This window comes from Delphinus delphis, chromosome 2 (assembly GCF_949987515.2).
Source record: "Delphinus delphis chromosome 2, mDelDel1.2, whole genome shotgun sequence".
Lineage (NCBI taxonomy): Eukaryota > Metazoa > Chordata > Mammalia > Artiodactyla > Delphinidae > Delphinus > Delphinus delphis.
The window spans coordinates 76,404,663-76,473,032 of record NC_082684.1 but is presented as its reverse complement, the minus strand read 5'-3'; the positions used below and the strand labels follow the sequence as shown (position 1 = coordinate 76,473,032).

At 48.2% G+C, this 68,370-nt stretch overlaps 6 protein-coding genes across 15 annotated transcripts; 4 read left to right on the top strand and 2 right to left on the bottom strand.

The window, feature by feature from the left end:
• Positions 1-23,276: 23,276 nt before the first annotated feature.
• METTL17 (methyltransferase like 17) lies at positions 23,277-28,887 on the top strand. 2 transcript variants are annotated; one of them, XM_060004922.1, is made up of 14 exons: positions 23,277-23,370; positions 23,523-23,676; positions 23,765-23,899; positions 24,783-24,861; positions 25,096-25,177; positions 25,471-25,544; positions 26,007-26,101; positions 26,465-26,535; positions 26,726-26,833; positions 27,104-27,172; positions 27,868-27,918; positions 28,175-28,267; positions 28,492-28,676; positions 28,752-28,887. In XM_060004922.1, the coding sequence occupies exons 1-14, from the start codon at positions 23,290-23,292 to the stop codon at positions 28,855-28,857; spliced, it is 1,383 nt and encodes a 460-aa protein (XP_059860905.1). In that variant the 5' UTR covers positions 23,277-23,289; the 3' UTR covers positions 28,858-28,887. The 2 variants fall into 2 exon arrangements, with proteins under 2 accessions (XP_059860905.1, XP_059860906.1); XM_060004923.1 differs by lacking the exons at positions 24,783-24,861; positions 25,096-25,177 and having other exon boundaries at positions 25,471-25,525.
• Positions 28,888-30,767: 1,880 nt separating this feature from the next.
• SLC39A2 (solute carrier family 39 member 2) lies at positions 30,768-33,066 on the top strand. Its single transcript, XM_060004924.2, has 4 exons — positions 30,768-30,891; positions 31,066-31,196; positions 31,451-31,498; positions 31,947-33,066. The coding sequence occupies exons 1-4, from the start codon at positions 30,768-30,770 to the stop codon at positions 32,577-32,579; spliced, it is 936 nt and encodes a 311-aa protein (XP_059860907.1). The 3' UTR covers positions 32,580-33,066.
• Positions 33,067-39,251: 6,185 nt separating this feature from the next.
• On the bottom strand, positions 39,252-48,066 carry NDRG2 (NDRG family member 2). Of its 5 annotated transcripts, none has more exons than XM_060004911.1 (17): positions 47,981-48,066; positions 46,258-46,324; positions 45,450-45,530; positions 45,067-45,108; positions 44,570-44,675; positions 44,219-44,339; positions 43,974-44,036; positions 42,952-43,012; positions 42,664-42,750; positions 42,414-42,470; positions 42,135-42,238; positions 41,627-41,671; positions 41,277-41,328; positions 40,989-41,036; positions 40,701-40,736; positions 40,496-40,547; positions 39,252-40,253 (listed from the first exon to the last, which is right to left on the bottom strand). In XM_060004911.1, exons 3-17 carry the CDS (start codon positions 45,522-45,524, stop codon positions 40,087-40,089), a joined length of 1,116 nt encoding a protein of 371 aa, XP_059860894.1. In that variant the 5' UTR covers positions 45,525-45,530; positions 46,258-46,324; positions 47,981-48,066; the 3' UTR covers positions 39,252-40,086. The 5 variants fall into 5 exon arrangements, with proteins under 5 accessions (XP_059860894.1, XP_059860893.1, XP_059860896.1 ...); XM_060004910.1 differs by lacking the exon at positions 47,981-48,066 and adding an exon at positions 47,340-47,418; XM_060004913.1 differs by lacking the exons at positions 45,067-45,108; positions 47,981-48,066 and adding an exon at positions 47,340-47,418.
• TPPP2 (tubulin polymerization promoting protein family member 2) lies at positions 46,343-54,744 on the top strand. 5 transcript variants are annotated; one of them, XM_060004916.1, is made up of 5 exons: positions 48,753-49,233; positions 51,339-52,007; positions 52,806-52,984; positions 53,187-53,340; positions 54,145-54,744. In XM_060004916.1, the coding sequence occupies exons 2-5, from the start codon at positions 51,987-51,989 to the stop codon at positions 54,331-54,333; spliced, it is 543 nt and encodes a 180-aa protein (XP_059860899.1). In that variant the 5' UTR covers positions 48,753-49,233; positions 51,339-51,986; the 3' UTR covers positions 54,334-54,744. The 5 variants fall into 5 exon arrangements, with proteins under 5 accessions (XP_059860901.1, XP_059860903.1, XP_059860904.1 ...); XM_060004918.1 differs by lacking the exons at positions 48,753-49,233; positions 51,339-52,007 and adding an exon at positions 46,343-46,546 and having other exon boundaries at positions 54,145-54,743; XM_060004920.1 differs by lacking the exons at positions 48,753-49,233; positions 51,339-52,007 and adding an exon at positions 47,557-47,888.
• Positions 54,745-54,974: 230 nt separating this feature from the next.
• Positions 54,975-57,092, bottom strand: RNASE13 (ribonuclease A family member 13 (inactive)). Its single transcript, XM_060003516.1, has one exon. The coding sequence runs from the start codon at positions 56,559-56,561 to the stop codon at positions 56,100-56,102; it is 462 nt and encodes a 153-aa protein (XP_059859499.1). The 5' UTR covers positions 56,562-57,092; the 3' UTR covers positions 54,975-56,099.
• A 10,372-nt stretch (positions 57,093-67,464) lies between these two features.
• On the top strand, positions 67,465-67,944 carry LOC132419621 (ribonuclease 7). Its single transcript, XM_060003515.1, has one exon. It carries the CDS (start codon positions 67,471-67,473, stop codon positions 67,942-67,944), a length of 474 nt encoding a protein of 157 aa, XP_059859498.1. The 5' UTR covers positions 67,465-67,470.
• The last annotated feature ends 426 nt before the right edge of the window (positions 67,945-68,370 follow it).

Sequence of the window (68,370 nt, the reverse complement as noted above, 5' to 3'; positions counted from 1 at the left end):
CCTTTCTCTTGTGTATCGAGTTCCAGCTCCTCCCTCCTTCCTTCCCTCTGTCCCACTACCTTGACTCTGCACGTTCTCCTGGAGATCTCTACAGGTTGTACATAGACCCACCTTGTTTTTTAAATAGCCGCGTAGTACTTATGGAATCCTTGTTTCAAGGAGCCATGTGTTTCCTTCCCAGTTCTATCTCTACTTTTCTGTGTCAGCTAGATAAATCACTCTACCATTCTGGTCCTCAGATGTTAAATGAAGGACTTGGAACAAATGTCCAAGTTCCTTCCAACTGAGACTCTTGTAATTCTCTGAATTCCTGATAAAGGAGTAGAGTGTGTGTGTGTGTGTGTGTGTGTGAGAGTGTGTGTGTGTGTGTGTGTGTGTGATGGAATGTCTACAGAAAATGCAATCCTCGTTTCCAAAATTTTCTACTATGTAAATCTTATTTTTTTTAAGATTATACCTAAATCCAGAAGGAATAGCTTGATTACCTGAAATAAAATATATGTATGTATATGTGATGGTTAACTTTGTGTCATCTTGACTGGGCCATGGGGTGCCCAGATGTTCAATCAAATACTATCTTGGGTATTTCTGTGAGGGTGGTTTTAGATGACATTCATATTTAAATTGGTAGACTGAGTAAAACAGATTGTCTCCCTAATGTGGGTGGGCCTCATGCAGTCAGTTGAAGGCCTGAATAGAACAAAAAGGCTGACCCTTCCCCCAAATAAGACAGAATTCTCCTGCCTGACGGCCTTCAAACTGGGACATCGGCTTTTTCCTGCCTTTTGACTCAAACTGAAACATCAACTCTTCATGGGTCTACAGCCTGCCTGCCTGCCTTTGCGTTAGAACTACACCCACAGCTCTCCTGGGTCTCTAGCTTGCTGACTCACCCTGGAGGTCTTAGAACTTGCCAGCCTCCATAATTGTATGAATCAATTCTTTACTACAAATCTCTTTATATATATTTAATAACATTGGTTCTGTTTCTCTGGAGAAACCTGACTAATGGAGCATGTATATTTATTACTGTTACTGTTGCTTTACTATTATCGAGAAAATCATTTAACTATTATATTGCAGGCAGCATGCAAATCCCTACCCCTCAGAACTGTTGTTTAATTGAGCGAGATAAAAGATCATCACAGAAGACTACAGGCTGATCTTAGGCCTCTGAAGCTGTCTAGATGTGAAGACTGGCTAATGCACTTGGGGATACCTGTCAGTCAGCAAACATTAATGGAGTGGTTCCGCTCTTGGCACTCTCCAGTGAGGTTCACCATCCTCTGGTCTAATAGGAAAACAGAAGGCCTAAAACTTATTAAACCTAAGAGAAAGCTTTGATGGGTGCTATACAGCCTAAAATATCTCAGCATCATTCATGATATTTATACCTTATGGAGTGTTGAAAATAAATGCAAAAAGGGTTGAAAATAACAAGAAAGCCACCACCTCTTTGATGCACCTATTTCATACCAGGCAATTGGGATTAAGCCTCACAATAATGCTGTCCAGCTGGTAACACTCCCTACACTTTCTAGTGTTTTCACCTGTGCTCAACATCCAGCATGACCCACCATCAGACTTAGCATGTCTGTGTATCCAGAAAGAATTTTACTGTTTCCCTGGTAGAAAAGGGAAGGCAAACTCCTTGAGTGAGGTCACATGGTTGGTGAAGAGCAGAGCTGTGAGTCAAACTCTGATGTGTCTTTTTTTTTAAAGCCCGTGCGCTTTAACAGACAAACAAGCTTGTTCCTCTCACGTGAGACTGAGGTGAAGTAGGAGCTAACATTCCACACAGGAAAATATTCTGGCTTTGGAGAAACAACATACCTTAACAGTTAAGAGGCCCAAAATTAGCCTGAATGGCATCAAAAGGAAAGCCTTAACTACTAAAAATTATCAGCAGTAATGACTATTGTTGAGAAACAAGTGGAATAGCTCAAACTGAGAAACAAGACAATTAGGGCATAGACCCAGGCAAGCCTGACTGTTTATCTCAGGGTTTCCGAGACATCAGATATCCTGCACCATAGCTCCATTCCATCTGTATTATTAATATTTCCTTTTTATCAACTCAGTTTTTGACACAGTTTTGTTCTAAGCGGTAATACATATGAAACCACAGAGTTGACACACTGATTATTCATCACATTGAAATAAACCCATAACAATTAACACCTTAAATATTTCTCTGTGTACTCTGTAACATCAGTCAGCTCACTTCTCAGCAGTTGTACACTTTTCATACTTTATACTTCTATAAACCGCTTTCATATCTCGAGGTTTAAGATACTTTTATAAACAGCTGTATACTTTTCATACTTTTATAAACAGCTGTATCTCGAGGTTTAAGTTGAAAAATTCTACCTGGAAAAATGCTTTCACAGAAGAATAAAAAACCCAAGGACAGTAGAAAAAATGAAGCCCCAAATCAAAGATTTGGTCATATTTAATCAACTCTGTTCAAAAGAGAGGCTAAACCAAGCAGTGTTTATAATTATAAAATGTTATTACCACTGCATTCGGAAAGCCGTGTGCAGAAAGGTATTGTCAGTTGGCATCTCCCTTTCATCAGGTTAAGGGCACACATCGCAAGAGTACCCTGGGGGTGAAGAAATTGCAAGTGCTAGACATCAGATGACTCTGTGAAACCCTGTGGCCGATATCCTCAACAGTTGCTTTTACCACAGTGCAGAAGACTGTTTCCCAAGACTATATCTTACAACGTCCCTGGATTACAAATAATGGCATAATGACATTGGCTGATAATTCAGTGGCTGTTGATGTGGTGATTAAACTAATGAAATAACAGAACAAGCTCACATTTAGCAGTGTTTTGATACTAAAGACAAAATCATGCTGAGAATCCAGTACACTTTCAATATGGGTTTGTATTAATTTCTTTTCAAATAAACAGATCCTCGGCCCAAGATCTTTCCTGTCAACTAGGTCATTTGGATTTAATTTGAAGGCAATGGAGGGCAATTAAAAATGTGCAGAGGGAATCTATAGAAAAAACTATCAGAAAATGTGTTTGGGGATGTTCTCTGAATACAATCTAAAGGAGAATGGTCAAGGATAGGGTAGAGTATCATCTAGACTTCTCTCAGGACACTTAACAAATCTGATGGCTCATAAACACAAATGTCTACAGGAGCCAGATAGGTATCATCACTGAGTGAACAGAGAGGATGGGAGTCAGGAGGGAGGAGTGGAATCAGGGAAGAGTTCTTGAGCTTTTTAGTTGGCAGTTGCTACTCTGCTCTAGCTGATGGTTACATGGCCACATTTTGGCGGGCTATTTTAAGGCAACCCAGGGATGCACATTTTCTGTGTGAAAATCCCTGTTTGGAAAGGTTATCATCAACTCCAAAAATTATTTTTAAAATTGTTAATAACAACAACGAAACCCACTGACTAGGCCAATCAGATCAGCTGTTGAGCCAGGTAGACTGCTATGACTGGAGTATATGGGTTTTGCCTCGTATTAGAAACACTTGAGTACAGCCTTGCTGCCCACCCAGACACTAAAGCATCACAGAAGGGGTACAATATACCTAATTCACTTTTATACCCTCATCACCTATAAAAAGGCTTAACACACAATATATATGAAAAACGTGCTTAATAGTCAAAGGAATTAAGGAATTCCACAAAACAAGATGACAAAACAGAGTTCTCCTAGCTTTGCCTTCAGTCCTGTCTAGGTCAACATTTGTGTCCATATTTATAGAAGGACAACAATGGTAACAGGATCACATTTTCAGAAGAGAATATAGAAAGGTAGTAAAAATTATGTGGATTAATTTTGTTGAAAGATTATAGTATGCCAGTTCAAGAGTCTAATTCCAATTTTTCTCACCTAGAAGCTGGGCCAGTGATTTAACCTCTGTCTCTTAGCACTCAGTCCTTCTCCACCTTTGTGCATTGTTCCACACCGATTCCTTCACCTAGAATGCCCAGCGTTTCCCTAATGCCGAGCAAACCCCTGCTTATTCTCATGGCCCTGCTCTGATGGAGTCTCCTCCTGGAAGCCTTCCTGGACCTATCAGGGAAAGTAACTTCCTCCACCCCTTGACTCTCCCTAAGTCATGTTTATACAAGTGATATTACTTCTATCACAAAATCGGTTTCTCTACTTTCCACAGGCCACTTGGGGATCTAGACTACCATTTCACGGATCGTGGTATACCTTGTCGGTAACACAGTTTCGGGAATAGAGTACACTGTCCATAAATGGGTGGTTTACAAAAAAAGATAAAATTCCCCATTTACATAGTGAAATACAAGCACTAAGAATGTACATGACAATTGTGTAGAAAACAGCACATATGTGAATACATGCAAGATTCTAGAAACCTAGATTTATACAACACCAGATATTCATTCTTTTACAGATTTTACAGAAAGACTTTTGTGTATTTTCAGGTTGTTAGTTGACATAGAGTAGAAGCAATGATCAGGTCCAGACTGAAAATTAGAGAAAGTAAATCCAATGCAAGTGAAACAGAGGAAGAAAACTCAAGAAGTACTTAACAAACTGTTCTAACACTTTGCAAAACCGAACAGCAAAAAAATCAAAGACTCAAGTTTCCGGCATCAGGAGGTGATGAGATACAGAATGTTTATGTGAAGAGAAAACAAGGGGCATTACCAAAAACAAAAAGGAACCTGGGTTTCTCCTTTGCCAACAGCCCCCCCTGGCTCTATTTGTTCCATCAGGACTCTTTTTTTGTTGGCTGCACCGTGGGGCTTGCAGGATCTTAGTTCCCCAACCAGGGATTGAATCCGGGGCCTCGGCTGTGAAAATGCGTAGTCCTAACCACTGGACCAACAGGGAATTCTGGGCCTCTTTTTACATAACATGGCTCTTTAGTGGGCTGGAGTAGGATTAAAGAGCTGAAGGGGGTTGGGGGAAGACTGAACTGGCCTGTAGAATCTTAGGAGGTTTTATTGATATCTGATGCCATAGTACTTTCAGAGCTTGAATAAAGGCACCTTACTGAGTTCAAAATGGACATTTGGGGGCTTCCCTGGTGGAGCAATGGTTAAGAATCCACCTGCCAATGCAGGGCACAGGGGTTCGAGCCCTGGTCTAGGCAGATCCCACATGCCGCGGAGCAACTAACTACTGAACCTGCACTCTAGAGCCCGTGAGCCACAACTACTGAGCCCGTGAGCCACAACTACTGAAGCCTGCGTGCCTAGAGCCCGTGCTCCACAACAAGAGAAGCCACCGCAATGAGAAGCCCGCGCACCACAACGAAGAGTAGCCCCCGCTCACTGCAGCTAGAGACAGCCTGCACACAGCAACGAAGACCCAATGCGGCCAATAAGTAAATAAATAAATGTCCCTTTTTAAAAAAATAAAAATGTAAATTTGGAACAAGGTTTGTACAAGAAAAAGAAGATAGCACCTCCCATAACACATTCCACTCCTCTCCTGGTTTTAGCCCTTAACACAAGACTTGGCACATCTAATGCAGTCAGTAAAGGATTCCATTAATTCAGAAATGAAAAATAATTTCCATATCACAAATAAATATATTTTCTCATTATGTACCTTTCTCTCCTCTCTCTTTTCTCTCTCTTTTTCCATCCCTTTCTTCTCACATTTCTTCTTCATTTTCTAGACAACCTCCTGGGCTGAGTAGCTAGGTTGCCCATGTTGGTTCCTAGTGATTCTCAAAAACACTGACAGATCCTTCCAGAATTCTCTCTTGAATTAGTTCCTGTTGCAGGGCAGTATATTAGAAATGGTATTTCTAGAAGGCATGGAGAAGTTAATGATGAACCCAAGTTTCCTGGGGATTCCTCTCTGGAGGCTGGACTAGAAACTGCTAAATAAGTAAGTTGTTGAACAATGGAGGCCCCTGGCCCAGATGACTACGTGTGGAATCATTTTAAGATTTCCTTCAGAGAGTCATGAACCGAGAGCAGGAAGACTTCTACAGCCTCTCACTGCCATGGCCACTCTGGGGCCCATGTCGAAGTCCCAGGTCCTTAGGAGAGATATGGGAGATTCCCAGTGGGTGTCCAATCCTTTGTACCTCTAGAGAAGCTCCTATATGAGCAAGAGTCATGTTCTGAGGATGTCAGGGATCCATTCATGCCATCCCATGCAGAGATGAGCACTGCTGTGACACTATGTGGACTGGAGTTCTCCTTCTCCCTTGTCCTCTATCTGTAGGGAGCCCTGGCAGGGTCTACCCAACCAGGTTTTTAAAAATGTATGAGCCCTCTGGAACCAGCTTGCTCTCTTCAACATAGGTTTTTGCCAAAGGAGATAACCCCAGCTGCCTGGGGTTACGGTGCACCCCAGCTGCCTCTTCAGAGGCAGCCCAGAATAAATGGGAACACTTGGCTTTTGAGGGAGACACTCCTGGTTCTGCCGCTATTGTCTGTTAACTGTGTGTGCCTCTGTTTGATCACCTTTAAAATGAGACTGATGGGGACTTCCCTGGTGGCGCAGTGGTTAAGAATCCGCCTGCCAGTGCAGGGGACACGGGTTCGAGCCCTGGTCCGGGAAGATCCCACATGCCGCGGAGCAACTAAGCCCGTGCGCCACGACTACTGATCCTGCGCTCTAGAGCCTGCGAGCCACAACTACTAAGCCCAAGTGCCACAACTACTGAAGCCCGTGAGCCGAGAGCCTGTGCTCTGCAGCAAGAGAAGCCACCCAATGAGAAGCCTGCGAACCGAAATGAAGAGTAGCCTCCGCTCGCCACAACTAGAGAAAGCCCGCACACAGCAACAAAGACCCAAGGCAGCCAGAAATAAAAATAAATTAATTAAAAGAAAATGAGACTAATGGTAGCTACCTCATGGGTCGTCATGAGGGTTAAATGAGTCAATTTATGTAAAGTGCTTACCCCATAGAAGTTGCTTGAAAATGAGAGCTTGCAATTTGCTCTCAAATTCTCTCTATATGAAACTAAATTAGCGGTTCTTACTTGTATGTAATTTATCTAACACATATAAATAGGTATTTGCTTTCTCTAGTATTAAAAGACCAGAACTTTGAAACTCTAATGCTGACTTCCATGTGCAGATATGTCACTGGGCTCTCATAACAAGGAAACATCCCCTGGTCATGTTGTTATGTTCCGAAAAATAATGGTCTCCCAGGCTTCCTTGGGGTCAACGATACTGGGTGCATCTGGAAGACTTGGTGCTGACAACTCACAACTCCCCCCCACCCCACAGCTTGCAGGAGCTGCAGTGCTGGGGTCTTGGGAACGTTAATCATGTATGGGAGTGAGCTTGTCAACAGCTGAATACAAAGGGTTTGATGTTGCTATTTTGTTCCAGGATACACATTCTATCTTGTTTCTAGCAGTAAAAGACTGGAACAAACTGTATGATTGTATCCATGGTTAAATAGCCATAGACGAGAATACCATGCAGCCATTAACTAGAGTGAGGTACATCCTTCGCCAAAACATAGTAGTTAAAAAATAAGGTGTGGAACACTGTATATGATCCTACTATGTGTGGGGTAAATGGAAGAGATACAAACACACACAAACCTCTATACATACCAATAAAGGTATATCGGTGTATAGGCATATATATTATGTATAGACTGTGAAAAGATACAAAGAAACTAAATATTTGTTGCTTTTAGAAAAGAAACTGGGGCCTAAAAGACAAATATTAAAGGAAGATATTCTTTTCACTGGATACACTCGCTAATGTTTTTGAGGTTATATTTTTACCATATGCCCGTACTATCAGAGATAGAGATACAAATGATAGTAGTGAGAGAGAGAGGCAGAGAGACAGAGAGAGGGAGAGAGAGAGAGACACGCTCACAGAGAACGCTTGCTCTTGGAGCAGACAAGAGAAGCGCTCTGCTGATACTCTCTCCCTCCTCCCCTGGTCCTCCTCCATCTTCACTCTACTGTTGGCGGCTCATGGTACACAAGGGATGCTCAGTAGACATGTCTGCTTCTGCTCTTCTCTCTTTGAAAAAGTGTGACTATCCCATGGCAGCAGGTAGAATAAGGCAGGGGGCCAGTTCGCCGTGGAAAGGTAAAAATCTTGTACTTTGGAAGCTGATCTGTTTTCAGATATTTAAATCCTATGTGTCTATTTCTCTGTTGTTCCTCTCAAGACCTAGAGTCTTTCATACAGAGTGAAGTAAGTCAGAAAGGGAGAGACAAATACCGTGTGCTAACACATATATATGGAATATAAGGAAAAAATGTCATAAGAACCTAGGGGTAAGACAGGAATAAAGACACGGACCTACTAGAGAACGGACTTGAGGAGATGGGGAGGGGGAAGGATGAGCTGTGACAAAGCGAGAGAGTGGCATGGACACATATACACTACCAAACGTAAGGTAGATAGCTAGTGGGAAGCAGCCGCACAGCACAGGGAGATCAGCTCGGTGCTTTGTGACCGCCTGGAGGGGTGGGATAGGGAGGGTGGGAGGGAGGGAGACGCAAGAGATATGGGATCACATGTATATGTATAGCTGATTCACTTTGTTATAAAGCAGAAACTAACACACCATTGTAAAGCAATTATACCCCAATAAAGATGTTTTTTAAAAAAAGGCTTTTAAAATATAAAGCCGGTCTCAGCCTTGCTAAGCAGAGCCAAGAGGGAAATTTCGACCTGTTGCTCTCGGCTCGTGGGGAGCAAGCAGCATAGCGCCTCCTGCCCGCCGGTGCGGTGCGCGGCGCCTCCGCCAGAGAAGAGGGTAGAGCCGCCAGAGAAAACGCTGCCAGCCAGGATCAGTTTTATGAGAACAGCTCGTGAACAAATTGCCTCCATGACTCAGAGAGCGCAACCCTAGAGCGGGATCAAGGCTTCCCGAAGTAGATGCTGCCCCGCTCCCACCCCACGCACTGCGAACCCTGCCAAGATTCCCCAGGCGAAAGGGGGACCAGGGAAAAGCCGAACAAGTGGCAAGTCTCAGCCTAGGATGTCACGGGGGCCCTGCACTCATCTGGCAGGAAGGGCAATCACGCGCGGAGGAGACGGCATAGCCATTCTCCCGTCGTACACCCATGTCTCCTCACCCCACTCCCTGTCACTTGAGGCGCCCTGAGAGAGATGGTGGGCTGGGGTCAGTGAGCTGTGCAGATTCGGGGAAGAAGTCTAACGAGGGGGAGCACGACAAAAGGCGGTCCAATTAAGGCGCTGGGGCGCTGAGATCCTCAGAGGGCCCACGGAGGACCCGGGGACCCGGGAGTCCAGCCCTCCAGATGAACCTGCTGGTTCGGCACACAGGCCACTCGGATGTGCCAGGACCAGATCCTAAGACCTGTAAGGACAGTCAGAGCGCTAGGACCCCAGAGATACCACTTGGTGGTGAGTTTTCAGAGGCGGAAAACTCATTCATTCCGGCACCTGGTAGGTATGGCGCTGCACATCATTTATCCTTTGCAAGCTCTGGTGAAGGAAGGTGTTGAGGGACTTGCAGACCCTAGAGACCACTTCCCTGTGCTGCACCATCACGTGGCAGTACTGACTGGACCCACGCAGGGTCCTGGACCTGGGGTGGTCATGATGACGCTGTGGGAGTCCTGGGCCTGGGAGAAAAACAGTCTGATCTAGCAGCAGAAACTGGAGGAGGGTCCACGTCATAACTGTGTTTTCTGTGAAAGGCACGCAGTGAGAATGTCTCTTCCCCGAGACACAGTATCTTCCATCCTCCTATTCAGGAAATGTGGTACTGCAAGTTCTCGCCACTCTCTGCTGGAATTTTCTGACACTCCCTCTTCTGTACCAGTTCAGACACTCACTTGGCCACACCCTCTTCTACTTGGCCCATCTCCTTCTTTTTCTTCTCTAGGGCTTCCCCTTCCTTTATTCCCGTCCCTCTGCACTGGCCCAGCACATTCCTAATCACACTGTTGGGGTCTAGATTTCTTCAAGGAACTGAGGTAGAGGGAGCTGTCACACAAGAAGAGAGCCACATCCCACCTCCTTCTAAACGTGGCGCAGAGATCCCATCGTATCCCAAAGCATCTATGATCCTCACCTAATCGCTCCTCAGTAATTGCCATAACTTACATTTGTGAAGTGGTTTAGCGATTACAGAGCTTTTTTTTTTTTTTCTTTTTTTTCCCATCTGATCCTCACCACAACCTTATGAGTTAAGGCAAGCATTTTTACAATCCCATTTTATTTTTATTATTATTGTTATTTTTGCTGTACGCTTGCCTCTCACTGTTGTGGCCTCTTCCGTTGCGGAGCACAGGCTCCGGACGCGCAGGCTCAGCGGCCATGGCTCACGGGCCCAGCCGCTCCGCGGCATGTGGGATCTTCCCGGACCGGGGCACGAACTCGCGCCCCCTGCATCGGCAGGCGGACTCTCAACCACTGCGCCACCAGGGAAGCCCTGCAATTTTATAAAGGGATAACTGACTCTCAGAAAGTTTCAGCGACCTGCCCGAAGTCAGACAGCTAAAAAGTGAGAGGCAGGCTAGAATAATGGAGAGCCCTTCAAAGTAAATAAAAATAAAGTTCTCCACCATTAGAAACCTGCCTCATGCTGCAAACTAAGAAAGTCTCCCCAGCCTCCTCTTCCTCTCATGCTCACTTTGCCTTATTTATAACTACCTCACTCAGCCCCTTACCCACTCTTCTCCCCAGGACCACAGAAGGGTCACCACAGCTATTGCTACCCCTCCAGTGAGAAGCCTCACTTCCACAATCTTGATCTCATGTGTGCAGCCCCCTTTACTAGGCCCTGGGGCTGAGGATCTCGCAGAGTTAGAGTTGAGGATTCTGTGGCTGGAGAAGTGTTGAGGGTCTTTCCTCCCAAGGTGTATTGTTATATCGCCCAGGGAGGGAGGGACTGGACGTGGTGGGGCTGAGTAAGGAGTACTGTCCCATTATCTTCCAGGGATGAAAGTTGAGACTTTTCAGTCCTGACACTCAAATAGGACCTCAAGCAATACGTGACAGAGACTGCATAGCAGGATCCCAGTTGTCCTTGGGGGAAATCAGACCCAGGCATGGCCTGGAGGGTGAAAAGAAGCAAAGAGAAGGCAGCCCCGACTCCCGGACTCCCCAGATAATTGTCTCCTCTCCTTGAGCCTCTTTTTTGCCACAGGTTATAAGGGGAAGGCATCCAATTGTTCCATTTCATCTGGAAGAGCAGTGGTAAGGAAGAAGAGTCTAACTAGAAAGCATAAATCCTTTCAGCAAATGCAACCCAGTCTGAGCAACACGCCAGCCTCCACCCTGACTGTCCTCTCCCCTAAGTAGCCCTGGGGCTCTGTCATTTGAAGCCAGGAAATCCAAGGGCCTGGGGAAAAGAATATTCATAGATTCCCAGTGAAGAAGAGTCCCTCAGAGTCAGTTGGAAGGAAGGCAAGAGGGCCTGAGGATGGAAGGCAGCAAGAGCAGGAACTGAGATCCGAGGAGAAGAATTGGTGCTGACTGCATAAGTGACGCTGCTCCCTCCAATGCCCTCCCAGCTTCCATGAAGAAAACTCCTAACCCCCTAGTCCTCTGCTCCTTCCATCACGAGAGCCAGAACTTCGGTCTCAAGACGTTTTTGGTCACAGTCCGCACTTGGGGACAGCTCTCTAAATGCCTCATCAACCTCGTGCACTGCAGGCTGGGTCACCCTCGTGCTCAGCCAAGTCTTTGCTTTTCCATTAGTTGGTTCTTTCAGCCTGACCACTCAGCCCTGATGGGCCTTCTTCCTCCCGGATTCAGGGCTCCCCCTGTGACTCAGACCCTGTTCTGATCTGCCACAGGCCCTTAGACAAGAATCATTATCCCTCATCTGGAAAATTGAAGTAAAAGATAGATACACTTTCACTTATGATGCATGGTGCATAGCACTTGCTAAGCAGATCTTTACCGAATGAAAGGCGAAAGGAGAGTGCCTGAGTCCCTAAGCCCGGGCACCTCAGCCATCTAGCCATTCACAGCACGGTGGGGTGATAACAGGGCTTCTCCTATTCATAGAGCTCTCCAGGGTCTCCCAGATTCCCTATGCTGGCATCTACATGACCACTGCTAGAGAGTGCTTTCTCATATGTCTAAATGCCTTTGGGACCAATGTACTGCAGTTGTGACCCCATTCAGCTTGTTCTTGTTTTGGAGGAGATGGAATATAAAAACAAACTACATGTTGACTCTTCTTAGTGTTGCAAAACTTTTTCTTCCCCAGGCACTCTCCTTTAACTTTTCCTTTAGGTTATAATTCTCAGGCTTTCAATCTTCCCATCTCACTCTTGGCAACGCTGGTGAGCAGGATTAAGTCCATTCTTCTCTGGAGACAGTTAGTGTGTATTCCCATCACTTTCTCCTATACTGTGGCCTGACTCTCTGCTCTGCCAAGGCACCAGGGGCCCCATGCCAGATGGAGCTGCCATGGGAAAGGGGAAGGATCAGTAGGTCTGGCCTGTCTTGTGCCCTGTGGCTCCAGCTGCCAGTCTCTCCTACCCAAGAAGTCATCTCTGCTTCTTATTAGGGGCTCAGGGAACACTGAAGTCCTGCATTGTGTTAAAGAGACCCAGGGAATGCAGCTCATGCTTGCCAGCTGCTACTACAGGGGAGTTTGTAGCCAAGGTGGCATGATTTGCCTATGTCTATCCCAGGGAAGTGAAGGGATGAATATGTACCTCTAGGCAGAAAATAAAAACCAGAGTCAAGGGAAAGACACTAAACGTGTAAAAAGTTTTTCTAATGTCAGCCTTGAGAATGGTTGAATAACTTTCTGAAATCACTTCCAGGCCTATCCTCTAGCCAAGCTGAACCATGGACAGCCACCTCCAGGTCTTATTCTGGCTCTGCCTGGAACATCCTTCCCCACGTGGTTTTCTAGGGTAATTATTTATCCTCCCAGATCCAGTGTGGTGTCATCTGCTGCAGGAAACCTTCCCTGTCCCCTGTCACACACTCACCAGACCTGCAGTTAGGCCCCCATCTTCCCCGTTCATCTTTGTATTATTATTATCTGATTATTGGTATGTTTTCCCCCAGCCGACCGTCAGTTCCTGAAGGGCACAGTATGCAACACCAATCTCTGATGTCTCTGCCTAGAATGTTGTCATTTGGAAGGGACTCTATAAATGTTTACAGAATAACAAAATTGGGATCAATGGATCAAAGAACACAAACAATTCTTTTGGCTCTTGATATATTGCAAACTGCCCTCCAAAACGTTAACACCTATTTATAATGCCATCTGCTGTGGAATATAAGTTCCACTGCAACCTTGCTTTTTTAATAGGAGAAACTGTGCCCTAATGCTTTCTTTGGGGGCGGGGGTATTTTGGGCCGTGCCATGCGGCATGCGGGGATCTTAGTTCCCTGACCAGGGATCAGACCCGTGCCCTCTGCAGTGGAAGTGCGGAGTCTTAACCACTGGCCCATCAGGGAAGTCCCCATCCTAATGTTTTAACATGCATTTCTTTACTAGTGAGATTAAATAGTTTCCCCAATGTTTATTTCACTACTCATAATCCTCTATTGTGAACTGTCTCTTTATATCTTAGCAATCATTTTCTGACAGCTTGCCAAGGCTACAGCCAAATTTCTTTCTCCCCTTAAGCAAGGAGCCACAGGCCCAACCTTGCAGTTGAATGAAGGACTTGTTTCCTAAGCTCTGAGGATCCATATCAACATGGCCCAGAAGGGCAGCTTACAACCTAAGTTTGCTACAAGGCCCGAGACAGGTAAGATTCTCCACGTTACAGATTTTATTTTCTTGGTAGGAGCTACAGATAAGAATTACAGTCTGACAGTTTTCAGCAGATGCCTAAAATTTATGGAAATGCGCAAGTCTGTAAAAAAAAGATCCATCCCATCTATCCCTTGAAATTTGCCGAGTCTGTTCTCTAGAACTTCTTCCCTTAAACCTCTAGATAGAGAGGGAAAGCAGGAGTAGGCAGCAGGTGGTTTTGCCAGAGCACGGGTCAAGGACATGCCCACGCTGAAAACTTCTTAGCCAGCTTTGCAGTCAGCGGGTTAAGTTGTTGCGATATAAATTTGAAAGGCAAAGTCTTTTTCTCCAAAAAATGTGGCCTGACATCCTATTCTATCCCTATACCTCTCTGGCATGAGGGAGGCCTCTCCCATTTCCTCTGAAACATAGTTATGTAAAGCACGTTGTCACCATGGTGACAATGACTTTTCATGGTACATGCTAACTAGAGAGCATTAGGGCAAATTTCTGGGGACTGTCTCAAGCCACACGATGTGCTTCGCACACTCTCAGCCACCATTCAGGCTGTGAAGCCTGCTGCAGTTCATTTCAAGGTTCACATGTACGGCTAGTCCCCATTTTAGGCCAGAGCTCTTTATCCCTTGATCTCTGAAGAAACAGGGTTCTTTCAATCAGAACTCTGGGTCCAGCCTTCATGGCTCAAGTAGAAACTACCCTCCTTAGGTGCATACAAAGTCAACTTGAGAGCTCATCTGTATTCTGTTTAGAAAACATTTCTAAACTAGTCTCTTCCTGGCTGACAATTCTAACCTTTTCCTGCCCTGAAAACATTCTCTTCTTTTTTAAAAGTTCACCAACCATAGAGCATCCAGAGAGCCAGCAACACATCTCTTTCAGGAACTCATCCAATTCACTCAAAAAATTTTTTGATCAGACGCTTATTAGGAATCTGCTATGACTATATGCCTGGCTTTGCCTAAGTGCTGAAGATATAGCCAGAACTACCCTTAGGCCCAAGACAGGAGAGCCCCTTCCCTGGGCCTCACATTTGAGGAAGCCCCACAAGTAACTAATGTAGACATATAAATAATGAATTTACTAAACAACAGATGTGCCTCTGTTACTTGGGATCCAGTGCAACTTATCATCCTAAACTTCTGCTTTCGGGACTGACATGGCTCTAATCCAGGCGAAACACTTTTCCACATCTCTTACCCAGATCCTTAAAGGTGACTATGTCGAGTGACAAGACTCCTTAGAGATTGTGCCTCTTCCAGGATAGGAGACAGGCACTGCTTCCAAATACAGGAAGGACTAGGCAGCAGAAGCATATAGGAAAAAAAAAAAAAAAGACAAATTTGTCAAATTCTTCCTCTCAGAGAGCATGACTGCAGTGCATTTTTATACTATGATGTAACATGGTACAAAGCACCTATTTCTTTTTTCCCTTCATGTTCCAATGCACAGTTCTGAAGGGACTCAAAAATTAGCACGATATCCCCAATAGTTGTACACGGCAGCTGAGGCACAGTTTGCAATAGCCAACAATGTCTTTACTCTTAAATTTGTATATGTAGGTTTGGACAATATGTGTGAACTTGATATGAATTCTTTATCTATGTATCTAGATAATGCTTTAAGAAATGGTAAAAATCACAATGTAAGTTATAGTACTTTATATAATAAAATAGTCCTTAATATTTAATGTGATCATGTTAATTTAACATATGCAAGCCCATTACAGTGTGAGAACACGGTATATAAAACTACCAATTCATTTCCAAATCTAAGTATTGCTTTAAGGACGGTATTAACAATACCAGTTGCTACGGACTTAACAGAGCAAAATATTTTCAAATTACATTAATTTTTAAAAACTAATAACTACAATGATTCAGGAACGACTGGCTCATTTGACATCAATTGCTGTCCAAAGAACATAAATTATGTAGAAATCTGGACTGTAACAACACAGTGATTTTGCTGAAATGAGGGCAAAAAAAATTTTTCAGCTGTGCCTTTAGAAGGTCGATCTGTCTGCCCTGCTTCCTTTAAACAGAAGACGTCCCACACACCATCGATTCTCTGCTGCTTTCAACTCCAGTGATCTTGCCCAGACTTTGGAAGGAGAAATTGGAAGGGACATGATTATATGGAAGTTAGAGAGCTATTTCTGGTACAGAGGGTTTGTATGACTATAGAGAGGAGGCTTGAGGAGAAGCACATTAGATTCCGAGGCTCTTCACATGTTTCTGGGTCACTGATGCTATCAGCATTTGAGGTCAGTGCGCAGAGGCTGGAGATTTCAAGCACGGGTGGGTCATGCATTTTTTGCCCCCTCCCATCCCAGGGGCCTGTAGATTCCCCTATAGCCTCCTCTGCTTTCAGCCATACTTTCAATGACCATTTCCTTTTCTTTTCCCAAGATCCTTACCAAACAGGACTGGAACCATCTTTAGCTTGAACCATATTGTATCGAGAGCTAGAACAGAGCTAGAGAATGCTTCATAGACAGAACATCAGGATCAGAAAAAGGAAAAATCTTGATCATTTTCGAAAGCTCTGAATCCCCAGCAAGGAGCCAGAGAGGGCTCTAAGGAAAGAGAAGATGAACAGAAGTGATTTCTGAATGAGCTGGAAATGAGGAAGAATGGAATAAGAACCATAGGACAGGAGGGAGAGCTGAGTTAGTTGGGGCGTGGTAACTAGAAACCAATTCAGGATTGACTCAGGAAGGGACCTGGGAGCTGGGGAAAGTTAGGAAGAACCATGCCAACCACAGGGGGGCACTGAATCCCCATGGGCTAACCTGGAGTGTGCAGGACCAGCAAAGTAGAGAGGTCAGTCAAGGACAGCAAAGCCCTTCTCCCTTGCGCCCAGCAGACAGCATCTCTCCCTCTACCTAACTCTTGGGTTTCTTATAGATGCAGAGGCATCTGTAGGAGAGAGACACACACAGTCACCACCCATTTCACACACATCCTCCATGACAGACACACACACACACACACACACGCTCTCTCCTATGTACACACAACTGTAATTTACTCCCTCTTCCGAAGATTACCCTGCTAACAGTGTTATCTTTCTAGGCAAATGTACCGAGAGGACCTGCCTTCCCTTCCATAACGAGCAACAGCAGCTATTGCCGGTCAAGGCTGTGAGTTCTTTGCCTTTTCCTCATGTTTATCTAGGAGCTGTTTGGTCCACTGAGTCCAATGATGCTGTTTCTTTTCTTTAGTGTGGCATTTAAGCACTGCTTGCTGCCTGCCCTGTGTGTGGTTAGCCTCCCCGTTCCTGGCCATCATAGAGCCACCTGCTGTTGATCAAAGAAGTTTGATGATTTCTGGAAATTACTGGTAATCATGAGACAAACTCTCCTTTTTGTTATAAAAGCAACTTGCCCCTTCTACTCAGGGAGCTAGCACTTTTTTTCCCCATCTTCTCCCTTGTGCACAAGCTAGCTCTTTTTTTTAATATAAATTTATTTATTTATTTAATTTGTTTTAGGCTGTGTGGGGTCTTTGTTGCTGCACTCGGGCTTTCTCTAGTTGTGGTGAGCGGAGGCTACTGCCGTGGCTTCTCTTGTTGCAGAGCACGGGCTCTAGGCACGCTGGCTTTGGTAGTTGCGGCACGTGGGCTCAGTAGTTGTGGCTCACCAGCTCTGAAGCGCAGGCTCACTAGTTGTGGTGCACGGGCTTAGCTGTTCTGCGGCATGTGGGATCTTCCCGGACCAGGGCTCGAGCCTGTGTCCCCTGCGTTGGCAGGTGGATTCTTAACCACTGCGCCACCAGGGAAGCCCCTGACATTTCTGAGTGTCTTTGATGTGACAAGCGCTATTCTAAGTGCTGTGCGTATAGTGAGCAAACAGACAGGTGCCTGCATTTTAGAAATTTTGTCCCCATGATGCCAAAACTCAACGTCTCTGTACTCCAGTGCCGAATCAAATCTTGGAGACAGAGTATTGGGTGAAGTAGAGAAGGATAGCTTTATCACTTTGCCAGGCAAAGGGGGACACAGTGGGCTCCTGTCCTTGAAAACTATGTGTCCCAACCCGGGAGGATTGGAGGAGAAGTTTTATAGCAACGGTTCAAGGGTGGGGTCTCTGACAAGGTCAGGGGTGAGCAGGGCCTGCGTTCCCTTCATCTTGTCTCAGGTGGTCGGTCCCCTAATCTGGATGAGCTTCTCTGGTCTTTTAATCTGGCCTCAGGTGGTTTCTTGGCTGCCGTTCCCTTGATTAGCAACTGTTTGAATCTGCCCTTTGGAACTCAGGGAAGGTCCTGGAGGCTGGAGTCTTGCCTACAAGAAACAGGGGACGAAAAAGGCCTCCGTGCTCAGGAGCCCCACAGTGCATCGCTTGGTTTCACCCACATACCTTGGATATTTCTCAAAGTAGTTCAGTGGGGTATATTTGAACTAAGAAGAGAAAATCCTTCTGTTGCAGCAATTAAATACCCGCAGTGAGAGCCCACTTTCATTATCATCATAACCATGGACACTGCAAGGGGAAGAATGACCTTGCCTTTGGCATCAAGACTATTGTTTGGGGCCTGCTATGTGGCCTGCATCAGTGAATCAGGTGAGGATAAATTATTTATCCAATCTGAAAAAGACAGAAGTCAAATATCATAAGACGAAAAGGTAGTGCAGTCATCACCAGGCGGCTCTGCTGGCTTGATAAGTAAAATCAAAGATACAGAGGGCTATAACCAAGGAGAATTAGCTAAACTACCACATTCTATTTAATCACAGTTCATAAGAGCTCCCCTAACTTCTGCTGAAGTTACTTCAACAATATCACTTACCTCTAGAGGAATGTAAGGGACTAATGGGAAGAGTTCATTGGTATTTACTTCAAAACAAAAGAGAAAGTGAAGGTCACTCCAGGTCCAAAAAAGATAGATAGATAGATAGATAGATAAGAAAAAAGGAGGAAAGGAGGAAGGGAAGAAGGGAGAGGAAGAAAAGGGGAAGGAAGGGAAAGGAAGGGGAGGAGACGGGAGGGTAACAGGCTGGCTTTCTAAAGGCACAGCTGAAGCAACAGTTTGGAGGCAACATTCTGAAAGGATGGGGTATGGTCCTTCAGGATGCAGTGTATTTATTGAACCAGAAACCTCTAAATGACACTGTGTCCCGAAAAGGAAGAATACACAGGTCTGGTAATCAAGAAGTAGAAGCAGGAATGGCTTCACTTACCATCACTCCCACTGACCCACAGAAATTTCATGCTTTCATCTCTGTAACTCTGGGCTCTGCAGTGTCAAAGGTCCAGGTCCCCACAGAGGATGCACCCTTGCCAGGGGATATATCAAGGGTCTCACTGAACTACAAGCTACAGCTGCTGCCACGACATTTCGGATTTCTTGGGTCTAGGGAGCAGCAGATGAGAAGAGGAGTTACCATACTATCAGGGCTAAGTAACCCTAGTTAGCAGGAAGAGGTAGGGCTGTTTTTACACAACGGGAGTAGAGAAGAATTCAGATGGAACCCAAGTGTTCTACTTGGGTGCTTCCCAGCATTCCCATGCTCCATTGTAGCTGTGATTGTGTATGTGCAGCAACGTCAGCCAGAGAAAGATATGACTATCAAGAGTTTGGACCACTCAGGAACAAGGGTTTGGGTCATAACACCAGACAAGCCACTAAGACATAATAGTTGGGGGTGAGGGGAAATGAGAATGGATAGTAAAGGAGGGAGAGGATGGGTGCCAGTTGCAGCCCCGAGATCAACTGCAGTAACAGTGACTATAATTTTCCCCACTAACCTCCATCTTCTAAGTTTCTCTTCAAAAACAGAGTCCCATACAAAGCTTGAAGGAATTGTCTCTTGAACCTATCTGGAGAAGTCGATCTGTGTGGCTCTAGGGCAGCTGTGGAAATGAACTACTCAGATCTCCCGCTGTGGGGATCATAATTAACTGATGGCCCCAACTGCCACCCTCTGAATCTGCTACGCTTCCCATGGGCTGTCTCAGACAATGACTGAGTGTAGCAGGGATACTAAGTCAGATCCATTTCTCAGGATGCAAGACTCCTCTGATGGCCACCTTAACCTCCATTAACCCGGCTGAAACTTTTAGACCTGTGCCTATCCAACCTGTTTTCCTTCCCTCCCTATTTCACAGAGGTCAGACCTGCATCACAGTCTGACAGCTCATCCTGCCTCTTCTGGCTTCCTCTCTCTTTCCCCCTCACAGGCATTCTCCCAATAAATCTCATATAAATCTAATTCCATCTTAATGTCTGCTTCCTTAAGAACATAAACCAACATAGACCTGTCCACAAAACAGATTAAAACTGTAATCCATGATTTCAAAACAAGCTAAGAAAATAATACAAGACATGAAAGAACATGTATCAAAATTAATAAAAAATTCAGAAAAAAGGGTGACATATTCAGGAAAGTTAAAAATAAAAGTGAAAATTGTTTAAAAGATAAAGACTAATCTAGAAGACACACAAATGAAAATAAACACAACAAATAATGCCTTAAGAGAAGATTTTAAAAAGGAAAACAACAAGAAGAAAGCGACAAAAAGGGCACTACTTGGGATCTTTGATGGTAGAATTTCTTTATTCCCAAGATATTATTCCAGTTGCTTCACACCTTCATTACCGAGACTTTCTCTAGATCTAATTATTAGCTCTTTCCATTGCTCATTATCCATCTCTAACCAACTTATCCAAACCTTCCTCAAAGAATCTTTCTTATTTTCCTTTACTTAATTGGGGGGGTATTTCTCTTTAATATTGTCTAGTTTCTCCATACTTTTATCTGTTTTTTAAATGTAGAGCCACTAATTGGAAATATGACCCAGGTCAAAGTATGATCAGTGTTAAGTTGGTAGAATTCATGGATTAGGTATGAAATGGGCTCATCTATGCTTTATGGGATTGTGACCTGGTTAAATGACTAGACTCAGCTCCTCAACCTAGTCTATCCTGCTGAGATTTTCCAAGCATGGAAACAAATATATCACTTTATTAACATCATCAACAAATATTGATTAAGCATCATCAATGCACAAAAAATTATGTGCACTGTTTTCGATCAAGGACATCCTTGATCCCTGAGGAGGCTGACGTGGAGGTTTTTGTTTTATTTTGTTTTTATGAACAACACTTTGGCTTAAGAACAAAGACACATAAATTCAGAACTATGTCAGCTTTTGAGATGTTGTATTATTGAAGGAAGGGAACAATCCTAATTAGGCCAGTGTCAAAATAAATGAAGCCACATCTATGTTGGTAGTTCTAAAGGAAAAGCAGGAGGGACATTCAGAGGCACCACCAAGCTCTCCTGCTCATTACTTCTCAGTCTCCAGTGCCTTGTCTTGCTTGGTCCCAAATATCCCCATTTTCAGGTTTGTCTTGGAAATAAGACATGAATTCATAATAAAAATTAAAATGTGATCATGTCCCTTTAAGTTCCCCAAATACATATGATAATAATAATAGCATAAACACATTGAGCATTTACTTTGGGCCAGACATTATCTTATTCAATCCTCACTCCAATAACCCTGTGAGATAGCAACTATTATTGTCTTGCTGCTCTAGAATTCAAATTCAGACTGCCAGACTCCAGATGCCAAGCACTTTATCCCTATGTTCTGCTACCTCCCTATGTCAAAAAATAATATAGCCAATCTTATGCTATAGCTAACCTACAGTGATATAGTTTATCTTGCTAACACTTGAGCCAGCAATATAAAGTAAAACAAAGTGTCACAAGAAATGAGACTAAGTGTGGCAGCATGAATCAAAGCGGTGGGGTGGTGGGGAGAGAAGGTGAACCTGAAAGGGAGGAGAGCAGTGAGTGGGGCATTTACAACAGCGGTCTTAAGTGCCCCTTAAGTCTCCTTCCAGAGCACTCAGATTATGGAAAGGCCTCCTTTACTAGAAGCAAAGTTTAATAACCCAAATGCAAACCAGACATTTAACTCTCCAACTGATATAGTTCCCCATACTTTATCACATAATTTTCATATTTGGACGCTTGCAGTTACACCAAAGACAATACTGCTACCCATCCAGCCACCAGATTTCTATCCCAAAAGGTTAAAATACACCATAGTTAACTAATGTGTTTGCTATAGGAATCAAGAGGTTAGACTGGGTAAGTTCTTTTTAATGCTACATGTTAATTTAATACTTCAGAACATTTAGCTTATTGTTCTTAGTTAACTTGTGTTGACTGAAAAAAAAGCACAATGTGAGCGTTGTGAATTAAGTTTTATTTGGGGGCAAAATGAGGAGTATAGCCCGGGAGACAGCATTTCAGATAGCTCTGTTCCAAAGAGGCAGGGGGTTAGGTCAGTATATATGTGATTTTGGTGAGGGGTGCGGGGGATACCTGCAATCAAGCACACATTTTTAATTATTTATTTATTTATTTGGCCAAGCCACACGGCATGTGGGATCTTAGTTCCCCAACCAGGGATCGAACCCGTGTCACCTGCAGTGGAAGCACAGAGTCTTAACCACTGGATCGCCAGGAGGTCCCAAGCACACATTTTTGCAGAAGGTTGCTGCTACTCTCGTGAAGGTCACTGCTAGTCATGAGAAGCAGACTTCACCAAGAAATATTTTAGTGCTTTTCTAGATATGCGGAGATGCAAGAATTGGGCTCATAAAAATCATCTCCTGAAAGTATCTAACTCTCTGAAGGTCTTCTCTGCCAGTTCTTTCCAGAGCACAGAGTGCCTCATTCTTGATCTCCACCCTGAACTCCTTTCAGAGTGTTAAAGTTCAGCAGCTGCAGCAGCTCATGATTTAATCCTTGTAGAGGTAGATGGCAAGTGCCAATCTGTAGTTGGTACTTGGTAACTTGCATTCTAAGTACCAACATTATGCAGTAGAGCATATATTTAAAGGTAACGATCAGACTTAGACTGCCGAGGTTTAAATCTTGTTTTCACCTAACAAGCTCTGTGATCTTGGGCGTAAGAGCCACCTGAACACTCACTTTCACTGGGTGCAAAATGGGGTTAAAGTAATCTACCCTATAGAATTGTGGGGACTAAATGAGGTAGTACCATATAAAAGTGCTTGCCACACTACCTGGAACATAATGTTCTCATGGTGGCTATTCATCTAAGAGTACTGGTTTAATATTAAGAGAATCTAACATGCAAAAAACATTATATCTAGTATTACCTATTATCCTGTTAAATTCGGACGCCTAAATCTGGCTTTCCTTATTTCACCTTTCCGATACTGCATTCTCTCCGTTTCACACAGAAGGTAAAAATCCCAAGACTTCAGCGTTCCCCAGAAGAGAAAAAAAAACACCACAGGTAGTTAATACAAACACAAACTCCGCGGGTCTCTGACGCGTTTCTAGAGACCGCAGCAAAGGGCCCGCCCCTTCCCCCTCCCGCCCTCTAGATTCCTGGAGGAGGAGACAAATCCCAACACAGAGTCGAGGCCACCTCGCTTCCGGCTCGCTACGTCCGAACTGAGGCGCACGTACGCTCTTCAAGGAGCTTTACATAGCGATTGCTTATTGGCTACTAGCAAGCACTCGTTCTCCTCATTGGCTGATTCTGTCCCTCGCCGACGTTCCGCGGAGGATGTTCGCCGCGGCGAGAGAGAGGGTCACTGCACCTAAATTTCCGGTTCCGGTTCACCTCTGGCTCCATGGCGAGCGCTAGAGGACCGGCGTATCTGCTGACTTTAGGCAGATGGCGCCGCGGCCTCGGAATAGCTACCCAGTCCCGAGTGAGTGCTTACTTTCCCTGCTGTCGAAGAGGCTGTGGGTCTCAGAAACAGCTCCGCTCCGAGGAGGACCGCTCTCGGCCGCCCCTCCCTTAACCAGCGTCCGCAGCCATGCTTTCTGCCCCCCCAATCAGCTTTTCTTTCCCGGCCTGCAGGCGCTCGCTGCCCTCGTGCCCGGCGTATCCCAGGTGGATAACAAGTCTGATTTCCTGGGGAAGAGGTCCCATCGCCGACACCCCGGCATCCTGCAGCTGTCGCACGTGCGGCTGCCTCAAGTATTGGTTGACGCCGCGCAGTTACTGCTGCTGGGTGAGTAACGGGGGGAAATGGAGGCTCGAGAAGAAGCGGAAAGTGGGCCTGCGTGCAAGTGATTCCACTTTTCATCTTTGGTCCTTAGAGAGCTCGATGCCCAATATGGAGAAGCAGGTGCAAGCACTGACCAATTATCTCTGGAGTCGGCATTTACCTGTAGAGCCAGAGGATTTGCAAAGACGGGCTGTCCATCTTGAGAAAAAATTCCTGGAAAACTCAGGTAGGGCTTAAGAATAAAGAGTAGGCCAAATTGAAAAAGCAGAGGGAAATGAAGAGCAAGAAATAATTTCGCAGCCCCTTAAATAGATACTGCAATTTCTTATGTGACTTTCTGGCGAGAGCAGTTATTACAATGATGCCTTACTAAGAGAAGACGTTATTTCAGAGATTGTGCGTGGGGCTTGAGTAAAAGTCAGTGAGTGCTTCAGTATCCTGTCGAAACTTAGATCTTTGGCTTTGTCCTCTCAGTCCACTGGATTAAGACCATCTAAGTTTTTGTTCAAGTAAAATAAAGTTCATGTCCAGTACTAAAACCCACTGCAGGGAAAGGAGAATAATTTATCAGGTTATTTTTATGGTTATGAGTTGTCTCTTATTAAGAGACCTGCCTTTTATTCATCTTGTATTCTCCGAACTTCTCATAGGATCTGGTTCATAGTAGGTGCTCGGTAGATAAGATAGTACTGAACAAAACACAATCATGAGATTTTAGTTTTTCAAGCCCCTTTCCTCCCTATAGGAGGATTGGAGACGTCACAATATTAAGTTTTGGGGAGGTGAAGAAATCCACAAAATACTGTGTTTATCCTATCCTTTAAATTTTTGTTACACCTCCTTTTAATATAGAACAAACCTGTGGGATAGAGTTGGTTGAGTTGAGTAAACTGCTGTTAGAGGAAATATACTATCTGATACACTTTGGTGGTGGTGGTGGTCATTGTTATTCTTACCTGAAACTTTTCTCTAGGTTTGACTTCTCTCTTAAGCTTTGAGGCTTTTCCCAGGTGGGAATTGGGGATGAATGGGCAGGCAGTCTATTCAAATATTGGATCTGAGCCCTGTTCTTCCTAGGTCCTCACTTCCAGTCCTTGTTCTCACCCCAGACTCATGTCAGATGGAAAAACTTTGTGGAGAAGTGCTGCATGCTCTGCGTAGAACTACCTATCATTGGCAAGAGTTGAGGTAAGGGAGACTAGAAGGGCTGCAGAAGAAGGAGACTTGGGGAAGTACAGTTACACAATTTTGTGTTTGAAAAAAGTGACCTGGCTTGTAAGCCTCCCTGGGACTCTTCTGTGTTGAGAAGTGAAAGTGTTGAGCTGGAAGAGCCCTTTCCAAAGATTTCATTTCCTAAAAGTCAGAGGGTAGCTACGGGATAGAGGTTGTTTCCCAGTGGTGTGACTCTGGTTTTTCTGGCAGCTACAGTGAGGGACTGAGCCTGGTGTATATGGCAGCAAGACTGGATGGTGGCTTTGCAGCAGTCTCCAGGGCATTCCATGAGGTGAAATTCGCTCAATTTCCTACCGTCAGTTCTTTTATTCATAAAGTAGTCTTCTGGGGTAGGATACTTGGGACGTTGCATGTGCATTTTTTTTTTTTTTTTTAGGAGGTTCTCTATCCTCTGAAAGGAATTTTTGACCCAAGAAAGGTTTAGAAGCACTGTTTTAAGAGCTTTCTATTCTATAAAGCATTTACATTGAATCTTAAAAGGCATTCATATCTCATTTTCTCTGTTGTGGCCCCCTAATTCATGTTTACCAAGCGTCTACTGTGGGGTGTTGTATATTTCTTTAGATCCAAGCTCGACTTCCAGAGTTCCAGCCGCAAACCTTGATGGACTTTGGCTCAGGTACTGGCTCTGTCACCTGGTGAGTCTCTTTCTCTTTCTCTGTCACTTCTAGTTCTAGAGAGCCATGCTTATACCACGTCAATATCAAGAGACTGGAGAACCAGAGGGAGAATAGGGAAGTTGGGGACTGGAATGTTTCTTCCCTCAGATGAGACAAGGCATGAGAAGGTATATGGATTAGGGTCAGAACATAAAGAAATGTCAAGTGAAAACAAGATCCATGATTAGAAGGATAAAAAAGGAAAGGAATTTAGTCTAGGGTGGAGGTTTTACATATCATCAAGATTTTTTTGTGCACAAATAATTTTTGAGTCTGCCTTTTTTTAAGGAGTTGTAAATGAAATAAGAAAATAACACTGTTAGTTTTTCCAACTATTTTAACATAGCACTGTGTTTCTCCAGGGGTGGGTTGGGAACAGAGGGGTCTCTCGCAAGGGTGATTCTGTCATGAGGGCTGGCGATTTATTTTTTGCCATTTTAGGGCTGCTCATAGTACTTGGGGCCAGAGCCTACGGGAATATATGTGCGTGGACAGCTCAGCAGCCATGTTGGAATTGGCAGAAAAGCTACTGAAAGGTGAGGACAAAGTATAAGGAAGGGCTTTTCCAGAGTTGAAGGAATTTAAAAAGCAAAGGAGTACAAGAGAGGGTCTTTTATTGGGGAGTAGTGGAGAGGGCTAAAAGTTAAAAATGAGTCTATCTTCCAATGCGATAGTCCAGCAGAAGGTGCTGGAGGCCTTTGTTGGACTGTGAATGGGTAGGACAAGAATAACAGGACAGGTGACCCAGTATTCTCCCGGCCCTTTTTTATAGTTGCTTACTCTATTGCATCTCACCCTCAGCTAGCGTTTTTCTTTGTTCTCGGGGCCATGTTTCTTATCGGAATGTCACTTCAGTTTACACCTGTACACTCATAGTTGCCACATCTCTACTTCTACAGGTGGTTCAGGATCTGGGATGCCTTATGTGCCAGGTGTCTTTTTCAGACAGTTTCTACCTGTATCACCCAAGGCAAGTGGCGATGTTTAAAGTATGCTAAATGTGGAGTATGCACATGGAAAACTGTGGCCTTGGCTTTGCAACCTAGCATTAAGTGTTAGAAAATAAAAGAAAGCAGAAGAAATTTAGTGGGATAGACCTTTGTTGTACTCTTAGAAGAGGGAGATGTCAGGTCTGTCATGTTCCTTGTCCTGTGCACCAGGTACAATTTGATGTGGTGGTATCAGCCTTTTCTCTCAGTGAACTGCCCAGCAAGGCCAACCGCACTGACGTAGTCCAAACCTTGTGGCGCAAGACAGGTCATTTTCTGGTGAGTAGAAACCCCTTTTTCCCTTCAAGTTTTAAAACAGCTTCATGGGTTTCATGGCTTTCCTTCTCCCCATTGGAGCTTGTCTTCGTTCTTGACCATTTTTCTCTTATATAGATCCCTTTGTCCCTCTTGTAGGGTCCCCATCCACATCTTGTATATAATGCCCATTTCTTTAGGATCCCTATTCCATCTGGGAATGTGCTTACAGAGCTACTGACATTTATGTTTTCATGTAATTTGGGGCTTCTTATTTTCCGCTTTTGTAATCAGATATTGGTGGAGAATGGAACAAAAGCTGGGCACTCCCTTCTCATGGACGCCAGGGACCTGGTCCTTAACGTAAGGTTCTTTCTCCTTTTTTCACCTTACCCTCCATACCCTACCTATTCTCACCAGTTACTGGCACGCCTGTGAAAACTGAAGGGACTCTGTCATACAATGGTGAGGATAATTCTCAAGATAGTAGGCATATGAAGTCATTATGATATAGGGTAGTGGTTGGCAAACTTGGGCCTGTGGGTCAGATCCAGCCCGCCACCTGTTTTTATATGAGCCGTGTTTGTTTGTATGTCTGTGGCTGTATGCCTGTTGTCTATGGCTGTTTTCACAGTACAAACAGCAGTTGAATAGTTAGAAAAGAAACAGATTTTGCCTACTCTCCGGGCCTTTTAAAAAAAAACATGTTTGCCGACTCCTGATCCAGGGCATTTCTGAGCCGAGAACCTTATCTCTTTGGGACAGTATGAGCCAGTGTATAATCATAAATTTAATTGTTTTATTTAGAGTGGGATCTTTTTGAGAGTGGAGGTTGCTGACAAGGGAGAGCACCATACTATGTGCCAAGTTTCTGCCTTTCTCCTGCTGCAAAGAGAAAGTTCTTTGTCTGGAGTATTAAAGAAGCAGCCAGCTTAATTCAAAGAACATAGTTAATAATTACCAGAATTGAATGTTAGAGGAGTCCTCAATTTACTGAGTGCAGAGATTGAGTTATGAGAATAGACCCCTCAGGCCCAACCTAATTTTTTTGATTTCAGGGAAAAGAGAAGTCACCTTTGGACCCTCGACCTGGTTTTGTCTTTGCCCCGGTGAGTATTACTTCTCCCTTTCCCAGCATGCAAAGATCTGAACTCAGCTGTGGCCAGGAAAAGTAAGAGAGTAAAGCTAAGCCACCTCCACTACTTTGTGTCCCTGTCCAGTTTCTTTCTTAGTGATTCCTCTGGCTTTCCTACCCTCTGCTCCTGTGCTCCCTTATCCCTAGCCCTTCTTGACTCTCACTCTTAGTTTTTCGGTTTTATGATCTGTTCTTTTGTCTTACGTCATGTCTTTTGTTTGTGTTCACAGTGTCCCCATGAACTTCCCTGTCCCCAGTTGACAGCCTCTAAGCCCCTGGCCTGTAGCTTTTCCCAGGCCTACCATCCCATCCCCTTCAGCTGGGTATGTACTCTGGGAATACTGTGGTAGGGAGAAAGTAGCCTGGGAGGGCACAATGAAAAAGACTCAGAGGTGGGAGGATTTGGAAAATTCAGAGAATAGCTTGGAGATTTTAGGCCCTGAATGTGCATGACTTACAGAATATGAAAAGCGCTGTATGAGTGGGGTTCAAAAATTTTTTTTCCCTTGTCTTTTACCTCTAAGCCATCTCTATATCCTTATCTTAGAACAAGAAGCCAAAGGAGGAAAAGTTCTCGATGGTAATCCTTGCTCGAGGGTCTCCGGAGGAGGCTAATCGCTGGCCCCGAATCACTCAGCCTGTTCTTAAACGGCCACGCCATGTGCATTGTCACCTGTGCTGTCCAGATGGGCATATGCAGCATGCTGTGATCACAGCCCGCAGACATGGCAGGTATAGAGGGTGTGACCAAAATTAGTGGAAGGTAGCAAGAACCTGCAGCCCACATTGACCCTCTGTTTTATATAGGGATTTGTATCGCTGTGCCCGTGTCAGCTCCTGGGGAGATCGTTTACCTGTGATCACGCCATCTGAGCTTCCTCCATCACCTGCTCAAGATCCCCCTGAGAGTTGACAAGGATGTGTAACATGTGTTTTCTTCTATCATGACTGCCAAGGCTGAAGCTACCTGGTATCCAGGATGGGAGTGCTGGTACTTTTACAGCAAAAAACTAGTTAAAATAGCCTCCATTATAGTAGGCCTTATTCTTTTAGCTCACTCGGCCATCCTTTCACAGATGCTTTTCTTTCTTGTTTAATTGCACTTTGCAAATGATTGCCTTCTAGCTAGAATTGTACTATGCACCTGGTGTTTACTCCTCCAAGGAAACACTCCCTAACACTCCCTTCCCTTGTGAGCATTGTTCATTCCAGAAAGAAGGTCACCGTGCGATAATCTCAAGGACCACCAGAACCAGTCTGGAGAGGAGAGCACCTAACACGAGCTTTGAAATTTTCCAGAAGTGAAGAATGCAAGCTTGCATCTACCCTGATCCTTATCTATGGCCCTATTTTCCACTTCCAAACTATAAGACCCCTTGCTGTTCTCTCTTAAGGGAGGGCACGGTCTTTAGGGCATTAGCCTGCTGTGGCCTCCTTTGCCTGGCAAAGCAATAAAAGCTACTCTTTTATACTTCACCGAAAACTCTGTCTCTGTGTCTCTGTTCAGCACTGGTGAACAGAGGCTGAGTTTCAGCAACAGTACCCCTATATAGCTGTGTTTGCTTAGGTTTTAATAATAATTAAAAGTTTTCAAAGAATGGAAGTGGATCTTGTGATTCTTAAAAGGTGTAGAAGTCTGTTGTCATGGCCTATCCTATAATGAAGAGAATCCTCAGATTTTCAGTGTTTCCCACACACATCTCCAGCTCACCCTGTCCTGGAAGAATCCTGCTGCTGCCACCAGATTCCAGGACTTCCCACGGAGTCCTGGAGATAATCTGGAGTAGTGGGGGAAGCCATCCCCAGCTCCCTGAGAACTGGCTCAACAGGTCTCAGGGTTGTTAGGGAGGCCACCTGAATAGGGGAATCAGCAGCTGCTTGGCTTCTGTTTTTTTCTCCTTTCCTTTCAACTTTCTCAGCTCCCTCAGAGTTCACTTCATAAATTTCTCTCAAGAGTTGATTCCCCTCAGGCCTGAATCTATCTCCACCTTCATATATCCAGGCAGGAGCCTTCAGTTTTCCCTTAGGCCTTGCTGTTTCAGAGCTAGAGCAACTTTCTTTGTCCTAAAACTCTCAGTCCCTCTCCTATAATTTATATCAGGAAACAGGCATAGTCAAAAGTTATAACAGTATTGATGTTGTAATACTAGAAATCTTCCTTCTAGACATTTCCATGCCTGGAGCTATTTTTCTGGGGTTACGGGAGAGGGGAGTCCCCCTCCTCCGCTAGTTCCCACAGAGTGCTGGCAGCTCCACTTCCCAGGCCCTCCTCCTCACCCCAAGTGGCCCCAAATCCCCTCTGAAAGGGTGCAGTTCAGGTATCAGCATAGCAACCTATAAGACTTGAGGTGGGGTAGAGAGGGTATGGAAGACTTAGATCAAATGTCCTGAGTGAGGCAGGACCAGATTGTCCCCAACACAAAACAGCCGGGGAGAGCTACCATAGACTCCCTTTTTGGATTAGAACAGCCCCAGATGAGAACTAAGACTCCACAGCCCTTGGGTTAGAGCATTCAAAAGGAGGAGAAGACACAGCACCAGGCTGTGCCTGGCAGGGAGTCCGGAGTTTCTGATTTCTAAATTCAGGAAGGCGTCAGCCAGGGGAGGGGCCTCCATGTAGGGGAAGGGCGGGAAGCTGGGGCTGAGCAAGTTTTCTATGCAAGTCTGCGCAAGAAGAGGCCACACAGACCAGAAGACCCAATAGCCTTCTGAAACGGAGAAGAGTGGAGGCTCTGGCTTTGACCACCTGAGACCCCACTCCTGCTGCAAAGATTGTCACTCCATTTGTTATCCTGAGGCCTCTACTTACCCTGTACCATAAGGATGGAGCCACTACTAGGAGTAAAAGTTGGCTGCCTGTTTTCCCTGCTGGTTCTCACTCTGGTCTGTGGCCTTTTCCCCATCTGCTTCAAATGGTTCCAGACTGCCACAGGTACAGCCCGACCATGTCTTTGTCCCCATAACCTAAGTCTTGACTCAGCCTTGTCACCCTGTCCTGATATCTTGCTCTGATTCTCTCATCATCCCCAAGCTTGGGACATGGGGTGCTGCCTGTGGCTCTTTAGTCATTGTTGTCTGTCTCCTCTTTGCCAGCTGGATTGTAACTCCTGCTGTTTACTAGGTCGTCACCGCCGGGTCCTCAGCCTCCTGAGCTGCACTTCTGCTGGCGTTTTCCTGGGAGCGGGGTTCATGCACATGACTGCTGAAGCCTTGGAGGGAATTGAATCAGAGATCCAGAAGTTGGTGATACAGGTGAGCAACAGAGTTGCTGAGCTGCAGGGCTGTGAGGCCAGAATGATGAACAGAACCAGGGAGAGTAATGAAGAAAGGGGGAAAGTAATGAAGCCAAGGACACGGGAGGAACAACAGGGAAGATGACAGCTCTTGCGCGGAATGATGGAAACAGGTCAGATTGGCCTTTAAGGAAAGTGATGGAGCCGAAGGCACAGGACAGGAAGCTGAGCTGCTCTTTCCCTCGTCTAATTTGTGCTTTTTTTTCTCCCTAGAACAGCACAAACAGTGAGGGGAATTCTGATGATGCTGATTCAGCTTATGTAAGTATCTTCCACCAGCCCCTACCTGGAGAGTAAGGAGAACCAGAGATGCCTTTAATGCCCAGACCTTTTTGAGAGGATTTATGTGTGGAATTCCAGGAATTCCTTCTGCTCCTCAGCGCGGCATTGTGGGGGAGAAGAGGAGCCACCCAATCCTTTTGGGCTTATGAAACGCCAGAAAGAACTCTTGTTTAGCCTTCCATTCTTTCTCTGGACCCTTTGACATGCTTCATATCATTTTCCCATATTTTTAAACCTACTGATATTGTTTCCCTTAGTCCCTGTGGTATTCTTGTTGTCGAATGTCCGTGTCTACTCCTGGCTTCATTTCCCTTTTTTTCGTTCTATTACCACACTTCCCATTCTCTTCAGTCTCCCAATCCCATGTCCATCCAATGCAATTTCTTCCCTTTCTTTCCCATCTCACAACCCCTCTTTCTGTTCCTAGATGGAGTATCCCTATGGAGAGCTCATCATCTCCCTGGGCTTCTTCTTTGTCTTCCTTTTGGAGTCACTGGCATTGCAGTGCTGTCCTGGGGCTGCTGGAAGATCAAAAGTGCAGGAGCAAGAATGGGGTATGGCTAATGTCCTTGAACCCCATAGCCACGGACCTCTACCCTCACCATCACGAGGTCCCCTGCGAGCCCTCGTCCTCTTGCTCTCACTCTCCTTTCACTCCGTGTTTGAAGGTCTAGCTGTGGGACTGCAGCCAACAGTCGCAGCTACCGTGCAGCTCTGTCTTGCCATCCTGGCTCACAAGGGGCTCGTAGTGTTTGGTGTAGGACTGCGGCTGGTGCAGGTAGGCACTGGATCACGTTGGGCCGTGCTCTCCATACTGTCGTTAGCTCTCATGTCCCCCCTGGGCCTAGCCCTAGGGCTGGCTGTGCCTCAGGGAGTCTCTGAAGGGGGGCAAGGCTTGGCCCAGGCTGTGTTAGAAGGCATGGCAGCTGGCACCTTCCTATATGTCACCTTCCTGGAAATTCTGCCCCGGGAGCTCGCAGGTCCTGAAGCCCCTCTGGCCAAGTGGGGCTGTGTAGCTGCCGGTTTTGCTTTCATGGCCTTTATTGCCTTGTGGGCCTGAGAGATTCCTGACTTTTCTGATGGATCTAAGATGACCTCCCTACCCCCAAGAGATGCCTCCCAAATGACCTTAGCCCTCTGACATTTCTTCACTGAGACAAAGTGACATTCACGAGGCATCATTCCGTAACCTGGACCCCAGCTTTTCGCTACGCGAGATGCCATTTCTCATGCAGGACTGAGAAAAGGATGTTTCAGTTGAGTGCCTGTAAATTGGAGGACTGATAAAAAGACCATCACTCCAGATTTGACTCTTGTCCCGTTTATCCTACTGTATGTAATAAAATGTCCATTTTATCCTTCCCCTTCAGCCATGCTATACTTCATTTCTCCGGGTTGCCTAGGAGGTACCTGGTACAGGAGGTGGTGGAGTGGAGAGCAGGAAGGGTGAGTGTGGGATGCAGTCTTCTTTTCTGGAATTGGGCCCCCAGCCATTCTGTCAGTTGCAGGTCATGCCTCTCAAGACATGGGAGCGTTGCTGAAATTCCAACAACCTACTACCACCTTATGTACAGGTGTTGAGAAACTGAGCCAGAGTTCCCAGCATTTAGAGAGAAGAGGTTAAAAAACAGAAACCACAGGAATCTAGATTTTTTTCCTATGCTAACCACACCCACCCCACTCCCAGTCTCCCACAAAGTGTCCAACAGACTCTTGAGATAAGGCTAAATGGAGCCTATTTCCATCTGGTTCCTACGTTTCACGCTGAGCCCTGTGTGGCTTCAGGGCCACTCTTGCTCTCCCTCCAGCTGCCTTGTGCTGAGGGATTAAGAAGCAGTGTGCTTGGAGAGGGAGAAAGGCAGCAGAGAAATGCCTGGGGTGATCGCTTGGCTCTGCCACGACTTAGCGCTTTTCCTTCTGCATGCCTGACCTGCCGCTAGGGCTCCAGCCCCTCCCTGCTGGACAGTTTGCCTTTCAGTTGAGTAACTCCCACAATGTGTTGCTTCTCTTAAAAGCTGCTAAGGACATATACATTATGTGCAACTGAGGAGGAGCAGGGTGGCTGTTGCCCAGCCCCTGACCCACGAGATGGAGGAATATATCAGACTTAGTGGAGAAATTGGGAAAGAGAAGGTGTGCCCTGTGAGCTCAACAGCTTACCACTTTGCCTCTTCTCATATTTTCGGTGTGGAAGCCCAAGTGGCCTTAACATGGACAAGGTCTCCTGAGTTTCATTCTTGTCTCAGTCTGTCCTCTGTCCATCCCATTCCCCTCCCCATAAATTAAGATACACAAACCTCCTCACCAGCCCAGCGTACACACACAGGGATCAGTGAGAAGGCAAGCTTCAGGCAAAGCTAAATAAAAATGTCTGACATGGGAAATAATTTCCCGGAAGCACCATCCTATTCCATTTTCCCTTCAGTATTAAATGCTCTCACATGGAATACACTCACAGGTAGTAATAATAGAATTTCTACATTGAGCACCTGGCACTGCGCTATTGCTTTCACATACATTATCTCCCCTTCCCAACCCTGCCAGGTAGATCTTATCCCTGTTAAGTCTAGGGAAGTGCATTTAGAAAAGTGAAATGACTTGATAGCTAGCTGGGGTTCAAACCCGTGTTTCTGTGATTCTAAGAAAAGCTCAAGATGTAGATTCCCTTCTTCCTTACCTTTCCCTCCCCATCTTCTTCGTTAGGGTCTCATAAGAAAGCAGAGAACACATTGGATAAGTGAGGCAAGTTTAATAAAGGGAGTATATAGAAAGGTGCGGGCAGGGCTTAGAGCAACAAGGGATGGTGTAATTCCCTGGGGCTGCATAATAATGCTGTTACCTAGGCTGAACAGAGGGAGCAGTTACCAGAAACTAGAGGGCCATCCAGTAAGAGGTGTGGCCTTGGTGCAGGGATGCAAGCAACCTGCAGGGACTTGACCAGGAGGAAGCCAGAGGAATACCCTCACTCTCCTTCTACTCTCTGACCTACTGCCAACGTCTCCTGTCGGCCATACCCAAACCAAGAATGAAAGAAGCCAAACCAAAGAAGCTAAGGACGAAAATGTCTGTTGGTGCACTGCAGACAGGTTAGCCTTGTGAGGTGCAGATCCTAAAGAAGTCTGGGGAGGCAAACAGAAGACGTCCCACACACCATCGATTCTCTGCTGCTTTCAACTCCAGTGATCTTGCCCAGACTTTGGAAGGAGAAATTGGGAAGGACATGATTATATGGAAGTTAGAGAGCTATTTCTGGTGCAGAGGATTTGTATGACTATAGAAAGGAGGCTTGAGGAGAAGCACATTAGATTCCGAGGCTCGGGCTTCCCTGGTGGCGCAGTGGTTGAGAGTCCGCCTGCCGACGCAGGGGACACGGGTTCGTGACCCAGTCCGGGAGGATCCCACATGCCGCGGAGCGGCTGGGCCCGTGAGCCATGGCCGCTGAGCCTGCGCGTCCGGAGCCTGTGCTCCGCAACGGGAGAGGCCACAACAGTGAGAGGCTCGCGTAACGCAAAAAAAAAAAACCAGATTCTGAGGCTTTTCACATGTTTCTGGGTCACTGATGCTATCAGCATTTGAGGTCAGTGAGCAGAGGCTGGAGATTTCAAGCATGGGTGGGTCATGCATTTTTTTGCCCCCTCCCATCCCAGGGGCCTGTAGATTCCCCTGTAGCCTCTGCTTTCAGCCATCCTTCCAATGACCATTTCCTTTTCCTTTCCCAAGATCCTTACCAACCAGGACTGGAACCATCTTTAGTTTGAACTATATTGTATCGAGAGCTAGAATAGAGCTAGGGAATGCTGCAGAGAGAGAACATCAGGATCAGAAAAAGGAACAATCTTGATCATTTTCAAAAGCTCTGAATCTCCAGCAAGGAGCCAGAGAGGGCTCTAAGGGAGCGGAAGATGAACGTGATTTCTGAATGAGCTGGAAATGAGGAAGAATGGAATAAGAACAGGCATGAGAACCATAGGACAGGAGGGACAGCTGAGTCAGCTGGGGCATGGTGACTAGAAGCCAGATTCAGGAGTGAACCTTGATTGTCTCATCCTTGAGAGATAGGTTGTAACTGAAGGAAATTAGAATCATGAGAGTTGAAAGATAAAAATAGGAGCGAAGATATACAGGTTAGGAAAGCAGATAAGAGGGGAAGCTAGTTGGAATAGTCACAAGAGAGTTTATGTGAATCAGTTTTCAAGTCTTCTCAACTCCTGTGTCCGTTCCCCACCCCTCGTTCTCCACCCCATCTATTTTTTTTATATTTAAACAGAAACAAAAACAAAAGAATGAGACCTCCAATTGCCCTCCCGCTTTGAGCCAGCTTTCCATTTCTGCACCAATAAATGATTTTCTGAAGCAACCGCCTGGAGCTTTCCACCTTTCCTTTGCTTACAAGTTGAGGATTGGGTTTGGATATTGCAGTTGTAAGATAAGAATTTGTGAAGAAGGGGAGACGGGGAACAGCATCAAAGGGAAACCAGAGTTTTGTGAATACCCCAGAGCCAGGCAGGAGGCCAGTTAGAGAACACACGTCAACAAGATACACCCAGGAACAAAAACCAAAGAGCTCCAGACTAATTCTTAGGAGACAATTCATGCCACTTCGCCCTCCCCTGAACGACAGCTTTCCAGTGTCTTTTCTCCCTCACCAGAGGAAACGGTCCCTGGCTCTGGGTGACAGGGTACAAGAAACAGCTGCCAGATTTGGAGTGGGCTGGTACGTGTGAGTGTGCCGACCGGCCAGATACCCTCACATTCCCCCCGCTGACCTGAGGAGGAGCCCATGGTTACTAGCAAAGGTGAAGCCAAAGGGGTGCAGACAGGGGTTATGCCCACCCCCAGTCTGTGGGGATGCTTAAGGACTAAATCTAAAGACGCCAGTTGTCAATGCTTTCCTTTTTATTTCAGTTTTATTCTGAGTTACTGTCTTTAGACTCACTGAATGTCAAAAACAGAAAGCATTCTACTTTTACTGTATATTTATCCAACTGGCCGAAAATTCTGATGTTGGTGAGGAGAAAGTGTGCAAACGACTACATTGTTCTGGGCATGGTTTACCCTGACCACACCCCTGGCCTCTGGTCAGAATAGACTCTCACTTTCCAGTTAGTCCTAAAATCTCTCTAGAAAGGTCATGTCTCCCACTTTGGCTTTTCCCTATTAGAGGAGTACTCATTAAAGCTTAACATCTATCCCTCCTGCTGTAGTTTCACTGCTTTGTGTGTTCCTTTAGAGAATCACCCTTTAATATCTCTTTATGAGTTCCAGAATTTTCAAGCTGACAACCCAAGGCTCTCATGACCGTGTTCTTCTAGTTTTAATCTCCTTCCCATAGCACCGTTGCTTAGCTATCTTGGGCTTCTGTTCCTAAAGTCAGGGAAACATTCCTTGAAAATGAGAGGAAGGGAGAAACAGAGTCCTAAGCCTGAAGCCGAGACAAAAGGGCGGTAGTTTGCGGTTCAACGTCTGTGAAGTCGCCCCACCTCTCCTCTGAGCCTCTGAGCTCCGATCTTGAGAATGGGCAGGAGCCACAGACCACTGCTGACCATGGTATCAGGCCCTCCCGCCATAGCTACTGCTAGAATCACAAAGAACAGTGGGGGACTCAGGAAGGGACCTGGGAGCTGGGGAAAGTTAGGAAGAACCATGCCAACCACAGGGGGGCACTGAATTCCCATGGGCTAGCCTGGAGTGTGCAGGACCAACAAAGTAGAGAGGTCAGTCAAGGACAGCAAAGCCCTTCTCCCTTGCTCCCAGCAGACAGCATCTCTCCCTCTACCTAACTCTTGGGTTTCTTATAGATGCAGAGGCATCTGTAGGAGAGAGACACACACAGTCACCACCCATTTCACACACATCCTCCATGACAGATACATACACACGCTCTCTCCTATGTACGCACAACTGTAATTTACTCCCTCTTGCAGAGCTTACCTTAACAGGGCTTCCCTGGTGGCGCAGTGGTTGAGAGTCCGCCTATCGATGCAGGGTATGCGGGTTCGTGCCCGGTCCGGGAGGGTCCCACATGCCGTGGAACTGCTGGGCCCGTGAGCCATGGCCGCTGAGCCTGTGCATCTGGAGCCTGTGCTCCGCAACGGGAGAGGCCACAACGGTGAGAGGCCCGTGTACCTCAAAAAAAAAAAAAATTGAAAAAAAAAAAAAGATTACCCTAAGAGTGTTATCTTTTTAGGCAAATGTACCGAGAGGACCTGCCTTCCCTTCCATAACGAGCAACAGCAGCTATTGCCGGTCAAGGCTGTGAGTTCTTTGCCTTTTCCTCATGTTTATCTAGGAGCTGTTTGGTCCACTGAGTCCAGTGATGCTGTTTCTTTTCTTTAGTGTGGCATTTAAGCACTGCTTGCTGTCTGCCCTGTGTGTGGTTAGCCAACACCCTCACCGTCAATAACTAGCTCTATAACTTGTATAACTCTGCTGGTCACCTAATACTGCCCCCTTCTGCTCCTGGCCTACTGTATTTAAAATAGACTTGGTCCTGGGAGAGAGAGTGAGGAAAAGCTCAAGGTTCAAGAACATATTCCGTGCTCCACTTTAATGCCAGTGTGTTGGCACCAGACACCAAGCTGCATTAGTCCTCAGCTCAGTTCCACTGACGAAACTGCCTGTGGGGTTTCTATAAGGCAGTCTGGCAAATGACCTTGTAATAGTCTACCCACAATCCTCTTGCCAATAATGCTATATGGTTCCGTCTCATTTTTACTTCATTATTATTTTTTTAAGTGTTGGGTGTTCGTTGCTGTGCACGGGCTTTCTCTAGTTGCAGTGAGCGGGGGCTACTCTTCATTGTGGTGCGCAGGCTTCTCATTGCAGTGGCTTCTCTTGTTGCGGAGCACAGGCCCTAGGCATGTAAGCTTCAGTAGTTGTGGCACGTGGACTCAGTAGTCGTGGTTCACGGGCTCTAGAGCGCAGTCTCAGTAGTTGTGGCACACAGGCTTAGTTGCTCCGCGGCACGTGGGATCTTCTCAGACCAAGGCTCGAACCCGTGTCCCCTGCATTGGCAGGCGGATTCTTAGCCACTGCTCCACAAGGGAAGCCCTCATTTATACTTCTTGTGCCCCAAGAGCCCAAGAATCAGCCTGCATCAGCCACAAAATATCTGAAGTCCTCTTGATGATTGTTCATACTTGAAAAGCTTCTCAGAGAATCACAAACATAGTCTAATTAACTCCCTGATTCAAAGGAGAGATTTCTGAGAGGAAGTCTTTTTTTTTTGGCTGTGACTCTCCTGAAGGAGTCTTCCTATTGGGACCAACTGTGAGCAACCCAACGCCTCTAGCAACTGCATGAGGCCTGGTCTACTGATTGTATCGAACCGTCTAAAATGGAATCTGGTGACCCTAGGGAGGATCCTGCCGGAAAATGAGTCACGAGATGTCCTTGAACACTTAGTCAGCTTTCTACACTTCCTTCTTTAAGATCACGATGTTGGTGACGTCTCTGAAATCCTGTGGCATTTCTCAATGGTCCATTCCACAGATATGAAGTATCCTAAGATCTGAGTAGCTCCTCCCACCCCAAACTTGAAAATACTATCAATATCGAGGACAATACCATCCTATTGGAATAGGGACCAGTAACTATGAGGTCACATTTTGTGGTGTGTCTATGCTATATATGCCCTCTCCCATGGTTTTTGTCACTTTGAGAAGAGAATGTGAGAGCTGGGCAGGGAGAGGGCAGGAAAGGGGCATGAGGCAGGCATACTCAGACAAAGAAGAAGAATGGAACTCGGATTCCTCTACAGTTTATTGTTACAGCAGAAGTTGTGGGAGACAGGAGGGCGCCCCCCACACATAACGCACGGTGGTCAGAGCCCCAAGGCAGCCCTTCCCACCGCGATGCCAAACCCCAAGCAGCCCTGCCCAGCTTGGCTCCCTCCCCGCCTCCCACTCTAGACACACACTGTCTAGACAGCTACCAAAGTTAGAGCAGCCAATGGCCCCAGCCCCCTTCCTATTGCCCAGCTCCAATCCTTCTGTCACACTTGTTCACTGCCCACCACTTCCCATTCCAGCTTCCATTTCCACACTGAATGTTTCTGTCACATCCTGAGGACCACGAACCCATAAGCAGTTCTCCCGACACACATTCATTTAGGCCCATGCCCTTCAGTAGTCTGAAGGGTTCATGAGAAGCCATATCAGCTTTGGTGAGTGGTACCCCGGCCGCGAGCCCCCGACTCTTGCAATATGGCAAAAGGAGGCAGAGTCTGGAGGAGACGCCACGGACAACTACAACAACCTCTCATCCCTTAGCTACAGACACCCAGAGTGGGGAGAGGGGATACGTGCCTTCTCTGCCTTAACACCATGATGGAGGGGGGTCATTTAGGGGTCTGGGTCCCTAAGAGATATTAGGACATCTCTCCCAGGAGCTGAGGGGAATCACAGGTTAGAGGTCAAGGTTAGGGTAGCAATCAAAGATCAAGTTCCTCTCCACACACGATCTGCCCCGCTTCCCTTGCTCACTCTGGCCCAGTGCCCTACGCACCTCCCAGGTTAGTGCTGGGGGAGATGAGGGCTGGGTCCTACACCCAGGGCAACAAGGGTCATTCAACAGGAGACCTCCATGGTGTGCCCTGGGGGCCCTGAAGGGAGAGGCCCAGACTCGCTGCTCTGGGACAGGGTGCGAGAACGGGATCGGTTGCCATCCAGGGATGCGGCACTGGTCAGGGAGGCTGTGCGAGACCGGGACAGGCGAGTCATGCATGACGAGGCCACTGTGGAGACAGGAGGAGAAGCAGGCAGTCAGAGAGGAGAGGGGAAGAGAGGCTGGGAACTCAGAGTGGGGTGCCTGGCTGGAGATGAGAGTTATAGATGGGGCCGGGGGTCAATGAGCTTGATTTTGCAGATGGTTGTAAATCCAGGAATAAGCCTAAATGGGTTGCTCCCCTCAGCGCCCCTCCCTCCTCCTGTGCCAACACCCCTTGTCCTCATGACAGCCTCTGACCCACATACTCACTATAGCCCATGCCTTGCAGGAAGTACTTGAAGGCCTCGGTCAGCTTGCCTGGCTGTAAAAGTAAAACGAGGAGAGGGAGACAGCGAGGGGAGGTTAGAAGCTGAGCTAGAGCTCACGGCCGTGGCACGTTAGAGATGGGGTGTGTGGCAAAGGCTATCGTTCAGGGCCACTAATAGCCCACCCCACAGATGGCAGGGGTACTCACCTGAGTCAGCTGGGGCTGACCTCCGGAGTCAGCCATCTGTTCAGGAGACAGCCATCCAGAAAAAGTGACACACACATAAACAAAAAGCCACGCCGAGAGGTAGAAGAGGGTCTCTCTTCCCCAGGTTCCCCACTCCAGGCCTTTAGGGTGTTTTTTATTTTTTTTTACTCCACCCACCCACTTGCTCCCATGTAGGACCCTGGAAGCCTAGCAGCTGGATGTAGAGAGGATCTATGGCTCTGGACAGGGGGCCAGGAGTCAGGCTGGGCGTGGAGTACGGTTACTGACCTTGAGGAAAGAAGTCTGGGTGGGGTCCAGTTTTGAGTTACATTCCACCTGGAGTAAGGAAGAGGCTGAATGAATGAGGCCACACTCCCTGTGGCCCCTCTCAAACAAGGAACCCAGGGACCCAGACCCAGTTTCTTTCTTATCAGCCCCCTACCCATCTCCTTCTTACCAGGAATCAAACTCTTATGCCCCAAAGTTGCTCTCCCTGTCCCAAACAGAGCTTGCCTCTTGGCAAGACAGCCCTCTGACTGCCACCCTCCCTCACCCACCCCAAGATTCCCTACTGACCACTGCATCTTCATGGGGTGCTTGGTCTCCTACCACCAGCATCACAGGGCACCTAGAGGCATAGTGTCGAGGAGTCGGCGGTGAGCCCCTGGCACTCCCTCCCCCGTCTTCTCCCAGAAGAGCAGCTGGAAGATGTTGGCTCCAAAGAGGAAACAGCCATTTGAACCTCACTGACCCCACTAACAGGGTTCAAAGTGGTAAGACCTAGAGGGTCGTGATTTGCTAAATAGGATGGAGCGGGGGGGCAGGTGACAAGAAAATTCCCTGGCAAAAGACTCTCCTTCTAAAGGATGGAAGCACCTAGGGAAGATCCAGGGAGAGAGGCAAAGCTTTATCCCTTAAAGTCTTACTTGAGGGTGATATCGCTTCCACGCTCAAAGTTCAGGTCTCGGCGACTAAAGAGGGTGCAAAAGAAGAGTAGGAATTTTAGGCAAGTAGTGCTATCCATCCAGACAGAAGCCAGGTCCCCCGTGAGGAAGTTATCTTCCTCCCCAAAATTAGAGTCAAATATTGGTGATTACAGGTGGGAACTGAAGGAGAAAGTGGCAGACAGGCCTCAAGCATGAGCCCTATGGTCATTTGTGCCCAAGGTCCCTGGTCAGAGGGCAGTGAAGGGGATGAAGGGCACAAAGACACGAGATCATCTAACTTCTGCGAATCCAAAAATCTAAGGAAGTAACAGGAGCAAGGGGACCGGCTCCTCATAATTCTCCCCCCTGGGTCTGTCCTGCAGCTGCCCCAGCTCCCCACCGAATCCTGCCCGCCTTGCACAGCCTACTTCCCAGCCTCCCCTCCCCTTCTCTGTGCCTCCCATGACCCCCGTTACTGCTTCTACATTTCTCTTACATGCCCACTCACTTGTTGTAGCTGTTCCAGTACAGTTCAATGTTCTCCAGGTTGGGGGCATGTGTAATGATATTTCTATACTTCTGTATCAACTCAGAATTTCCAGACAGCTCTTCCTGAAGGAAAGAAGAGGGAGAATAATTAGGGCTGGGAAGGGAAGTCAACAGTTACTGGATGCGAAGAGGCAAGCCCTCTTCCCTCCCCAGATCCTATCCCAAGTAAGGAAGTCACCCCAAGCATTCCAGTCCCTGCTGGTCCCCTCTACTTCTTCCATCTTCCACAACCACTTACCTGGCTGAAAAGATGTCCAAGGATCATCTCCGGAATGGAAGAGGTGAGGCCTGTTAGCTACGTGGAAAGGGCAGGTAAGAAAGCTCAGGACATTAGGTGGAGAAAAGACCTAGGCAAAGTGACATGGCTTCTTTCCTGCTCCATCCTCCCTCCTTGCAGCTCACAGGCCAATCAGTTATGTTGTTAGAGCCTGAATGGACCCATACGGGGGAAGCCCGCCCTAGATCTCAGCGCACAGGCCCCTCCAAACCTTGTGGGCTGCCCAGTCCATCCAGCCCTTGGCATTGGGATCAATGTTGATGAGGACAAGACCCTCGACAGTATCCGGGTGGGTAAGCTGAGGGGCAGTAGAAGGAATGGAAATCAGAGGCATACATGGCCTTACCCCTCCCCGGTGAGCTCCATCCACCCCAGGCTGCACGGGGCCTGTCTCCCCACCCTCTTACGCACGTCCTCCCCCTAAACACACACTAGTAAACAATACTCTGCCTGGGCCTTGGACCTGCCTTTCCCTCGTCTGGGGTTTTTTATTTCTTACAGCATATCGCGACAGGACGTAGGCCCCAGCTCCAACACCGACTCCAATTATTGTGAAGAAACTGTGAAAGGGAAATGTAGGTCTAATGGGTCCTGGTGTCCAAAACTTTGACTCTCCAAACTCCTCACCCTCCTTCCCAAGGCCACGGGCACAAAGGACAGAAAGGGACCTTCCTTTGGGGGATGCTGTAAAAGAAGGTGCCAAGGAGCTAAAAATGGACACTGGTGGTCAGCGTCAGTCCCTGAAGTCTTCCCCCAGCTCCCTCTGGGAGAGTGAGTGTCTTGAAAAGAAACACCTGTTCGCCAACCAACCAGACACTGTTTCTTATGTAGCTGTTTGTCCATCCTCAACTTTCAGGAGCTAGTTCAACTTGTTCTGTTTTAGTTCCTGGTTCCTCTAGAGGAACTGGGAAGAAGGGAACTTGAAGCAAGATGTTAAATAAAAGATACAACTTTAGTGAACAACAGGAAGAATGGGGAGAAAGAGAGCCAAAGGGTGAACCAGAGCTGCCCAGGGCCCTGGTGCCCAGGAAAAGCCAAGCCAAGGACAGAGCCCAGCATCATCAGCACTACATGCGCAGCAAGGAGGCCTTGCCTGGTTTCTTTCTTTTCCTTCTCCCACTCCCCTCACACACAGGGTGCCGAGGGCACCAGGTGTGTGTCTGGAGGAGGCAGAGGGGGTGGGAGGGAAAGACAGGTCTGTCTGGTTCCTCGGGGGTTGTGCCACCCCCTCCTCTTTCTTCTCTAGCTTCCAGATCAGAGAAGCCCCTCCTCAGCCTGAGGCAGGGCCAGGCACACAGCTTCCTTTTCTTCTCCTCTATCCCTTAGGGCTACTCTGCTGACTCAAGTCAGTTTTCCACACCCACCCACTTCCTCTCAACAATCAGATTGGAGCGTGGAGAAGGGAGGGTACTTCTAGTCCACACAGAACTCGCCCAGGAGCCATGGTGGGCACAGGAGCTCTAAGGACCACCGTGTGCTGGAAAGAGAACTCTGGCTTGGAGGGGTCCCCAGGCCTCTCACTTTAAGTACTGCAGGATGCAAGGGATCATGTCCGCAAGCTGGTCCAGAGATGGGTACTGATATCTGGGGAAGAAAGGAATGTTGAGGAAAATAGCAACCTGCCCTTACGGCCCCCACCTCAAGTATCCTACTCTTCCTCTCCCAGAATTACCACTCGCCCTCCCTTCCTTCTTCCCCGGTCCGATCTTCTCCATGCCTGCCATGTGCCTCACAGTCTGATGAGGAGGGAAGGAGCTAATTCTCACCCCAAAGGGAACACGGGAGCCCCCTCTTCCATTCCAGGGGCATCCACGTGAACCCGCACGAAGTTCTGAATGATTTCCTGCATATCCGCAAATTGAAACAGCGGCTGGAAGCAGGATTTATCTAAAGAGAATCCCCATCGCCCCAACAGTAGAATTAGACAGGGAAAATGTCCCCAAGTCAGAACCCACCCTCTTTCTTTCATGCCACAGTCAGGCTAGGAGAGAACTTTTCCTTGACGTGCCACATGGCTCCCTTCCCATACTGACCCTTCCCCTCACACCGACCACCGTTTTACCATTCCCCGCAGCCTCTTCCCAGAAAGAAATGGGAGGGGAAGTGAAGGTCCTTACAGTTGAGCCCCACATCGTGGTAGGTGAGTATCGCTGGGCGTTTGGGTTTGGGGGTGCCATAGACAGTAAAAGTGATGGGGCCATAAGGTGTCTCCACAGAGTGAGTCTGCAGGAAAACAGGTCACACCATCAGGTAGGAGTTAGGCTAAGAGGAAAAGAGGCAGGGGAGGAACCTCCACAAAAGTCAGGGAGTTGAGGGGAGGCGGGGAAAGAGAGGAGACGGGAACCAAAAAATAGAAACAGGATCGGCAAGAATTCAGTTTAGGTAAAAATGACACTGGAAGATGATTTTGAGGGTGGAAAAGAATAATGAAAGATCGCAGAGCATCAGGGAACTCTGAGAAGGGAGGAGAAGGAATGAAAGGGAGAGATGGGGACAGGAAAGGACTGGAATAGAAGGAGAGGAAGCAGAGAGGTGAGAGAGCCATGTAGCGGCCCTTTCCTTCCTGGGGAGAGGACAGCCCCTCCTCCCACCTGCGGCTGCCCCAAGCTGTTACCTGTCCCTGGTCCAGGAGGATTCGGGCAGCTAACTCAGCCTCCTGGAGAAAGACACACACGGACAGATACACACAGAAACACACAGCCACGCAGAGTCAGATGGAGAGACAGATACAGATAAAGAAAGGTAGGTAAAGAGAACAACAGAGACCAAAGACAGAAAGAGATTGACAAAAAGAGACACGGAGAGGATGAAGGTTAGCGTAGTTACAGGACAGAAGCCTGGACTCTCAATTGTGGTGTATGGGGAGAGAAACGCAGGTAGACGTGGAGAAAGCAGGGGTGTGGTTAGACGGAGATCATGAATTTGGGAAGGTAAGGAGTGAGGGGGATGCCTGAAGGTCTGGAATTCGGCCCTGGGAGTCAGAGGGTCTCTGATAACCTTGGCCACCTCAGGTGTCTGCCCCGGCAACAGCGGCTTCTCCTCCGTGATCTGCACCTCCTGCAGCTCCGCCATGGTGGCCTGGCAGGGTGAGGAAACACGGAGACTGGGGAGGCTGGCTCCATACCCCCGCACCTCCTCGAACAGCTGGCTTCCTCTCTCAGCCCTGGACAATAGGGCGCAGAGGGCCCCAGGAGCTGAGGACTACTCCGGGACACAGAGAGAGCCTTTCCTGCCCCCAACTCCAGATCCAGGCAGCTGGGGAGGAGGGCTTGTGCAGGAGGGCTCAGGACACCACTTCCTTTTAGCCTGGCCATCCCCAACCCCCCTCAACACCCACACCTCCGGACCTCTCTCCCCTGTCCTGGATGGAAATACCAGAGTGGGGCAGCAGTGCAGCTCGGGTGTCCCAGGCTATATTTAGGGGCCACCCCACACTCCTAGTTAGTTAGGTAGGGGGTGAAACTCGTGGCTCAGTGACTGGGTACTCTAAAGATACTAAGGATGGGTAATGAGAGTTCACCATGGACTGTGACCTTCAACTAAAGCCCCAAAGTCAGCAGCGCAAAGGGAAAGGGGCTAAAAATGACCTGAGTAACATGACCAAGAGGGGGAGGGGGAAACAAGAAAAGAAGGACAAGGGACATCTGTGTCCAACTGACTCAGTGCCTCCCTTCCTCTCAAGACTCTTCTTCCTGACTGTGAATAAATTAGCATATATTCAATCTTTGGGACCAGGGCGAGGAGCAGAGCACCTGTGCAGACCAGCACAGTAAAGGGCCAGCAGCCTGGGGGTGGGGTCACTTACTGGGCTCCTATTGGCTGTATGCAGTGGGGTTAAGGGTCAGGGTTCTCACTCCTCCTGGCTCTGGGGTCTGAGAAAACAAGGCAATGAGGTGAATGACATGGGAGACAGACCCTGGGTCTTTTAGGGACAGAAAGCCTAAGCCAAGACCTGGACTACCTGGGTCACCAACCCTTGCCAGGTCACTAACCCTCCCCAATTTGTACCCCCAAGTCCAGTGAACAAGTCTTCCCTAGGCTTCAGCTAGAATCAGTACAGGCTGGAGGGGTCTTCGGAGCAACACAGAGAGCAGGTATCAGTCCAGGCGGGGAGCGGGGGGGGGGGGGGGGGGGGCGGGGGGGGGTGCGGCTGGGAGAGGAGAGAAGGAAGTGCTGATGTGGAGGAAAGAGCATGGCTTGTGTCAGAACCTCTGGATTCTAGTCCGAGGTTCTGCTGCTACCAGTGTGACCTTGGCTCAGCCTGTCACTACTCTTGCCCTCAATTTCTCATTTGCAAACTACAAGTGGGGACTAGGGGATCCCCAAGATTTTTGACAGCTCTCGAGTGAGATGGGGTAGCAGAGCACGGCTGTTTCTCTCCACTATTTAAAAAAAAATTTTTTTTAAGCCTCGTGCCTTCGCTTCTCTCCTCCACCCAGTCTCGATGTGGGTCCGCGAGTGGAGAAGGGGTGAGGCAGCGGAGAGTGAGGGGCGGTCCCACAATCTCTTCCCAGCCTGCCCCGACGACCTGCAAAGGCCGAGCGCCGGCTGGGAAGGGATGAGTAGGACAGAAGGGACTGACTGGGCCCAGCCCCCGGGACCTGTCCCTACGAGTCCCTCCGCTGCGCGTCCGCGTGGGGACTGACACGCTCGCGCGGCTGGCGCGGAGCGCCCTGGACCCCAAACACAACCTCGCGCACGCCCCAAACACGCCCTGCAGCCCGCGGAGCCTCCGCCTTTGTGCGCGGCGGCCCAGCGGCCCTCCCAGCGGGCCCCTTCCCGCGAGCCGTCATCTCCGAGGGATCGGGATCAAACCGCCCTCCACCCGCCACCGGCCCCTTCGGCGCCAGCCAGGCCCCGCGGCCCCTCGCCCGCCCTTCCCCCTACCTGCTGCCGCCACGGCCGCTTCCACCTTCACTTGCCTTTGACTCCCCGGCCCGCCCCGGCTCGGGCTCCCCACAGACCCGCCCCCGGCCCGCCCTCGCCCGCCCACGGGCCGCCGGATCCCAGCAGATCCGCCCCAGACCCCTTGTAAACACGCCCCCCTTCCCCCCGCCCCAGGCTGCCTGCCGCTCTGGGAGGGCCTGTGCTGGGGGCCCGAAGGGAGCTCTAAGGAAAGCAAACTGCTGGGTGCTTCCAGGCTCTGGTCCCGGCTACCCGCAACGGGGCGGCTGTGGGGTACGCGGGGATCCCTTAATCCCGCGGGGGATCCCCACGCCCGCCCGCAGCACTGCCCCCGCCCGTGACCTGGCTCTGCCTGTCGCACTCAGGCTCCTTACTTCGCCCCCAGACTCCGAGGTGGGGACGGGTAAAAGGGAGGCGAATCCAGGGCGCTGGCATCCCACGGATTTGACTCCACCCGCCCGGAAACAGAGTACTAGGTTAAGGGAGGATCGCTGCTGAGGAGGCGGGGGTCTCGCCCGCTGGGAGGGGAAGGTGTGCCTGCGCGGACTGGGCGGTGGGGGCTGGAGGTGGGAGCGTCGAGGGCGCAGGAGTTCCAGCTCGGGGGCTCCCAGGGCCCTTGGTACCTCCTCTCTCTCCGCAGTGTCCCGACGCCTTCTCTCCGGCCGCTCCCTGAGGAGTTGGAAAACAAGGCGGGGAGGGGGGTACGGGGAGTGCGGGGGGCTGCTATAAATAGAGGGAGATCGCGGGAGCGGGGGGGGGGGGCGGGGAGAGGATGGCCAACGGGGACTCCCGGGTCAAGGCCCCAAGGGGGGGGCGGAGGAGGGGCCAGGGACCCCCAGGGGTTCTGACTCTTGGGTAAACAGGCGCAGGGGTGGAGTTAACTCTGTGGAGGTGGAGTGGGGGCTTGGGGAGGACGCAGTGTCCTGGGCTGGGACCCAAGAGACCCTGTGGCTTCCGAGCTAACCCCTTCTAGTCTGGCCCAGAGGACGGTGAGGCCAGCTCGGCCCGGCGGAATCGCATCGCCCAGGCGCTGGTTTCTCAGGCACTGCTGCGTCTCTCAGGGCCTGAGTGGGTTTGACGTCCTGGACCCCTCACTCGCCCTGCCCTCCCCCCACTTATATGCACCCTCCCTGTGCCCCTAAGAGGAAATCCACCCAGAAGGGGATCGTTATGTGGCTAAAGGGATTCAAAGTTGTCTTAGACAAAAGGACACCAGACTGAATTTCTCCCCACCTGCACCCTTTCCAGGCCCCCTCCCCCCCTGAGGTCCCCACCCTATCCTCCTTCAGCCTGGCTCCCGAGTTGCCATTTCGGGGGCTGGGCCCCAGGCCAGTTGGGAACAATGGCCAATGGAACTGGAGCTGCCAACTGCAACACCAGCTCAGACTGCCCCCACCAAGACCCCCAAATTGCCTGCCCCCTCCTGCCTGGGAACTGCCCACCACCACCACCCTCACCACTCACGACCCAATCCCATCCAAGGAACATCAATGCCCCTTTCATCCCCACTTGGCAGGGTCTATTGGAAAGGAGGGCCCAAGAGGGAGGAGGTGACCCAGAGTAGAACCGGTCAGGATCAAGCCCAGCTTTCAGCAGCCCCACATCTAAAGGATCTCCCCTAGATCCCCCAATTTGGAGCACCCAAGTTTTCCTCCATTCCTTTCCCCCACTCCCTTCATAACTATTTACCCAGAAACTGGCACAGAAGCTGGGTACTCTGGCTCCTCTCCTAGTCCCCTCTCCCCTCTGGATGTCATATTAACACTCTCCCGGACAAGGAAAAGCCTGCTGGAATTGGGACTGTAGATAAAGATGCATAAGACAGAAGAGAGATTTCTCCAGCCCGACTGCAACTGGGGGAGAAAGAGAGCCTAGGGTGAGAGCTTCTGCCGGCAGCCTCCTCTGATGTGTCTAAAGTAGTGTTACTTGGAGTGGGGGAGGGAAGGACCTGGAGGTTCCAGCATCTAAATTCGTCTCTGGGTCAGGATGACTCAGGGGGAACCTGATAAGGGGCCAACGCAGGGGCGTAGGGCAGACAGGAGTTGGGAAATTTCCACTGGGATCTGTTTGCGTCCTAGGCTTGGGGTCTCAGCCTGCCACAGGCAGTAATGAGGCTGCTTCTGATCTAAGATGGGGTTCCTCCTTGTCAGGGCAGGTCTCAGCCTGGCCCAGTGTCAGTGGCCCAACAAGAATACTTCTGTCTCTAATTTCCTTCTCTTGGGCCAGAAGCAGCTTCAAACTATACCTTCCAGTAAGCCACAGTTTTAAGTACCTGCTCCATACAAGCCACTGTATAGATGGAATTCAAAGAAGTGTGATGTCTAGTCATACCCTCTCTAGAGCATAGGATCCAGTAGTTGAGTGAAGGTATAAAGATAGAAAAAATTAAGAAGTGATGTAAATATAAATTAATTGTTTAGACAATAAGTCCTATAGCAATAGTTTCCCACCCTTTTCAAGTGGGAGATCAGAGATTTCCATTTCCAAATGAAGGTTTTAGAATCCCCTGATGGGGACAAACCGTGAATTCAGCAATACTTTCAAATAAATTTGTTCAGTCTTCTGATAATCGCAACATCTATGCATCTATGCACCTACATGTGCAAAGCTTATTATTTACTCAACAACCAGTCTTCTGTGTACACACAGATTGCAGAGGTCCTTGCAATAACTCAGAAACCCTTGCCTCAGGAGGCTGCAGCCCACAGGCTAGGAACCATTATCTTAGTATAATTCAGAGGAGGAAAAGGATTGTTTTCTTTTAAAGCAACCAGTGCTCAAGCTGTTTCATTTTGGGCTTTTTAAATGAATTTATTTTTTACTTATTTACTTTTGGCTGCGTTGGGTCTTTGTTGCTGCGCACGGGCTTTCTCTAGTTGTGGCGAGTGGGGGCTGCTCTTTGTTGCGGTGCACGGGCTTCTCATTGTGGTGGCTTCTCTTGTTGCAGAGCACGGGCTCTAGGCGCGCGGGCTTCAGTAGTTGTGGCTCGCGAGCTCAGTAGTTGTGGCTCACGGGCACCAGAGCGCAGTCTCGGTAGTTGTGGTGCAAGGGCTTAGCTGCTCTGTGGCATGTGGGATTTTCCCAGACCAGGGTTCGAACCTGTGTCCCCTGCAATGGCAAGTGGATTCTTAACCACTGTGCCACCAGGGAAGTCCCAGGAAAAGGGTTTTGTTCCTAGGGTAAACCCTATGAAGAGTACAACAATGGAGTACTTGAGTGGTAAGGAGGGGCATTCTATCCAGGCAGAGAGAGATCATGAAGGAAAGTTTTGGGACAGAAATACACAAGTTACTAGGATGAATTGAATAGTAGCTACTATGTGCAAGGTAATTCCCATATATTATCCCCTAATACTATATAAAGTAAGTACTATTGTCCTCACTATACAGATGAAGAAATTAAAGCTGAGAGATGTTTAGTGACTTGCCCAAGGCCACTCAGCTAGTAGATGACTTACCTAAGACTGAAATCCCCAGATTCATTCCACTCCAAGGTTATTCCCTCTCCACTAGGCTTCAGGTAGCTTCTGAAGCATATAATGATTAGGCCATTATGGCCCCAGATGAAGAGTAATGTTGACGAAAGGTGGGTGATGTTTGGTAAGGTAGAGTGGAGCCAAGTGTGAAGGTCCTTGAATGACAGGTAAAAAGGTTTGGCATTTCAGAAAGGTTTGAAGATCCATAGAGTGTTCTTGAGTAGGAGCAATGGGTAAATAATTGTTCTGTGAAAATTAATCTGATGGGGGGTTTAAAAGAGATGGATTATGGGGTGGATAGGGGTGAAGCATTTGACTTAGGAAAGAGGTCATTTAGAAGCCAGGATAATCAACTAGATATGAGATGACAGGGACTTGAATAAAGTGTGGGAGGAATAGCAATGGAAAGAAAGGAGTGGATTTGTAAGACAAGGGAGATTATAGGAATCGGTGACTGATTAGATGGGAAGGAGAGGAAAGTCACCAACCTAGTTCCTCTCTTTTAGGGGCCCTGAAGTTCGTTCATCTGTATGGTTTCCAGCCAGAGAAAAGGCCAAAGAGAAACCCCTTCTGAAAGAAGAAACAACACATTTAGAAAAAACTGAATAAAATTATAGCATTACTTTAAAAGAAAAGTCGGGGGGTGGAATTCCCTGGCGGTCCAGTGGTTACTCAGTGCCTTCACTGCCGGGGCCAGGTTCAATTCCTGGTCGGGGAACTAAGTTCCCACAAGCCATGCGACGCAGCCCAAAACAAACAAACAAAAAAGGAACATCCTTGACCTGCACAGAAAATTATCTAGAGTCTGAGGCTCAACCTCACCCTGACCCACCCAGATGTGTGACCCTCCAAGGCCCGTGCTCTTTCCACGTGGGGCCCAACTTTGGAAGCCACTTAAGCTCCTATTACACCTGGTCTGCCAAACCCAGCGGGATTCTCCATGTTGGTCACGAACCTGGGCCTGGAGACTAGAAAACAGGACAATGTTGGACTGATGTCAACCTGTTTCCATTAACTCCTTCCCTGAGCTCTCCTCAGCTTTTGTTGAGGGACAGAGCATAAGGCAATTTGATCAAGACCCAGAGGACTGGGTCAAGCGGGGCTGAAACCATGAGGTAAGCTTGATCACCTGCAGAGATCAGGAGGTTGGCAACATGCTCAATGCAGCATGCAAGGTAGGAACCTAAGAACCCCACCCCCAAAGATTAGGGCTGTAGCAAGGGCTGAAAATTATGTCACAGAAACACTGCTGAGGTCATAGAACTTCCCTCTTCTCCCCAGTCTTCCCACTGCCACATAGTCTCCCCAGCCAGCCGGCTCTCACAGATCTGCACACACTTACTTACAAAGGCTGGGAAGGGTCAGACACCATCTGGGTACTCTCAGGTACACAGAAGTGATGGGGCAGTGGGTGGTGGTGGTGATTGTTCAGTATGTAGGATCCACACTAGTATCCCTTGTACTGGGAACAGTAGGTCAGATGGGAATCAGAGGGAAGGGGGGAGGGAGGGAGAGGGAAAAGGGGGTTTGTTCCTGTTGCTGATTCTGATTTTACTTTTTTGTTTTTATAGGATTTACTCTTTTTTTCCTTAATTAATTAATTAATTTAGGGCTGTGTTGGGTCTTCGTTTCTGTGCGAGGGCTTTCTCTAGTTGTGGCAAGCGGGGTCCACTCTTCATCACAGTGTGCGGGCCTCTCACTGTCGCGGCCTCTCTTGTTGCGGAGCACAGGCTCCAGATGCGCAGGCTCAGTAGTTGAGGCTCACGGGCCTAGTTGCTCCGTGGCATGTGGGATCCTCCCAGACTAGGGCTCGAACCCGTGTTCCCTGCATTAGCAGGCAGATTCTCAACCACTGCGCCACCAGGGAAGCCCCTGATTTTACTTGAACCTTCATCATTATTACTCCTCAATCCTCCCTTCCCCTCCTCCCTCACCCCCGAGTCTCCCCCCATACTGTTCTCCCCCACCTCCAGTTGACCATGGCATCAGAAGCAGAAAGAACATTCCAACGGTTTGCTGTCTTTGGAGGATCGTCAAGCAGTGGCACTGAAATGAACAACAAGAACTTCTCCAAGCTGTGCAAAGACTGTGGCATCATGGATGACAAGAAGGTCACCTCCACTGACGTGGACATCGTGTTCAGCAAAGTCAAGTAAGGGACCAGAGACGGGAGCGGGGGGTGGTGAGTAGAACTAACGAGGTGGTGGGATGCGGGAGGGCTTCTGGCACTGTGCTAGCCCCTGTCCTCAAGGCACTCAGTGTGTAGAGGCCCTGTCTGAGTAAGGGGAGGGTTGGACCTTGGAAGGTGATGAGTTCATGTTCCTGAGTTCCTGAATTTCTGTCTGACTGATCAGGGCCAAGAATGCCCGAACCATCACTTTCCAACAGTTCCAGGAAGCAATGAAAGAACTGGGCCAGAAGCAGTTCAAGGGGAAAAGCCCGGATGAAGCCCTGGAGAACATTTATAAACTCATGGAGGGCAAGGAGCCAGCTACCACCGGTGTTACTGTGAGTGAGTCTTCATTCCTGACCCCTGACCCTACTTCCCTGAGTCCCTGCTGCTCCTGTGTCCCTTCCTCCATGCCGATGTCCCTAACCCCTGCCAACAGCAGCACTGCAGGGAGATAGGGCAGAAGGCCTCTGGGCACTGTTGGTATTGAAACAGGCTTTAGAGATCATCGAGTCATTTCAGAGGTGAGGAAACTGTGAGAGGAAATGACTTACCCAAGGTCCACAGCTATTTTAATAGTAAAACTTAGACTCATTCCCAAGCGTCCAGGATCTGGGCCAGGCAACTAGGGCCTGGCGGCTTTGGGGGGACACTGAGTGCAGACGACTTGGTACCTGATCCCCACTCCTCTTCTTGCTCTTATGTAAGGTGAAATATCTGACTTCCTCCCTGTCACCCGCCCTCTGCTCCCTACTTGTCCCCTCTCTACTAAAAGCTCTTCCTATTCTAGGTTTCAAATAGGGCCTTCCCAACAGGACAGACTTTGTGTTTTAGGTCTGGGGTTGAAGTCCTCTGGCTGCAGCCTAGTCAAACTAGCTCCTCTGGAAGCAGAAAAATACACACACACACACACACCTCCCCCCACTTATTCCCATAAACCAGATTTCTTCCTCGCAAGTGGATGGTTCTTATTATAGTTCCTGCCTCCAGCTGCACCTGGGCCCTAAGCAAACAGCACCATGCCAAGGGTTGAACAAGAGCTCTGAGAACTAGTCGAACTGCTAGAAGTTCATCTCTAGAGAAGGGGCGTGACAGTGGAGGGGAAGGGAGAGGGCTCAGACGCCTCATCCTCTGGCTTGCAGAAAGCAGTGACGGTGGGAGGGGTGAGCCACCTGACAGACACCAGCAAGTACACGGGCACCCACAAGGAGCGCTTTGACCAGAGCGGCAAGGGCAAAGGCATCGCGGGACGGGAGGACGTGACTGACAACTCAGGCTACGTGAGTGGCTACAAGGGTGCTGGCACCTATGATAAGAAGGGCAGCAACTAGGGAGTAGCGTCATCTTAGCCTGCCGGCCCTCGACCCTGCATCTTTAACACCGGGAAGCTTGGGGGACAATAAACATCTGTGTGTGCAGCAGCTCATGGGCTCTGTTTTCCACCAGGGTGAGGGAAGAGGGGCCCCTTGGTGCAGAGGCAGAGAGAGGAGCTGAGAAACCCAAGGATGGGGGTTCTCAGCACCACAACCTTTACTCTACTTGGCCTCCCCGCCATTAGGTAGCATCCCCTTCAAAAGCAGCTTCTAAGAACACGGCTGAGGAATATATTTGGAGATAAGAGAGAAGCTAGATGTGGAGGCAAAAGTATTTGCTACTTGTGTTCACATAATACTGATATCCATCCCCTTCGACCTGCCAAAGGGGAGTAGAAATTCCTGATTGGAGCTAGTAGGACCCAGGTATTAGCAACTAGACCCTTCCCGGTCCCTCCACCTTCCTAATCTGTTGCAATCCATGTTTTGTTTGGGGAGAAATAGAAACCAGAGAGGGTGGGCCAAAGATCTACTTAGCCTAACTCCTGTTATGAGTTTATTCTAGAGCTGATGGGGAGGGAGAATCCATTTTCAACACCCAGCCTGGAAGTGAGTTTTACCCCACCCCACCTCCATCATAGTAGACATGGAATGGAAGATCCTACTGACTGCCAAGGGTAGCCCAGGAAGATGGCCAGAGGTGGGTGGCCTCCAGGACTCTGAGAGTAGGAGTTCTGGTGCACTGAGGAAAAAGGAATGAAATCAGAACTAATTCAGATGTGTTTTTTTATCTTTTTATTTTGCAGTGATTCACAGGCAGATGCAAAAAGTACAGACAGGTCCCATGTACCCTTCACCCAGTTTCATCCAATGGTTATATCTTACATAATTCAGATATGGTTTTAAATCCTTCTGTGACTACAGCTGGGCCCACTTCACCCCTGCCTTGTCAGAGGCAGATTCTGGAGTTTGGGGGATGTTAGGAGGAGGTTGGGAAATAAAAGGATGCAGGAATCTGGGGGGAATAGGTCAGAGAAGATAATTTGGAAATCCAGTGAACCAAGCTGAGACGGATGGAAGGAAAAGAGGTCAGAGAAGAATAAAGGGTGACTAAAGAGGTTGGGTGTGTAGGGAAGAGACTGCACTGGGCTCCGTGGTGGAAGGAGGACAGAAAGGACAGGTTACATGAAGAGGAAATCAGTGATTCCATAGAGAGGAACAGACTGAGAGCTCGGGGGAGGGAGCTTGGCCTGGAGAAATGAAGCTAATATGACTCTAAGACGCTCAGGGAGGTTCCTATAGCTGGAGATACCTACCATGTGGGTGAGGGAGTAGAGGGAATCATAAGGGAAATGGGGAAGACTGAGAAGGGAAGGGTGGCAGGGAAGGGGATTTGAGACTCGGAACTGGTACCATGGTGTGAGCTGAGGCTCTGGGCCTCCAGCCACGATACAGGATCTGGCCCAGTAGATGGACTGTCACTGCCAACTGGACACAGTCAGCTTCTTGGGTGGGTGAAACTGTCTGTGAGAGAGGGAGGGTGGTGGCAGGAGTGATGGGGGGAGATAAACAAGTTAGAAAGAGCCTAACAGACAGTACAACTTTGCATGGTGACCAAAGCTCTGGACATATTTCCTATCTCCCTGGTCTCTTGGGAGGGGATCCTGCCTACATCTGAAGCCAGGAAGGAAGCCTTGTACCAGGGATCAGAGCTTCAGGAGTGGGGACAGGCTGGTCTGTAGCGGCAGTAGGGGGGGCTAGTTCAGACTTAACACGTCCCATCCCTAGTAGAGGCCCATGATATCTATCGGTTCAGCATCATACTTTTGGGAGCAGAGCAGATAGAGCCTTTGGTCGGTTAGGGTGCTGGTGTAGTGGCAGCTGGTGGGCGGCTGCTTGGAGCTCAGGGAGCAGATTGTGAGGGGGAAGGAGTCCTGGGTGACTGTACAATATTCATTGTAATTCTCACAGAAGCTCTCGCTGTACTTGCAGAACTTCTTGATGGCTGTCCACGGGGCATGTAAGACATAATGGATCTTTGGGCAATACCAGCTTTGTTGTCTGCCCCGTACATAGGACATCAGACCACTACAGTAGCCCCGGAAACGCTTTGCGTAGTTAACCTTGGGATAGTCGATATGTAAGGTACGGAAGTTCTTGATAGCGAGCTGTAGCTGGATGTTTTCGACCAAAGCTGGCTCTAGAACAAGCCGGAGGAACAGGAGCTGGACCACACGGGGTGCCATTCTTCCTGCTGGCAGAGTTAAGGTGGTTGGAAGCAGAGGTGGGTCTCGAGTGGCTCTCCGCCCCTTCCCAGAGCTTCCAGTGTGCCCCCAGTCTCCCCCATGTGCCTTCCCCTATGCCCTCAAAGCCGGCCTGTCCTTCAGAGATCATCCGGCCCAAGTCTTCATGCCTCAGAGAGAGGAGACATTTGCCCAAGGTCACCCATCTGGTCAGCCACCTCTAGCTTGGTCTACTTTAGGGTCTCAGCCTCACCCAGTCAGGGAGCTGTAACACTTACGAAATACGAGGTCCAACTGGTCCTTGGGTGAGAGACGCTTCCCGTTTATCCCTGGCCCAGTTAATCCTTCTGGTAAAAATGCAGAAATTCCAGAAGGGACAGGCTCAGCTACACTTCTCTGACTGAAGTGGAAGGACAGGAGCTGGAGGACAGCAGGGCAGGGGTGGGATTCTTCCTTCCTGAGGCCAAGGACAGCCCAAAGGTAAGAAGAGGCTAGAAAGGTTTCTGGATGAAGACCAGTCTGAGACGGAGGAGTGTCCCCTGGGTTTGAGGAGCCCCTGTGCTGACGGGGGTGGATGGGGGGGAGGAAAGAGACATTGCTTTCTGGTCTCCTCCTCTCTGGTGTCATCAGAACACTTAGTTCCAGCCTCCTTGCAAGAAGTCCCGAAGTTCTTGGGTTTCCTTTGATGTCTTCTCTGGTTCACAGGCCATGATCCTGTGGAAAGGCGACAAGGAAAGCACCGTCATGTTCCTGAGGAACAAAGTGCTGCTTATTCCTGACCCTCAGAGAACAGAGGGTCTTCCGCTCTCTCATCCCACTCACTAGATCCCCGGAGGCCAGGTATGCAAGGGCCTCCCGCCTGAGTGCTGGGCTGAGAATCAAACACCTCGGTGTGGACCCCCCCACACCATCAACTTCACTCCAATCGTGATCACACTGACACTCTCACCTGTAACCTCAGGCCCTCTCAGAGTCACAGCACTCCTGGAAACCTATGCATGCCGACCCCAAAGCCTCAAACTTGTCAGGTGGGATTAGACAACACAGCCTGGACTTGAGGGGGTGTGGACCGCCTGTGTCCAGCAGATCTTGCTGTAGTTTGTCATGTTGGAAAAAAGGGCCAGCCTCCTAACTCTTTTTCATCAACACCTGCCCCTTCATCAGAACCAAAGAGCTGGCTCCCCAGAGCCTGCCAGCCACAGTCCTTGATGCCCACAGGCGTCTCAGCCTTGCCTCCACGCACCTGTTGTCCAGGTTGTGGGCTTAGGACAGCTTACCACTCTCTCCCTGGAGAGCGGGAGAAGAGAGTCAAAACAGAGAACACTGAGTGTCCCAAGGCCAGTGTGTAGTTCAGGAAGGGTGGGGGGCGCGTGAGAGAGTCGCGTGGGTGTTCCTCGTTCACAGCCCCCTTAAACTTGCTCTTTCTGACATCACAAAGCAGAGTCCAAAACTGAACCCATCCTTCCCCAACTCGCTTTCCCTCCCGCCTTGTCCCTTTCCTCAGTTACTTAGGCAAGAAATCTGAGAGTGGTCCTCGACCCCGCCCTCTCCTTAATCCCACCTGTTTGGAGGCGGTACCGCATGGTGGCTCAGAGCAAAGCTTTTGAGTAAAACAGACCAGGAATTGCATCCTGGCTCTACTGCTTCCCGGCTGTACACCATCAGTCTAAGTTCACTAAACCGGTATAAGCTTCAGTTTCTTCATCAGTTAATGAAGATAATATTCTGTACCTCGTGGCAGTCTTAGGATTCGTTAAGATGGATATCGAGAGCTCTTAGCCCAGGGCCTGGCACACGGTGAGTACTCAATCCGAGCATGAGTCCATCAGTCACGCAGCTCTGACGATCTTTTTATTTTTTAAATTAATTCTTTAAAAATATTTATTTATTTGTTTAGCTGCTCCAGGTCTTAGTTGCGGCGTAGGCGATCTTCGTTGTGGCATGCGGCTCTTAGTTGTGGCTTGCGGGATCTAGTTCCCTGACCAGGGATTGAACCCAGGCCCGCTGCATTGGGAGCGTGGAGTCTTAACCACTGGACCACCAGCGAAGTCCCAGCCCTGACAATCTTAACTAAAACTTTTCCCGAACCAGTCTCTTCCATTCCTATTTCTTCCCCTGCTCAGGCTTGCCCCTCTCCTGGACACCACACACTCTCCAACTCCAGGAGGACTCTACACCTCATAGGACAGAAGACCTCCATGACCTGGCCGCCACCATGTCTCCAATTGCATCTCCATCTCTGCCTGCTTCCCCCAGTGGTGCCCACCCCACCTCCCGCTCACGTTATCTCCTCTACCCAGCATGCTGCTCTCTCCTCCCGCTCTCACCCCCGTCAGTTCCGCTGGGCCAGCTCATGTGACGATCAGCCCGGACGTCCTGTTTAAGAAGCGTCTGCTCGGAGCACCTCCTCAGGGAAGTGTGCACAGCCAAGTAAGTGAGGATAAAGCCCACACAGGCAGGTGGCTCATCTGTGTCCTTCAGGCTGGTGTATCAGCCAACACCCAGTGGGAATCCATGCAGGGTGTTGCCAGAGCCCGGCTGACTCAAGTCTTTGGTGTGAGGAAGCTGCTAGCACTTTGTGGCCCCAGACTCAGAGTGTGCCACCTCTTCCTTATTTGCTCAAGGCTGCAGCTTCCCTTGGAAGAGAAACGGGCTTTTCATGCCTCTTGGTCTTCTTCTTTCTTCATTCCTACCCACCCACCACCGCTCACCTCTGCACACAGTGTTACAGACATGGAACAGCACATAGTAGAGGAAAGAGTTTAGGACTTGATCTCAGATAACCTCCTGAGCTTCCGTTTCCTCTTCTATAAAATGGAAGCCTTCCTTACCTCATGAGGCTGCAAGAATAAAATGAGATGGTCAATATGGAGGTGACTTTTAGCCGTTAAACAATATATAAATGGAAAACTGGATATGGTCTCCTAGGTCTTATAACAACTCACTTTTTTCTCCAACTCACTTAACATCTGCAAATGCCTTCTTTTTTTTTTAATTTATTTTATTTATTTATTTTTGGCTGCGTTGGGTCTTTGTTGCTGTGCACGGGCTTTCTCTAGTTGTGGCGAGTGTGGACTACCCTTCCTTGCAGTGTGCAGGCTTCTCATTGCAGTGGCTTCTTTTATTGCAGAGCACGGGCTCTAGGCGTGCGGGCTTCAGTAGTTGTGGCACGTGGGCTCAGTAGTTGTGGCTCGTGGGCTCTAGAGCACAGGCTCAGTAGTTGTGGTTCACGGGCTTAGTTGCTCCGCGACATGTGGGATCTTCCCAGACCAGGGCTCAAACCCGTGTCCCCTGCATTGGCAGGCGGATTCTTAACCACTGTGCCACGAGGGAAGCCCTGTAAAGTCTTATATTCCCCAAATGAGCCAAGTGACCTCCCCACATCCCCACTCTGCCAATCTAGAGCCCTCTTTAACACCTGACTTAAATTCATCTTCACCAAGCTTTCTATTAGTCATGCCCCATGTTGATTACTTTTAAATACTTTAAATTGTTGAATACTATCTGAAAACACTATGACGAATGTTGGGGAAAATAGAAGGGTAAATAAGACAGTTCCAGTCCAGATTAAATACAATTCAGTAGGAACAACACACGTATGAACGTATGTTACAAAGGCATGAGCACGGGACCAGGAAAAGTGCTGAGTGTGCGATGGCCTTCAGGTTCCCACCTACAGTCCTACTGGTCTGGTCTTTAAAATCCTATCCCAGAGGAGCTGATCCATAGGATTGCTTCATCCATTCTGACAAAGGCTGAGATTTGTGGAACTGTTACCCCATTATACTGGACTTTACATATGCAAGAATCATCCTAGAGATGAAGAAACTAAGTTTTAGAGAGGGATGGTAGCTTGCTTGAGGTCATATGTCTAATTCAGTGGTTCTCAACGGGGAGCAATTGGATCACGTCTGGAGACGTTTTTTTTGGTTGTCACAACTGGGAGGTGCTACTGGCATCTAGTGGGTAGAGGCCAGAGATGCTGCTAAACATCCTACATTGCACAAGACGGCTCCCACAGCAAAGAAGTATCCAGACAAAATTGTCGATTGTGCTGAGGTTGAGAAATTCTGGTCTAATGAGAGAATCAGATTTCCTAGCAAAAGCAGACTTATTTATACTTTATATATTGAAAAGAATTGGTAAATATCCAAGACTTAGAAGTATTTTTGTTAGACTTTGCTTGTGATGGTGCTGGTTCTTCTACCAGCAAAAGGATTATTGATAGTTCATCACTGAAACAACTTTTTGTTATTTTTCCCGTAGAAGTGACTTTCTGCGTATAGCCATCTACACACTCTTTCCCTCCTCCCCTCCCCAATGGTAGGATTTCTAGAACCACTGGCTAGAGTGACAAGTGCAGGGATGATTCCCTATGATTGAGGGGGTGCCCCAAGATTTTGCCCCAAGTGATCTCACTACAATCTCAGTGGCATCACTTTTGCCCTGTCCAACTCATATTGTTCAAATAGCAAACTGTGTCCTGGGTTGTCCTTGAACCCAAAGGATTGCTTCAGCCATTTCAACCTTCTTGTCATAGGTTCACCTCCACCCCAGGGTTAAATTTCAGGAGGTGCCTTGTTAGTTCCTCAACTGGGACTGGGATCATTCAAGGGCAGAATGAATGCCTTCTAACGTAGAATTTGAATCATTTAGGGTCCCTTATATGCAAGGCACTATGCTACATCCTGTGGGAGGTACAGAAGTAGTATAACAGATAGTCCTTGTCTTCTGGGAATTGACAGTCTAAACGGGAGGAAAGCAATACATATATATGAAGAAATAACCAATGATTCAAGGCAGAAAATTATACATCTTGAAGACAGTAAATGTTGTAGGAATTTAGAGGTGAGAGAGATCCCTCTGAATTAGGAGGGTCAGAGAAAGTTTTCTGGGGAGAGAGGGAGTCACCTGGGACCTCGGGATACATCTCAAGGAACAGTTGAGTTAAGTGGAGATAAAGAGAATTATGAAAGGTATGTTTGAGGAAAGAGAGAAAACCAGTCTGGCTGGGGTTGAGGCAATCAGTGGGAGAAAAGTCAGAGATAAAGTTAGAAAGACGGGTTTGCCAGATTACGGCAGACCTTGAATATCAGGCTAAGGAATTTATATTTTATTCTAGAGATAAATGAGGAACTGGCAATGGCTTATGAGACAGAGTGACCTGGTAAGGCCTCTCAACCCCAGACCAGGTCCCCCACTGCTACATCCTGGCTTGTCTAAAGGCATTGGTCTGGGAGCCAAAGATTCCAGCTTTCTGTCCCTGCTGCTTCCTCCAGATCCACAGCTGTTCCAGGAAAGGTCATGAGAATTCAAAGACCCAAAGTGAATCCCACATCTGACCCCGACTTGCTGTTTTTTTCACTTTCCCCGTCTACAAAAATGAGTCCACTACCTTTATTTATCCTGGGAGCAACACAATCAGGATAACAGAACTTGGATCTGCTCCTGCTTGGAGGGAAACTCTCACGGGCTTTCCATCGGTATCCAGAGGCTGTGTGGAACTCCGGAAGAGAGAGAGGCTGGGCTCTGAAGGGTGGGCACCAATCCAGGCTTGGCCCTCGTCTCTTCCAGCCCCCCTCACCCCCTCCCAATGCAGGCTAGAGGAAGTAGCAGCTGTGGTCCTGTGGGGAAGACAGGCAGAGGTCCACCTGGCACTATTGGCATTTTCACAACACCCACCCGAACAACTTTAAACACACACACACACACACACACACACACACACACACACACAGCAGCAGCAGCAGCAGCCTGGGGAGAGGTTAGGCCAAGAGCAGTGACTATGCCGCTAGAAGGAGAAGGAGGCTGGGGAGCTACCTCACATCCCTGGATAGAGGCTGCTATGTGAGGGGCTTTCTTCCCTCCCATCTTCTCTCCCACCATTTTTTTTTTTTTTTTTTTTTTTTGCGGTACGTGGGCCTCTCACTGTTGTGGCCTCTCCTGTTGCGGAGCACAGGCTCCGGACGCACAGGCCCAGCGGCCATGGCTCACGGGCCCAGCCACTCCGCGGCATGTGGAAACTTCCCGGACCGGGGCACGAACCCGTGTCCCCTGCATCGGCAACCGCTGCGCCACCAGGGAAACCTGTCTCCCACCATTTTGTCTTCTGCTCTCCCTTCTTTAATTTTTCTCTTCTCTCTTCTGGCAGACTCCCTGCCCAGTCCTTGGCCTGATGCCTGACTCCTTTTGTTCTCCCTAACCCTGTTCCCCTTCCTCCATCCTTTCCTCTCGCCCTATGAATGTAGCGAAGGAAACATGGCAAAATTATCCTACCGAGTGCAAAGTGAAGTGGATCTTGGAAGCTGGATAGTTTCAGCGAAAAAATAAACAAAATCACCTGCCTTATCCAAATAATGGAGGTGAAATAAGGGTTTCAGCTTGAACTGTGCAAAGAGTAGGTTCGACTTTTCAGTTTTCACACGCAAACCTAACCCTTTACTCCCTCTTCCCTTTGAACTGGGACAGCATGGCTGTGTTGACTTTCACAGAGCACTAAGGAAGCCTTCTGGAGAACCCCGCATGATGAAGTTAAAGGGCAAACTGGGATAATTATAATGACAGGAAAATACAAGAGCAGAGGGCAGTTCAAGCCATGATTTGGAAACATCTCACCCTAGAATAATGAGAAGTGAGGAGGAGTCCGGGCAGGCGAGGAATCCAAATGAGGTCCTGGCCTCCCACCTACTCCTCTCACCCCAGCCTCCAGTCCAGGGCTGGCCTGATCCACATTCTGTCCACAGTCTGCTTTAAACCATGGATTTTATCTCCAAACATTTGCATTTCTACAGCAGCAGAGGCATAATTCTCTACCCAGAAGTTCCAACTACAAAGATTCAGGCACCTGAACAAAGCAGTGAATGCGCTCCCGAGCCAAGGCCTCACAGAGCGGGAACCAGAGGAGCAAGAGGCCTGTGTGCACTGGCTCCTGCTTCTCTGTTGCCACCTAGTGGTGCTTCTCCCTCCAACACCATTTTTTATTCCAAAGATACTTCATCCTGACCCACAGCTATGCTCTCTATCTGCTAAAATGATGTCCCCTGACCTCAAAACAAACACGCATCTTCCTGACTCAAAATCCTAACTTCTGGACCAGAACACAAACTGTATGACCCATATGGTTTGCGTGGGCCTCTCTGCAGTCACATCCATGCAACAGCCAGGAGATTTTTTTTTTTTTTTTTTTGGCTGCGTTGGGTCTTCGTGGCTGCGCGTGGGCTTTCTCTAGTTGGGGAGAGCGGGCTCTAGGCGTGCGGGCTTCAGTAGTTGTGGCACGTGGGCTCAGTAGTTGTGGCTCGTGGGCTGTAGAGCGCAGACTCAGTAGTTGTGGTTCACGGGCTTAGTTGCTCTGCGGCATGTGGGATCTTCCCAGACCAGGGCTCAAACCCATGTCCCCTGCATTGGCAGGCGGACTCTCAACCACTGCGCCACCAGGGAAGTCCCACAGCCAGGGTATTTTTAAACAGATAAAGCTTTTACTCCTCCTCTTTTTTTTTGGGGGGGGGGGGCCATGCCGCATGGCTTGTGGGATCTTGCAGGATCCCAGTTCCCCAACCAGGGATTGAACCTGCGCCATGGCAGTGAAAACCGGGAATCTTAACCACTAGACCACCAGGGAACTCCCTTTATTCCTCTGCTTAGAACCCTCCTAGGGCTCCCCACTGTGTGCACGGCAAAACTCCTAATGGTCTCTGAGGCTTCCCATGATCTGGCCTCTGGTCCCTCTCCGACCCCATCACTCATCCGCTCCAGCCACACTGGACTCCTTACTGTCCCTCCAACTCCCCAGGCATCCATCTGCTTTAGGGCCTTTACAGTGCTGTCCTCTATGCTTGGAGCATTCTTCCCCAGACAAGCGTAAGTTCACTCTCACCTTGAAATCTTTGTCCCAGAGTCACCTACTTTAATGACCCTATTTAAAAATCACTGCCTGAACACTCTTTGACATCAATCGCAGCAAGATCTTTTTTACCACCTCCTAGAGTAATGAAAATAAAAACAAAAATAAACAAATGGGGCCTAATGAAACTTAAAAGCTTTTGCACAGCAAAGGAAACCATAAACAAGACGAAAAAATCCTCAGAATGGGAGAAAATATTTGCAAATGAAGCAACTGACAAGGGACTAATCTCCAAAATATACAAACAGCTCATGCAGCTCAATATCAAAATAACAAACAACCCAATCAAAAACTGGGAGGAAGACCTAAATAGACATTTCTCCAAAGAAGACATACAGATGGCCAACAAACACATGAAAAGATGCTCAACATCACTAATTATTAGAGAGATGGAAATCAAAACTACAATGAGGTATCACCTCACACTGGTCAGAATGGCCATCATCAAAAAATCACAAACAGTAAATTCTGGAGAAGGTGTGGAGAAAAGGGAACCCTCTTACGCTGTTGGTGGGAATGTAAATTGATATAGCCACCATGGAGAACAGTATGGAGGTTCCTTAAAAAACTAAAAATAGAATTACCGTATGATCCAACAATCTAACTCCTGGGCATATACCCGGAGAAAACCATAATTCAAAAAGATACATGCACCCTAATGTTCATTGCAGCACTATTTACAATAGCCAGGACATGGAAGCAACCTAAATGTCCATCAACAGAGGAATGGATAAAGATGATGTGGTACACGTGTACAATAGAATATTACCCAGCCATAAAAAGGAACAAAATTGTGCCATTTGCAAAGACATGGATGGATCTAGAGACTGTCATACAGAATGAAGTCAGAAAGAGAAAAACAAATATTGTATATGAATGCATATATGTGGAATCTAGAAAAATGATATAGATGAACCTATCTGCAAAGCAGAAATAGAGACACAGATGTAGAGAACAAATGTATGGATACCAAGGGAGGAAGGGAGGGGTGGGATGAATTGGAGACTGGGATTGACATATATACACTACTATGTATAACATAGATGACTAATGAGAACCGACTGTATAGCACAGGGAACTCTACTCACTGCTCTGTGGTGACCTAAATGGGAAGGAAATCCAAAAAAGAGGGGTTATATGTATAAGTATAGCTGGTTCACTTTGCTGTACAGTAGAAACGAACACAATACCATAAAGCAACTATACTCCAATGAAAAATAAATAAAAATAAAAATCACTGCCTACCAATCTCCATTTGTTCTTTTTTCCTTAGCAATGGTGTATTTTTTACTGCCTTTCCTCCAATGAAATGTAAGGATTCCAAAGGTAGGGATTTTTGTATCTTTTATTCACTGATATATCCCAAGCACCTTGGCCCATAGTAGATGCTCAATAAATATTGACTACGTGAATGAACCTGAAACCACTATTCTGAGACCACCTACTACTTACAGGTGAAACCTGAAAACAAGAACACTGTTCATCTCAGTTTTCCAGGCCTTCCCATCCACAGATAGTGATGCTTCTCTTCCTCAGTGTCTCAGTTCTTCTGAGTCTCCCATGCCAAGCTCACTGGAGCCGCCGGAGCAGCACGGACCCAAGCTCTCCACACAACTGTAACTGCCACAAGGAACGGGGAATACACAGTAGAGGAAGGTCTAGGCTGGCTGTACAGCACACCACCACCAAGAGCATTTTCAAATTAGGACACTAAGCGTTGCAAATTTTAATAAAGTAGTAAGGGAAAGAGTGAAGGGTGACAGGTGTTGGGCGCCATCTCCAGGTAAAGCCGGATGACCTTGCTTGACCCTGGAACGGGAGGGACCCAGAGGGATGAATCATTGTAGAATAGCTGAGGTGGGATTGTGCTGCGCCTTGTGACTCTGGTGATTGGTCCACTTCCCTGTCTCCTCCATCTCCTCCAAAAGCTCAGCAGTAAGTCCTGATGACAGGAAGTAACTTTCTAGGCTATTCCATCTTTATCTCGGATCAGAAAAAGCAATCCTTACCACCACAGTGATTGGCTCTTCCCAGAATCAGAACCAGAGGTGTATATAGGAGATGATAAATGACAGCTCTCATTCGGGGTTGACACCTGAGTCAGGTGCATTGCTAGTCATTAGAACCATGTGGCTAGGGACCAGGTCTAGCCTTTGAGTGTGAGGATTCAGGCTTCAGGCATCCTCACTGCTGAAGATGTTTAGGCAGATGTACCAGCTCCACAGATATCCACTTACGTGGGACACGTAAGTGAAGAGGCATGAACCTGATTCATTTCCTGATCCACGGCTACTCCCCAGCCTGCCCCCAAACAGAAGCACCACAAGCCAGGCCAGCTCTTAAGGAGTTCGGTGGTGAGAAGAGGCCCTCAGAGATCTGAGGCCCAGCGGAAGGCAGGTGCATCCCGGTGAGCAGAAGCCACAACACAAGGATTTGGGGAGGAGGTAAGGCCTGTGGCGGGACGTGAGTGAGGAGAGAGGACAGGGAAGGGATGGGTTCTGGCCAGAGAACAGTATACTCATGTGAGTGACAAGGTGGACAAAGGAGGGACTCAATGTGGAGGGGGTGAGTATACACACAGGGGAGAGAGGAGAGAGGAGAGAGATGCTGAGGGTTGGAGGCACAAAATGGGGCTATGGAGGAGATGGGGATGGGGTCATGGAGGGCGTGAGACACAGAGAAAGGAATAAGGACATAGGGACATGGGGACACAGAGGGATGGACATGAGGGAGAGGAGATAGAGCAAGGAGTGGGAGGCATGAGGGACAGAATGAGGGAGGATAGGGATTCAGGGTGAGGGGGATGGAGCCCTAGGGTTAGGGGGTGGGGTCTTAGTGGTTTGGGGCACAGGGAGGGGAAGGGAGAGGAAAGACACAGGGTGAGGGAGGAAGGAGACAGCAGGGGAGGGAGATGGTGATTAGCTAGAAGGAGCAGGTTTAGCAAGGCTAATTTCCACCTCCTCTGTGCGCAGAGACCCCAGCCCTCCCTTCTGACTGTTCCCCCTAAGAGAGATGGTACCAGCCAGAGCAGGATTCTGCCCTCTGCTGCTGTTCCTGCTGCTGCTGGGCCTGTGGATGGCCGACGACCCAGTCGGTGCCAAGCCCAGAAACATGACCTCAGCTCGGTGGTTTGAAACTCAGCACGTGCAGCCCAGGCCTCAGAGATGCAACACGACAATGCAAAACATCAACAAGTACTCCAATCGCTGCAAAGACCTCAACACCTTCGTGCATGAATCCTTCTCCGGTGTGGCCGCCACTTGTCAGACGCCCAACATAACCTGCAAGAGAGGCCGTAAAAACTGCCACCGGAGCCAGAAGCCTGTAACCCTGACTATGTGTAACCTCACCTCAGGGAGGTACCCAGACTGCAGGTACAAGGAGAAGCAACTGAATGCTACTTACATCGTGGCCTGTGACCCTCCCCAGGAAGGGGACTCTAGCAAATTCAAGCTGGTTCCTGTCCACCTGGACGATGTCCTTTAGGTTTCCAGCCAGCCGCGTGCTTGGGCCACTCCTTAAATCCCTCTGCAGGCCTCTGGACCACTCCTCGTCAGCCCAGAAGGTTCTCTTCTGACATCTCTTGGGGCCCTTCCTAGCTCAGGCTCCTCTGAGAGGGTGGGACTGTGGGGAGTTGAGGTGATACATGAGTAGGCTAAACTCCAGAAGAGATGGCGATCTCTCAACTTTTCATTGCTGTTTTTTCATTAGCTTAGGGGTGTGGGTTCCTTGGTCTGTGCCTCCTACATCTTTCCCCTACCCCATCTTCTCACGGCAGCATGACGAGAGGAGGAAAGAAATGGAAAAGGAGTGTAGGGGATTTATGGCGAGAGCCACTCCTATTCCTAAATTAGGCCTCTTCCCCAGCTCTGATTGGCAGTGACGTGGCTTGTGGGCAGGGAGGTGGCCTGA

Coding starts and splice junctions, on each gene's coding strand:
- RNASE13 (XM_060003516.1), bottom strand. CDS start 56,561: ATGGCACCCCGTGTGGTCCAGCTCCTGTTCCTCCGGCTTGTTCTAGAG.
- TPPP2 (XM_060004916.1), top strand. CDS start 51,987: ATGCTCAATGCAGCATGCAAG. Junction 52,008..52,805: donor TGCTCAATGCAGCATGCAAG/GTAGGAACCTAA, acceptor CCCCACCTCCAG/TTGACCATGGCATCAGAAGC. Junction 52,985..53,186: donor ATCGTGTTCAGCAAAGTCAA/GTAAGGGACCAG, acceptor CTGACTGATCAG/GGCCAAGAATGCCCGAACCA.
- METTL17 (XM_060004922.1), top strand. CDS start 23,290: ATGGCGAGCGCTAGAGGACCGGCGTATCTGCTGACTTTAGGCAGATGG. Junction 23,677..23,764: donor CGCGCAGTTACTGCTGCTGG/GTGAGTAACGGG, acceptor TTTGGTCCTTAG/AGAGCTCGATGCCCAATATG. Junction 26,536..26,725: donor TTCTACCTGTATCACCCAAG/GCAAGTGGCGAT, acceptor CCTGTGCACCAG/GTACAATTTGATGTGGTGGT.
- LOC132419621 (XM_060003515.1), top strand. CDS start 67,471: ATGGTACCAGCCAGAGCAGGATTCTGCCCTCTGCTGCTGTTCCTGCTG.
- SLC39A2 (XM_060004924.2), top strand. CDS start 30,768: ATGGAGCCACTACTAGGAGTAAAAGTTGGCTGCCTGTTTTCCCTGCTG. Junction 30,892..31,065: donor CACAGGTACAGCCCGACCAT/GTCTTTGTCCCC, acceptor GCTGTTTACTAG/GTCGTCACCGCCGGGTCCTC. Junction 31,499..31,946: donor ATGATGCTGATTCAGCTTAT/GTAAGTATCTTC, acceptor TTCTGTTCCTAG/ATGGAGTATCCCTATGGAGA.
- NDRG2 (XM_060004911.1), bottom strand. CDS start 45,524: ATGGCGGAGCTGCAGGAGGTGCAGATCACGGAGGAGAAGCCGCTGTTG. Junction 44,676..45,066: donor TCCTCCTGGACCAGGGACAG/GTAACAGCTTGG, acceptor GTTTTCCTGCAG/ACTCACTCTGTGGAGACACC. Junction 41,672..42,134: donor TACTGGAACAGCTACAACAA/GTGAGTGGGCAT, acceptor CACCCTCTTTAG/TCGCCGAGACCTGAACTTTG.